We start from the raw sequence: 72,089 nt of genomic DNA, 5'->3' as shown, positions 1-72,089 counted from the left end.
AGTGCCTTATGGTCGCCCAGAGACCATTGCATTACTGTGTAGTGCCTTATGGTCACCCAGCGACCACTGTGATACTGTGTAGTGCCTTATGGTCGCCCAGAGACCATTGTGTTGTAAACCACCTACCCACCAAACCAAGTACTAGCTACGCACAATGTCCAGCCTACTAAGCTTCTACTGCATCATGGCTATTGCTACACTTCCTGCTACCAGCAAGCTGGGCAGCTACACAGAGACCCCACTACACTCACATGCACCTCTATTACATATATCACCAGATATTATGACTAACACGTATGCATATACTGACTCCAAACACCAAGCTCTGCCAGAACCTCTAGCTTACACTTCCAAGCCTAGCTCCACCCGCGATAGAAATAGCAAACTACGCGCTAGACTTAACAAACTCCATGATACACCCAGACGACTCCTCCTTCTTACAAATTCTGATATGAAACACCAAATTGGCAATACAGGCTACGCCTCCAACCGCACCCGAGCTTCAACGCTCACCCAAATACCTGTGCCCAAGACTAAATCCAGTGCTAAAAACACTCCTAATCCTACACTTACCAAAGAGGAAACTAAGGACCATTCCTATAAAGGAGCACTTCTCAATGCCAGGTCACTAGTTGCACATGCCCTTGAGATAGCTGATCTAATCACTGAGAATAACCTGGACTTCATTGCTATAACTGAAACCTGGCTACACCAGGCAGCAGGCCCATCACTTATGTTAGCCATACCTGACGGCTACACTATATGCAGACAAGACCGAGAGGGCACCCGCGGAGGCGGAATTGCCATTATCTCTAAATCAAGCCTCTCACTAAGACTAGCCCCTGCACTAACGCTACAATCCTGTGAAGCCCTCACTGCTAAACTCCTTATAAATAATAATCAATCCCTAACTATTCACCTAATCTATAGACCTCCAGGCCCGCTTGGGACCTTCGAAGAGGATCTACACAAGTTACTAACCCTCAATGCTAAAACCACCTCTCAATTGCTGGTATTAGGGGATTTTAACTTAGGATTTAACGACAAAACAGATGTGCATGCCGCGACCATCGCCCAAGCTATTAATTCCCTAGGCTTCTCCCAAAAAGTCAACAACCCTACCCATACGAAAGGTAGAATATTAGACTGGATCGCTGACTCTAACTGTACTACAGTCATCTCCTCTATCTCGGCTTTATCATGGTCTGACCACTCATTAGTGTCCTTTGACCTCCTAACCTCCCAACCATCCGCTACAGTCGTCCCCATGGCACCTTCATGCCCCACAAGAAACAAAAAGATTATGACAATAGATAATGTCATACCTGCTATTCTTCCAACCTTAAACGCCTTGCCTGACAATCTAGACCCCGGCACTTTAGTTCACGAGTATAACAAAATTATGACTGATACCTTGGACAAAATTGCCCCACTTAAAATGCGCACAAGTAAACCCAAAGCCCATCTAAATAAATGGTTCACGCCCGAACTCAAGGCCTTACGCCTCACCAAGAGAAAATATGAATCCAACTGGAAAATATGTGCAACTGCTGAGAACAAGGCTAACCTAATATCTATCTCCCGTCAATACAAAAACGCAGTCTGTCTGGCTAAGAAAAACTCATACAACGATCGTATCGCCAATTCTAAATCAAGCATGAAGGAACTCTTCTCCATCCTAAAGGAACTTGAGTCACCTATTGCCATACCAGACACTTGCACTAAAGATCAGACCTGGTGTTCTGACATCCAATATGCTCTATCTAATAAAATCACTACCCTCCAAAACAAAATTCAACTGAAAAAAGACTCGCTTAAACTCCCTACACTGTCACCACCTAAGGCGATCCACATGCCTCAACATACCAAATTTTCCTTCACCAAAACTTCCACACTTGAGATTGAAAAAATTATCCTCACCCTCAAACCATCCAACTGCAAAGGTGACATCTGCCCAGCACAGCTAATAAAAGACGCTGCCAGAGACCTATCACCATTTATCTCCAAACTGGTCAATGCATCCTTCTCTACAGGCATCATCCCAGCTAATCTAAAACAATCCTGGGTGCTCCCGCTGCTTAAAAAGCAAACTCTAGATCCTCTTATCCCCACCAATTACCGCCCAATCACTACAGTTCCGTTTCTGCTAAAGATCCTGGACAAAGTGGCCTATATACAGATTCAAAACTACCTTGAACTGCACAAACTACTAGGAACTAGACAATCTGGCTTCCGCCCACTACACGGAACGGAAACAGCCCTGATTGACTTAAAGGCCCAAATAGACGAACTGAGAGATCAGGGCAAGACAGCCCTCCTCCTCCTACTAGATCTCTCAGCTGCGTTTGATCTTGTGGACCACAAAGTCCTCTGCAAACACCTGGACGTTGCCGCTCACTTCTCCACCCAAGCCATCAGTTGGATAGAATCCTTTCTAAGTGAGAGAACTATGAGAGTCTTTTCCCCTTCGGCAGCAGCTGACCCTATACCTATTACTTGTGGAGTCCCTCAGGGATCCTGCGTCTCTCCGACCCTCTACAATATATTCACCAAACCTCTGTTCGACGATCTGGACAATCTCGGTATCACCTACACTAACTATGCAGATGATACACAGATTCTCTTCCCACTTTCTGGGGATCACAGCAGGGATGGGGAGTTGGTGAATAGAGTGTATCTCATCATTCAGGCATGGATGGCCACTCACGGTCTTTGCCTGAATGATGATAAGACAGAGTTGATCATTCTGGGCACACAAGCTAATATTAACAAATTGGGCCCGGATTACTCAGCCTTCAGCATAGACGGAAATGCCATTAAAGTCTCGAGGGAAGTAAAAACACTTGGTTTCTATCTCGACTCTACCCTGTCCTTCACTAAACAGGTAAACTCCCTAGCCTCCACTACTGCCTACACTTGTAAATTGATCAGAGCAGGCAAGCCCTTCCTGTCCAATACCAGCTGCCTAATCCTGGCTAGAGCCTTAATTCTTTCCCGACTAGACTACTGTAATGCCCTATACAGTAGCGCCAATAAAGCCACTACCCTAAGACTTCAAATTCTACAAAATAATGCTCTCAGAGCTGCATTAGGAATAAAAAAGAGGGAGCATATCTCCTCGACTAGGCGGCAACATAAATGGCTCTCTACGGAGAATAAAATCCAGCTAAAAATGATCTCATTAACCCATAAGGCCTTAAATAATGCAGCTCCCAGCTACTTAATGGACAAAATAAAAAGAAAAACTTCTAATAGACCCATGAGAATCGCCAATTCCAATTGTTTGGCAGTACCTAGATTCAGACTCGCCAAAATTGGTGGCGCCTGCTTCCCTGTGAAAGCTGCTAACCTGTGGAACGCCCTGCCACCTAACCTAAGAGCTGACCAACCCTTCCCCCATTTCAGAAGGAACCTTATCAAACACATTATCGCCAACAACGACTTAACACCCGAACACTCACAAGTGTAGTCCGACCCAATGCACCCTGACGTGACATCAACCTTTATGCTTATTACCGCAAATCCTGTATGTTGCTAACTGTACATTCATGTAAATACGGCAAATCTTTATCTGTACATTCTTGTAATTTGTGCAATATGGTGTAATATTGTAAATTCATTTATATAACATTGTAACATTGTAAGCTTCGCATATACTTGTTGCTGCGCCCGGTAACCTAAGGGTCTGGTGCGCAATATAAATAAATAAACAAACAAACAAACAAACAAACAAACAACAGCATGAAGCCTGGTGTGACACTGTCGAAAGGTTGGAATCAGGTACTTGTGTTATATGGTGCATAGATCGCTAGCCACTATTATTGTGAAATGATGTATGCTCTACAGGAGTACAAGGAGGAGTAGTGGCAAAACTGCCTACTTAGCTTCCACGCTTCTGCAAACAAACAGTGAGCACAATCATACAGGGAAAACAGGCACAGCAAAGAGTTATGCCTTCTTTGTCATTTTGTAACATGTGCCAGGGGAAGGCTATACTGTTTATTATTATTATTATTATGTTATTTATTGCGAGTGGACCTAGCTTCGAGAAACAACAGAGTGCTTTACAGAGGTATACAACATTACCGATGCATAACAGAGCACTTTTCAGAGTTAACAGAACAGATATAAAGCGTGGGGTGGGCTACAGAGGGGCACAGAGGAGGGGTACAGCTGTACTGGGTGGCAGGGAGCAGATGGGTGGGTGGCATCTACCGAGTCAGGTGGTGCGAGGGGCGATGTGATGCCCTAGGGGTGTGAATTTAAGACAGTAGCAGCCCAAACACCAACAGTACAACAGTTAAAGAAAATTAATTTCCAATGAAGGTTCTATGAAAGAACATACGTTAATTAGCCAAATCAATTATACAACTAACTATTAAAAACACTATCAAAAACCCATCCCTATGAAAGAAGACAGAAGATGCAGAACATACATAAGCACTTTGAATACTTTGTCAGGGAGGAAACAGGCAATACAGGCAACAATGGAATTCAAAAGGATATGTCTTGATGCAAAAAAGTGCAAATTGAATGTCACCACAACACAATGGATATGCTGGACCACTGATTGTGAATCTGCATCCTGCAGAAATCTGTCATTACATTTTTGAATATAATTCCAGCTACCCATGACAATATCTAGTTATTACATGTGTCTCACTACCGCTGGTCCACTGCGAGGGCATAACGCTCCTTGTAAATGGGTCTTTAAGGGGTAGAGGTGGTGCAGATGTTGGCCAGATCATGTTTCTTATGGAAGCATGGGTATTATTCTGGTGTCCCTCAATGGTGGGCGCAGGATCTTGGAATTATCTTGGAATTGCAATTCCACAGACGTAGTCAGACTGGCAATTGCTGAAGAGGTCAGTTTATTCTCAGGGGATATAATGAAGTACTAAAATGGTTGGATTTAGGAGATTTGTAACACCTACTGCCTTGATTTGAAGAATGCACAGGACGTACCTAATCACGTGTCTCAGAAAGGACCCTCCTAAGGGAGTATAATTTTACCAATCAATAAAACCATCTAGGACCAAGGCCTAACCTTCCTTATCTAGTGATAAGCTTTACTGCTGAGCATTACTGCAGGAGAGATGCATGTCTCCTAGACTTCCCATGCTGACCACCAGAAGTGTTGGCTACATGCACAACGATAAACGTTGCCCAAATGGAACGTGTGCAGGTGAGAACTCCTCGATAAGATATTGCCATTGTAAATAGATCTGATCTCACCATAACACACTTCCAAAAGGGACAATGAGCTTTGTGGGAATCTAATGGTCTTTTTTTCTTAATAAAATGGCTGACATCAGATCTGGTGCCTCATCCACAGACTATGTCATCTTTTCTTCAGACCAATTCAGGCTTGTCACTATACTTTCTAAAATCACTTGAGTTGTTGCACAGGGAACTGCCCTATTGCAGAACTGTTTTGACCTCTGTATGGTGCTACTTGCCAGCCTACTGGACGGAAACAGCATTAGCTACCTATAACAACCATAGCCACCGAAGTGGATTAGGGGCTTTGGAAATATCGTATGTTCTGGTTCTTTATGCATTTGTTTTCTTTTATGGCTGGCAGTAAAAACCTTGTTCAGAGCATTCCTGCTTACCCCCTAGCCCCCAGTTACCAGAGGGGTAACAGGTGTGGTATAGATGGCGAGGGCTACAAGGGTTCATGAGGGAACATGGTAAAAGAAAAAAATCAACAGTAATGCCAAGGCTGGTGTGCCTAATGCCAGCTTTAAAAAGAATGATAATAGCATATTGTTGTACCATCAACCAGTGTGCTGCCACAAAACATGTTCTGCCCTAGATGCAAAAAAAAATCTCTGTTTTAGACTGAAATCTTAATTATGGGCAATGTTCCCAAATTCCAGGAACACTAGGTCCAAAAACCATGATGGCTTCTAAAGTATGCAACTAAGACATGTTTTTCACAGCAATCTCTTCTTCGTACCCAAAAGACATGCTTTTACCACATTCCTTTATCTGCGTCTGCAGAAATTAGTCTTCACCTTTCTGAATACCTCACACAAAATATAATGGGTCCTTGAAGTGGTTACCTTTCAGTCATGACAACTAAGACCTCCAAAAAAGACCCTTAATAAAGAGTCTGGAGGTAAGCTTCTAGGCTTGCATTCAGTCTTAATCAAGCATGCTGGCTCAGGAAATCATTCATTGCTTCTTGAGGCCCTTGCAGAAGCCCTGCTCAGGGCTACATTGTAAATGATCTCTAGCATCAACCAACCCTCCTCACTTCCTACGCATTTAGCTATAAAAGACCTGGTGGCAGTCTCTTGAAGCAGAATGATATTCCCTTTGGAATTGTCTCCCTCTTCACCTAAGACATGAGGTAAGTTCCCAAAGGATCTGGGAATGATCAAAGAAACACCTCTTCTGCACCTACATTCAGCGAGGAGGGGTAGCTGTGTACGCTGATTTGCGATTTCCTTCTTCTCAGGCACCTAAGACCAGGTATCATCAGCTGTCATGAAAGAACATTTAACTGTGGCAGGATGTACATGCAATGAAACGTGGGAAAAAAGATGTCCTCTGCAATCAAGCCCTAAAGAATTTGAAGTCCTTTGCATCTTCATAAAAAGTAGGTCTGCTCAAAGAATGTATCAAGCTACGCATGGTATTCCATGAACAATTTACAGAAAAGTCAACCATCGCTGATAGCCGGCTACCCAATTTCCTATCGTATTAAAGGTGCTATGAAGTATCGGGAATACCACCTGGGGTGCCTTATATAAGGATATTTCTTTATAAAAAAAAGATTCCACTTGCATTCAATTGTCTCCTATGCCCAGTGGCAAACTGTACATACTTGCCTATTAGAACCATGGCAGATTGAGAATGCACCCCTGCATCTCCTCGCCATTCTGCTATCCATCGTTGGGCCTCTCACTTTTGTTAATTTAGAAAGTGAAACGAGGATAGTAGAAGGTGAGATGGGCTGCAGTGGGGTCAAAATGTTTGACCAATGCAATAATAGCATGGGTAGGGGACTGCAACATCTGTCTCTCCAAATGTTTTAAACGATAACTCCCATGATCCAAAACCATTGACAATGTTGGCTAGAGATTAAGGTAATTGTAGTCCAAAATATCTGGAGAGTCGAAGGCTGCAGACCCCTGCAGTCTAGGGAGAGATGGACGGGTCTGACCCTATCTTGCCCTCAGGATACCTGTCTCTTGTTATGCTTCCAGTCTGCAAAGTTGTGATTCTGCTACAGGCTGGTCTCAAACTAACAAGTGTTGTGGATGTTCTTAAATAGTACAAGGCCAGACCCTCAGGACCATACAACCCTTCTCTGTTTATCCCTATACATATATATATATATTTTAATTTTGTTTCTGGTTTGATAATAAACCTTAGACAAATAGCATGATACAACAAAAGACAAATACATAACCAATTATTAGCCAGTTACAGACTTATAACAAACATTAAACACAATGCTAAATTCTATATTAAAAATCCACCAATTCTTGGATGCAATGTAAAAGTGGCAAACACAAAGAATTTTGTTTTCCTGCTAAGATCTGTCCCTTGAACAGCCTTTGATCAAATACCCTCCATTCTGTCAAAAAAGGAAGGACATATTTACATATAATTTGCAAAGTTTGAGGGCAGCTTAGCAGAAGGTGTTCTAGGGTTTCCACAACACTCTTATCCTCCCAGAATCTCAACACCACTCCTGGCCCCTTCTATCTCACGAGTGGGGAGAAGATTCTACCTTAACATCAGGAGTTTTGTTACCCACTCTGTTGAGGGGAACCGCTGTATATACAGTTCCGGATTAGAGAGTGGATTTGTGCTAATCAGGGCATTTTGAAATAGAGTGTTTTTTCTACACTCCCGATGGTACAGAACCAGTCTATCTCTTCAACAGCTCATTTTAATTTTACTGCTTCCCAATCTAATAGCTCCAAAGATATATCTAGTCCTACCAGTAAGGACTGTATTTATGTTATCCAACTCAAGAAATATGGCGAGGAGATCTTCTCCATCAGAAAGAAGAGCTTAGAGAAGAGGGCATTCTCCTGGGGAAGCCTAATCTTTTTGAGGAAAGACAACGACTTCCATTTCACACAAGCCTTCACAGACAAGAACCCCAGCTCATGCCGGATCACTGATATACGGACACAAAAAGGCAGGCTTAAAACTGTACGCCAAATGAGGCCTTCCAGAAGGTCCCAGTCAGGGTCTCATGCATAGTCATAGATGTAAATATCATATAGAAGGGCAGGGAACACCTTGGCTTTGTAGTAAGTAATAGGTGGAAGATGGGAAAACTTCCCCATCTTATTAATAAGATGTTTCAACTGTGCAGCAAAAATTACTGATTTATTCTTCAAGTCATCACTATGAACATTCTAGATTGACTACTTAATTTCGACATACCCGTCTACCCTCTCAAGAAGATCTTCTTTGTCTTACTCCCACAGACAAGAACCTTTATTTTCTGTGTGTTGATGTCTAACTCTTAGGGATCCATAAAGAGAACTAACTCATTCAAAGCGCACAGCAGACTGATCTGGGTGTGGTCGAGAACCGCCCAATCGTCCGCATATAGTACGTAATGGAACGTCTGAGAACCGACATTAGGAGGAAATACAGAAGCCCTTGCCAACCAGGTCCCCAAATCAGAGAGGTAAATATGAAATAGTGCTTGGGCCTGGACACAACAATATCTCAAACTACGATAGTGGACACAGGCTATGCGAGCTGTGAGGGCTTTGCAACCCTAATTAGATGCTCTACATCTCCTTTATCAATATCCACAATCCAGTCCTCAGAACCCACTTTCTAGCACCGAATATAGAACACCCACATGCTTTTTACACACCTCCTCTCCAATGGGATTCACCTGCACAGACTCTTGGCACCCACGATCATCATTAAAAATCCTCCATAGAACCCTGGTGTCCTTCTACCTGAGAATTTGTGAAGCTCTCTCCCCCCTCTAACTGAAACATTTGCACTTTTTGACGTTTTGTCCAGTTCCCGAAGGACTGTTTAAGTTTTTTTAACCATAACACATTAATCTCCGCTTTTAATATTTGTTCTGAATTTGTGCAGATTCCTTCTGAACTCTCTCTTCTTAGATTGGATAGCAAGCCTTCCCTGTAAAAACATTACTGCCTCCTTCATAAACTGAGCAAAATAGGGGATTGAGAAATACTCTAGCCGCCTAGTATGAGTAAAGGAGTTGATTCTATCTTTCATAGCAATGTTAAACTTAGAAATGGTCCCTTGGAACCAAAACACGTGGTTGCCCGCATTGTTGACGAGTATGTTATTTGCAGAGGAGCACTCCTATGGTATCACCTGCAAACAGAGGGAGGAGCCTACCAAATAGTGACCACTGTATTCAGTCTTATATATATGAAAATATAAGCAGATGTTTAACAAAGCTTGTGTGGTAAATATATAATCCAAAGTAGAAGCAAGGGGTTTGCCCTCAGCGTACACAGCGTTCAGACAGTGCAGGTCCCAATCACTAACCAATTGAGAACAAATTGCTGTATCACATCTCCTGGCCCTTGACCATGACCTCTCTCACTGGCAATGATTTCTTCATCACCACCACAGTGACAGTTTAGAACACCAAGAAGAAGAACATTATCTTCTCTCCCCACAATCAACCAATCTTCCAGGAGCTCCTTGGCACAGGCAACAGAATCTTTACCAGATGTTTAGAGATGGTTCCAATAAAGGTTGATCAATAGCACATCCTCGATCCCACCCATTTCTCCTAATTCGAAGTAGATGGAACAGCTAGTATGCCAGGATAGGCTGAGTGGATGCTAGAACCCGTCCATCCGATACCACTCTTAATGGTGGTTAATAAACCCCCAGAGGTCTCCCCACCAGATCCTAAAGTTGTGCCTGTAACTATATCTCATAACCATCAAGAACATGTGTATCTACAAGCCAAACTTCCTGCAGGTTAATAATCTGGAATTGTTTTAATAAAGACACATTACCTCGTAGCTTCAAGAGGTGTGTATAGCCCCTAGTATGCCACAATGCACTTTTAACCAGAGATCGTGACCACATCTTTGTTTTGCCATTGGCTAGGCAACCCACCAACCAGTTACGTTCCTTTACATCAGAGCTCACACCAGCACTTTCTTTCTAAATCACAATGGTCCTAGTTTGCATGTGGCCAGAGAAAGTCTCCCTTCCAAAAAATCTATCTCTCTGCCCCATCAAAGCATTCTTACTCGGACGGGGTGACCATTTAAAGAGGTTTAGCCTATGATTACCAGACTCTCTGCTTCACTTAACAGTAACTCATAAATGTTCTAAGATTTAATATGCAACAAAAAAACAACAATATCCATTGTCTCCGAATGAGGAAAGTCAATCAAATCAATGTCTTTTGAATAAACATTCCTTAAAGCTGCCACATAGGCAAACAAATCAGGAACATTCTCTCTGTTCAAAACTACAAGTTCATTTGATGTCAAAATATGTTCAAGCACCAAAATGTCGAACACACCCTCTTGAGTGAGAGGTAGTATGTCACTAATGGACCTTGCGATGCCAGAGTTGACATTGGCACCCAAGAAGCCAAGAGGGTTCACCAGCATTGTTGACATACTGAATACTCTCCAGCAAGAGAAGCGAGGCATCAAGAGGATCATCAGGGACATCGGCACATATACTCTGGTTAACACTTTCCTCATCAATAAGATATGGGTCCGTCCCTCCAACAACCTGCTCCCACCATAAGGGATTACTTAAAAACAGTATTATCAAACCTTGTCTAGATTTCTTTGCAGAATCACATGTTCCTAACACCACTGACTTCTTTGAAGATGTAACAGGGACCTCTGGCATCGAGCAGGGAGCATTACCGGAAACATCCTCCCGGCCACACAGCACTTGCACCTTAATACTTCCAAGAAATGTGCTGGATCTACAATTTTTTTTCACAGGAGAATCTTTCTGTTTTTTGTAAGCCTCTCTAGCTCTAACTGATCCTCCCAGGCACTGGGAGAGAGTTCTCCAGCCTCAGTCAGCATCAACACCAGCTCATCTAGCTGGACCAGACTGCTGATCCTCAGTAACTTCCTCCACCCTCAACATCGATAAGGATAACGGCCCAATGACTCGAGCCCCACAGGTCTATGGCACCACTCCTCTCAGAGAATCTCTCTCACAATGTTCAACAGTCATGACTGAAGTAGATTCACCAGTGCTCAGAAATGGAGTTTCGGCCACTTTGACCATGGTGGAATGGGGTGCACCTGCAAGCCTCCCAGGGTTTAAGCAAACATCCTGGGCCAGGTCACCCACATCCACACAAAGCCTACAGCCCTTTCCATAGGCTGCTATAAATCCCTCTATAAAACACATTTTAGCACTGAGTTATTTCATGGCAGTTTGCACTTCTTGAACCTAGTTGAAATTGTCATATCCTCTATCCAAAAGGTTTAAAATGAGAGTCTGAGATGGAAGTGCAAGCACCTTTTCCACAGGGAGATCATGGTTGAAATGAAACGACCAATTGTCAACCGGAGAACACCCCCCTGAATGGACAACCGGATCATTACCCATTAAAGAAGGACAAGAAGACACAACACTTTAAGGCACATGCAGGCTCCCATCCTGATCACATACAGAGTTACTCCTTCCAAATATGACAGGCAAAGACTCCATAGAGTGGGCAAGAGAAACCCTAAGGAGAATAAGTTCCTCTCTCCCATCAAACACAGGTGTAATAGACGGTCTCAGATCAAGGGTAAACTGACCCTTTCAGCAAGTTCATGAGAAACCAGAGTCACCAAGATTGAAGTGTCCAAGATAAGATTATCATTCGGATATGATTCTAATTCTTCTGAGTTAATATGCTCCAAAGAACCCTGGCCCTGGATGTCTCTCTTCTGCCCATGCATACAGGCCCCTCTGTAAGTTGGACATCCTGCAGATTACAATGAGGCGCTGATAGGTTTTCTTGGGTTGATTTCTGCCAACTCAAGCCCAAGACCACCCCGAGAGGTGCACTAGAGCTGCTGAAGAACTTTCATCAGGCTAGGGTACTGAGAAGTCCACAAATGCTCTGGGTCCTCCCTCCGGTGATATTGCTTTACTTCTAAGCACATACATCACTGGAAAAAGTAAATGGTCTTACCAGGCTCAATGTCTCACAGCAGAATTGACAGGAACTGCAGAAACTGCACTTTAGCACTTTGTGCACTTTGCACTTGCCAATGCAGTAATAGATATTTCCTCTTGCTGCTAATGAAAGGCCATGGCAGTGATGCAAATTAAAAGGACTGTCAGTAGTCCCACACACGATAGTCACAGCACTAAATAGCACTGTTTATCCACCACTCACAAGTAATCAAAATAAAGGGCTGGCAACAATCCAAGGGAGCTAGAGCCAAGAACACACGTGTCCGCCACCGACAGTCTCCTGAAGAAACCGTACTAGTGTGCCTTGTGCGCCACTGATGTTGAAATCCCTATATACACAAAAAAAGAGCATGGTCAAACAGGCTGCTATGTATATAGACTTGCAGGCGAACAAAAGAATGATCAAAAAGGAGGTTGAAAATAAGCAGAAAGAAGGCATCACCAGTAGTAACAGCAGTGAGAACTGCCTAAAAGGGTCAGCCCAGGTCTATAATACCAGCAGATTAAAGCCTCTGTCTAATTGCGCAGTGACATTCACAGCAGAGGTAGGGACACTGAGCAAGCAACCCGAACAAAGCACCAACAACCAGCGAATAACACACAAAAACTTTTTTGTACGCACAAATATTATCTCTGTGGGAAACATAAAGGCATACGTGAGAGCAGACTTAGCGGGAATCCACCAAGAAACACACGTGCCACCCTCCACCCAACCAGGCATCCTAGTGAGAAACACAGTGCAAGGAATTAACTCTGAGTATATGATAACAGCAAAATTGACAATGCTCACCAAGTCCAATAACAAATGTGCCACATATTCCTCCTTTTAGCCTAATGAGAGGGACAAGGAGCGCTCTACTGTGACTAGTAGCTACAACTCCAAGTCCAGGACCCCTGTTCATATAACCATATTATCTGTGGATCCAAAGCTTATTTCAGAAGGGGCACAATTGTTATCTAAACCACGCGTGAGTGCTGGCCCTATTCCATGCAATTGTCCCACTGCGACATATTAACAGTTGTGATATCAGGATCGTGGACATGTGTGAAACAGCATCATAGCTCACTTCTCTTGTTCATTTCCACTCAGAAGATATCTACATTTTAGAACAAGAAGTGCTATATGAGAAGGGGTATGAATGCTCTGTTACGGAACTAACTAATTTTTGTGTTGGCAAATATTAGGACATTGTGATATTTCCCGATAAAGCTCGGAAGCTCCACAGAAGGGAGGAAAATAAGATGAGCAGACGTTACCTCGCCTCTGCAGCTGGACCAAATGACCAATATGTTCTCTGAACACACGGTCAGGGGCCCTTGAGTGAAAAATCTCACTGGAAATGGCTGGAGCACCTGGTGGAGACGAAGGGGGGCATTGTGTCCCTAACCATGGCACCAACATTGGCATTCTTGAGTCTGAGCTGGAATACTAGGGACCATGCTCATCTGTTTTTACAAGATGGCCTATTCGAACATATTATAGGCCTAAGTCTCATCATGCTGCAGGAGACCTGGCTGACTGTTCCGTTAGTGGTGGACGGTTGGAACTTTATAACACAGGAGGCAAAAAGGGCACCTGAGGCTGCCCAAAGGGGGTCCTCGCCTTAGGGGTAAAGAATACCACAGAGCTGGTCAAGGTCAGCTCCTCTGCACCAAATATCCTGATGGGAAAATTGACTGTCCATACCTCACACTCTGAGGACTGTCCACATGAAGTACTTCTTATGGTGATTTACGTTCAACCAGATGTGAGAAGTGTTATTGCAACACTTAAAGAACTGGAGGAGATTTTGGGCAACTTGTCGTTTAAGAGCGCAATCATCCTGTGTGGGGACTTTAATGCCACAATACTGCTATATGATTTTTTTCCAGAGGGAGAACTCCCGGATATTGACATGATGGCTACTAATGACCATAAACGGAGAACGCACCAGTGGGGGCAAAGATGGACATGCCTATTATTCATGTATGTCTTCAATATAATCAACGGTGGACGCCCTTCAGGCTCCCCACCCAACTTTACTCGGGTGGGGCATGGAGGGAGTAGCATTTTGCACTATATGGTTGTCGCCAACTCTCCCACCTTGGTGATGGACATGTGCGTGTATACATTTACGGAAAGTGATCATTGTCCAATAGTGATACAACTGGACCTACTGGCAAGGGGGCATCCATCGAAACTCACAAGCAATCTAAGCATTAATAGGGGATGAAATCACATCTCATGGAATGACTGTAATCTGAATGCGGCCACTCTAATTGCCTGAAAGGTTTTAGGTACCTATGCCTGTGTGGAGGGGGATGCCATGTTGGGGATACAACATTTCGAGAATGCAATGACCCTCATGCAAGGATGCTCCCTCCCCAACACAAATCCAGTGGGGAGGGTGAGTTATGCCCACGGAAACAACAAACACCGCCCATAATACAGAGACATTTGGGATAGAAAGAGGGGGCTGAGAGGGGAACTGCGGGCCATAGCCAAACTAGAAGTCTCTGCAAATGCACACAACAAAGGAGTAAGGGCTGCTAAACTAAAGAACCGCAAATGGTTGAAGAAACACAAGTAGATGAAGCAATGTCTCCAATGGCGTAAACAAGTGTTAGCCTCGATTTCAAATGACACCAAACACTTCTGGAGGATTGTAAATGGCAAGGAACATCAGCCAGGAACCTTGAATGGAGTCTCAGAGCAGGACTGGGTTAAGCACATCAGCAGGTTCTTGACAGACCATGGAAGCTGTCGGGCACCTGAGGCACACTGGACATACGTCTTGGGACTGAAGGACATTCTGGGATCATGGGAGCAAGCAAAACCTCTAGTGCTCCTGGACCCAATGGAACATGCAGTTCGCTACTGAAAGCGGACCATGAGCTCTGGGCACAATCCCTACATCAGCCCTTTAAGTGAATCGAGTCATTACAGTTGATCCAAAAGTCCTGGTGCGACAGCATAATTGTGCCAATCCTAAAAAAGGGCAGGCAAGATAATCCAAACCACTATTGCCTGCTTGCTATAATGTACACGCCTGCAAAAAATGTTAACCGGGTTCTACTGAAAGAATTTGAGGATTGGGCAAATAGATTTGACATAATTCCATTCAATCAAACCGGCTTTCTGAAAAACGCAAACACCAGCATCAATACTTTAGCCCTCACCACCATAATCCATCAAGCGAGAATCAGGAAGCTCCCGTTATATGGGGCTTTCGTTGATTTTAGTGCTGCGTTCGACATGGTGGATCGCAGCAGGCTGTGGCAAAAATGTATAAAAAGCAACATCCCTCAGTGCTTACTCAGAATGATCATGCTACTATATTCTCAGACCAGAGTAAAGATTAGACTGGAACAGCAGGGAGGATCTTCGGCCTGCATAGTAATGAACACGGGCCTCAAACAAGTTTGCACGATGACGCCCAATCTATTTAATCTTTACCTGGCTGATCTGGGCGAGACTCTGGGAACCCCGACCAAAATACACACCAAATTAGGAGCGGTCCGAGTACAATGGCTGGGATACACAGACGATATTGTAATACTAGATCTAACTCCGGGTGGTCTGCAATCTACATTGTCAAAACTAAAGTTGTATGCTACAGAAAACTCCCTGGTAATAAGCATCTCGAATCCAAATATAATGATATGCAATACAGGGACGGATAGAAGAAACATCCAAACCTGGGAAATTGATGGAAAAAAGATGGAGGTGGTATCTTCCTACAAATACCTGGCCATGCATGTGAACTCCAGACTGAACAGCACCATAGATTTTGGACAACTCAGTATGAGAGCCAATATGACCTTGGGAGGCGTTTGCACCTTTGCAAGGAGAGGTGGATGTTTCTCGACAGGACTAATGATGCAGCTTTACCAGACCATAGTAATAACTATGCTACTTTACAGAGTGGAGGTCTGGTCACTATCCAGCTTAGACGAGATAGCTAGACTGAATACATGCCTGCTAAGAAGACTACTGTGCTTTCCCCAACATACGTCGATCAAGATTATCATATTGGAATACATGGTTACGCCGATTCAAAGCAGAACCAAACTGAGATGCCTGACGACACTGTAGAAACTGTCTAACACGCCGGTGAATACTCTTCTGAGGCAGATACGTGAGGCTTATAGTGCTCGAACCTCCATGATGGCGAATAGCACGCTGGGGAAACTATACACCATGGATTAGGAAAATCTGCTTGAGAAACCGTTCCCCACATATAAGAAAACCATGAAAGACATCTTGCCTGCCCACGACCACGATCAAGCAGTGGTTAATCTCAGCACACAAAATTCTGCCTCAGAATTTGTCGCCCACATACTGACTAAGCAGGGAATATCTACATACATCCAACAATTTCTGGGCAACTACCTAGTATGGGATTAGCTAAGAATATAATTTAACATGGTAAAAACCATAGAGGTGCTTGGTATCGGACGCTGGTACACAGCAGGGAATGTCGACTATTCAGGGAAGGGGACTAAGAAACTCTGAGACATTTGCTGTGTGCATGTAAATCCCAGGATAAACTAAGGGCTGTTGCGATCTGATCAGCGAGAATAAGGGGAATCTCATCGGAGAATTTCTTGGGCGTGAATTTATGACCGGTAATAATCATGCCTGCATTATTTATTTCACCATGTTCTGGATAGAAATAGTGGACATTCTTAACATTTTATCATAAAGGACTCGACTCAAGTGAATCATGACCCACCTCGTCAAGGAGTCTCTCCTCCTCAACACCTAGGCCATTACGTTGCCCCTTGCACCCTCCTGTCTTGCTAGATGGTGCCCACCCCTCTCCTACACGCAACCCTGTACAGCTGTACCTCTCCTCTGTCCCCCTCTGTATCCTACCCCCCGCTGTCTAACTGTTCTGTTGTTAGCACTGTAAAGTGCTCCATTATGTATCTTTTTTGGTGTATACCTCTGTAAAGCACTCAGTTGCTTCTCGAAGTTAGATCCACATTCAATAAATACAATAATAATAATAATAATAATAATAATAATAATAATAATAATAATAATAATAAGTGCATTTTTGTATGATGGGATCAGATCCCATTTCCATTTCTTCTTGTATGCTTTGTGGATATTGCCTAACATGAGCTATTTTTGAAGTTACAGAGATACTGGACATTCCAGGGCACTTATTAGCCAGAGAAACCATGCAGTAGGGTGTTCCCACATTTAAATGAGGGCGTGTCTTCCATCCATCTCTACTATAAACCCACTTTCTCTGAAATCCCCCCATTTACTTCACCTAAAAAACGTCTCCTTCACTTACCTCTTCTACATTCATTTCATCAGACATTTACTTCTTTCTGCATTTACCTCTTCTTGCTTTGACTTCGTCTGTAGCTCCACACTGTCAAGGTGGAAATGGATAGGTCAAAAAGGTTGGGACCAAGGAGAAGGTTGGGGTAAGACGATAATGTGAATGTTAGAAGAAGTGAAAGACAGAAGAAACAAAGATATGCATCCGTTTTTTATCCTCACCCCCACCACTCTAGCCATGCCCAACCTCACCCCGACCTTCCATCTGGGCTGGTGCAACGCTATTCACTGGCATGGTCTGGTGACAGTCTACGACAGGGCGGTAGGAAGAAAATGCAGATGGAACCGAGAGGAAGTGGCCATCATTATTGTTGAGTGGAGCAAGAGTCTAAGTCTAATATGCTGTGGTACAGACCTGAGCATACCGAAAGTACAGAATCAAGGCAGACAGGCAGAGCCAGTGATATGATATGATATGATATGATATGATATAGCATTTATAACGTGCCTATACACAAGTGTTTCAAGGCGCGACGAGGCAAGGGAGGGGGACAAAGGGAAAACAGAAACAACGATCCTACTAGGCCAGGTATCGTTCAGATTGCGCAAGTGCATGGGGAGGGAGAAAGGGAAAGTGCGAGGGGAAGGGATGGGGGTGCAGTACATGGGATAGTAGAATACAATAAGATAAATAAAAACGGCCACTGGTGGCAAGTGCAAGGTAAGTGCAGTCATACGTGCCGGTAGGTGGACTGTAATGATAGTCAGTGGATGACAGATAGGACTGGCAAAAGAAAGCGCCTATCGTTCTGCACAGCAGATTGGCGCTGCATTCCATCCCTGCCACACTTCTGCAGATCCGGATTGCACGACCTTGCCTAATCAGAGAAGCTTGTAAGGGAATATGGACATGTGTGCACACTGTAAGGAGACATCTCAGGTGCAGGATTTGCATCACCCACTCCCTGCACCATGTGGTCAGGACAGAACGCTTTTACCAACAATGGATTGCAGATACATTCCATTAGTGTTCCCAACATAATTCCTAAGGGTTGGGATGAGAACACTAAGCCTTTAGGGTTTCTAGCACACCAACTGTGAAAGACAGCCGCATTCCTGACTGATGCAAAGGATTGGTGAGGAATCTATGGCCCTCATTACAATTTAGGCAGTAATTCGGCAATACATTTTCCAGAAACAAATTACTGTCACTGCCACTTGTTCAGGCAGAATTTTCACCTGATTACAAGTGGTCGTGGCGGTGTAATTCCCCATTTATTTGTCTTCCATTAGACCCAATGGGGCTTTTTTGAAGAATTAGTGGTAATTCCGCCAATAGAGACGATTTTTCATCATTGAGTGGAAAGATTCGCCTCAAGGGTTTGATGGAGGAAAATCCTCCACTCAAAACCCAACCTCATAATTTGGCGTTGTGGTAAAATTGCTGTTAACTCAGTTACTGTTAATTTTACCACTTACTGCCCAACTCGTAATGAGGCCCATGTGTGAAAGACTGCTGCTGCAGGCATTGCCACAGCACGGTGTTGTGTCATTTTCTCTTTATGATCAAAGCCTGCTGCCTAGAAAGCTGGCATAGGTGTGAAAGGGCTGGGCATACAAACCAGCAATACTATTGCAGACCTCTGTACAGAATAAATAATTTAAGATCACTCTAGGAAGGGCTTTCCGTCTCATCAAAAAACTAAAACTACTGTCGACAGGAGCAACTCTTCGCCTGTTGGTAGTGTACAAAACACATACATGTATGAATTACTAACACTAGAAAAATACAGTAGGCCTCATTATGACTCAGGCGGTAGCCGGGCTGGTAAAAACAGCATGGCTGCCGCCAGAGTCATTTTTGTTTTTTGGCGCCTGGCAATGGGGGCTTACCGGGGCATTACAGCCCTGGCGGTCCCGGTAATTACCCATTGCCGGGCGCTGGAAATAATGACTCCCCATTCCCATTCGAGTCCCATTGGACTCAATGGGAATGGGGAGGATGGTAGCACCGGCACCTTTCATGAATGGTGCCCGTGCTACCATTAAGGTCTGCGAGCAGTGTCCGTTCCGCCTGCCAGGTCAGACCTAGCGGGCTGAATGGCACCCAAGTAACCCGCTCGCAGAACTCGGAATATGCCGGTCCGGTATGACATACGCACACACATTTGCTAATATAGCTAATATAGCTGCATTTAAGGGTCTAGTTTAAAATATGTGATTTCATATGGTAGCATTTACACTAAGTTACACTTGTTTTCTTTTTAACAGAACATAGATAAAACATTCATCGTTGGGTGGCATCTGCCCACATTATGCCTGTTTTACAGAGAATTTATCTTCCCACTCGGCTCTTGTAGATGTGAAAGGCATGTGAACTGGGGGAACAATTCTTGACATAAGCTTTGGCATCTCATTATCATCCCTGCCAACAACTAGAAAATGAAGCTTAAAAGCTTTCCGCTGCTGACTCTTGGATAAACTGTTCCATTCCCTGCTGGGAAGAGATTTCTTAAACGGAAACTATATTGCTTTTCGTAGTTGGGTGGCGGCTTGCAAAATCCAGGTGGAACGAAATCTCGGACACACAGTTTGTCATCAGGAAAACATTAATTTGGTAGTGTTTTCTGCCTTCCACAAAGGAGGCTCCTGACAAGAAACACAATGCCAGCTCAGAGGATTGGGTAACACCAACTCATTCAGAAGAAGGTCAATTACGTCATGCGGCCGTAAGGCCATGAAAGAACATCCTAACACATACAACAAGAATACTAAACAATTATTAATCACATAACATCTTTCCATATAGTGATAGAACAACTACCGCCCGTACCCCGCCCAGCTCTCCAATAGTCAACGAATGTCCAATCAGGCAGATATCACGGTTAGTTTCTCTTCCAGTCACCCAGGGGTCCCCGATCCCATGTCTGTCTGGAACTACCCCAGGTCCTATTTCCCAACAGCACTCCATTGTGCACCACTTACAGGATTCAGGGGCCAGGTTGCAGGGATATGATAATTAGTATACTGGGTATTGGCACACATTTCAATCATACTATTAGAACGTATGCTACATCTCGTGTTGATGCCCAGAATGCCCTTTGCCACTCTCTGATCCTTGAATTCTATATGTAGGACGTCATAAGCACTTTCCCCCTGGTAGTGCAGTCTGGTGCAGGTCACAATGTATTCTCCAATTACTGATAAGCAATCACATATGGTACAACACCAGTGTGTGCATTTGTTTATGAGAGCATCCCTGGTTTCCAGCTGTTTTGGGGTTAATGCAGGTACCTTGTGCAAAAGTGCTGTATCCCCAATATATCAACCCTTTGCCTTGTTGTTTATCATACTTTGACCAGACCATGGTCTGCATGCCCTAGAAATGTCACGCTGTGAGGCATAAGTATCTGCTGCATAGCCAATCCTACCAGCTGGCTTCTGTGCTATGACAATTATGCTGGGCACTCGGTCTAGGCATCTGATTTTATGCTGATCAAGCAAATTCACTGCATGATTCCTTTCTCTTGGAGTAAGATCATAAGAGCCAGAATGAATTGCGTAATGAGGTACCTTATCTGCGTAGTCATTGCTCTCTCCGCTTACAGAAATTAACCCTGCCCCTTGCTTACTTTTGTACAGAGGGAGCGTGATTTCCATGGACCATCTCCTCAGGTGAAGTTAGAATCCCCAGAGAATCCATCAGTCTAGTAAGTGATCCCCCGCGGACTACACCCTGCGGAGGAGGACCGGAATATTTGAACTTTAAGGGGCGTGGCCACGAGTACAGTTTCCCAGAGGCCCTGAACTGCTGGCTAGAGCTTCTCTAGCGGGACACCCAACACCCAGAAATGAATGATTCTCAAATCCTTTTTTGGCTCAGATTGCATCTTATCACTCCCGCTAAATAAATTGGAGTGGCATACATGCAAAGAGGACCTCAATTTGCACATCATTTAAATGCCCTTTGCACCAATACTTTGCACATTCGCATAAATAATCGGGAATGTTTCTGTGATTCCAATACACATTCCAAATTCAAAGATGGGATTGCCATTGCATGAGCAGAAAAGAAAAACATTTTCCTTACGCCTGTTCGGGAACAGGCCTTAAGGGGATGTGCAATGTGTTGGGGATTGCCTGCCATGGACATCCGGCAGGCAACCCAGGTGCTATTCACTCAAACACACAACAGGCCCAGTGCCTATGGGGGTTGGGGCCCGCCCTGGATATCCGGCAGGCCCCCTGGTGCTATGGGGCATCAGCACCATCTGGGTGGGGGCACAGCCTGCCAAGCCCCTGACCATGCGGATCTCTGCCACCTACCTGGCACGAGGGTCCCACGCCATCAGGGCCTGCAGGCCTGTGCCTCCACGTGTAGGCCTGCAGCCTGCATGGTAAGGAGACACGGACTGAGGAGTTCCTCTTCTGGAGTCTGCAGCCGTTCTGTTTCACGTGCCTGCAGGGGCTCCTTTTATTAGCTTGGGCCATGACACAGTCATAGCCCATCTTAAAGGGGCAATACAAATGGGAGGGACACGTCCCATTAAAGGGGGGCAATACACATGGGAGGGTCACACCTAACACTATGCACCAGAGGGCTAATTCCTGATTCTGTCATGTATTTTTAAAGTCTAAAACAGATTGAACCACTGCTGTCACCCTTGTATTTTCATCCCCAAACATAGATAAAATGCTTTGTTCTCAGTGACAGGCTCTGAAAGGGCTTGTGACCAAGAACAAAGCATTTCTAGAAATCAACGAAACAACAGTGTGAAAGGCGCTACCAGTTCTCCCGTGGGGTGCTGGTTGCTAGTCAAACATTAGTTAGTGTTCGGAGTGTGTTTTAGACACTAGTGGATATAAGGGGACCACTGCATAATGTGTGCTGCGGTACAGACCACACTAAAATACGCACATCACCCATGAGAATGAGGCAGAGTGCGCATTTCTAAAACTGCGGCATATATATACAAATTAAAAAAAACATTCTTCTGCAAACTTTTTATTTGCTGGCATTTTTGTGAATCTTGCCCACAGAGTGAAAAATCAAGTATTGGAGACCATGGGCCTCATTACACGGATGGCGGAGAACCATGGCGCTATTAGCGCCATGGTTCATGCCGGTAAAATACCGGCACCGCCTTGGCGGAAAGGGGAATTACCGCCCCATTCCAAGGTTGGCGGGGCGGTAATTCCCCATGCACCATTGGCCCTTCCCCATTCCCATTTTTGCCCCATATGGCTCAATGGGAATGGGGAAGGCGCTAATTACGGTACCGCAAATTGCGGTACCGTAATTAGCTCCCTGGGTCCATTTGCGGGTTGGGTTTTAACGCCTGCAAAAAGCAGGCGTTAAATCCCCCAACCCGCAAAGGGACCTCGTAGTAAGGCGGTAAGGATTTACCGGTACCGGTATTTTACCGGTACCGGTAAATCCTTACCGCCATCCGTGTAATGAGGCCCCATGTCATGTCACAGCACTTGGACAGTCATGGCATTTCCTTTTGCAAGTCCAACTTGTCCAACTGAAGGTTACCAAGACTGAAACTCCCAGAACATTACTATTTGTTAGGTGAAAGCCCTGGAAACAGGTGCCGCAGTGACAAATCTGATAACCCTTCAGAGGAAAAAATAAAAACAAAAGAAAGACCGCAAACCACCATGGGGGCTCGCATTTGCTGTGGTAAGCGAACAGCATCTGCCTTGCAGTTTACACATCCCTGGTTGCAGTTTATTAGCGTTGGCTTTCAAAGGCATGGCACACATCTCGCTAGCAGTCAACATGCGCGTCCAGAAATAATAAGCAAACCCTAATCCCTCACGAATCCCCGCCAGTTGTGAAATTAAAGGCGTCGCAACACGTTGTTGATCAATACGCATTATACGTATAATCCCTGCTGTAAACATATTCGGGAACGAGATTCCGCTGATGAGAGACATCTGAGCTCTAATCCCTTTCATGTCGTCCTCCTTTCGTGCTGTAGACTGAGGAGGTGGCAGAGGGGGTGTGTGCAGCGGCAGCGTGAGCACGTCATTCACTCTCCTCTGATGTCTCCTGCTCCCGAGAAAGTCGCATCTGCTCCTTCAAAACATGTCCCTCCTGATGAGCGGATTTGGAAGTTAATCAGATGCTGGCGGAGTCGCTCGCCGAGATCAAAACGAGCTCCGGCTCCGCTCCCCTGTTTCTGTTCCGACCAGGAGACTTGGCGCTCTGTGTCCTACTGTTGATCACCGCTACATTAGCCCTGGGGCTGCCTGGTGACTCTGTGTTCTGATCATTTGCAAAGAAAGATCTGAAGTGATGAGCAACGTGCCATACTCAGGTAGATATGGAAGGACAACAGCGTCAAACTTAATGTAGCCATCAGCTCATATGGCCAGAGACCACCATGCAACAAAGGGGCTAAAGTAGAGATGTAGAAATGTGGGTTGATGAATTCCTAACATATTGATGCAATTCGACATCTTTAGCCCAATTCGAACCTTTCACTCCCTTCTCTTTGCTTCAATGTGCAGTTCCAGTTGGCTGGCACAAAATTCAGAAAGAGCAAGATGATGGCGACCATAGTTTACTTTGTGTCCCCACTAAGTAGTGAAGAGGGGGTTTATTCAGTGGGGCCTCTAGAAATAATTACTAGGGGCACAAATGGTACTGGGTGCGAGGGGTAAGACATAATGGCGGTGAACATAGCAAACTGATGTAAGTAAACACATAATTATTCAAGTTGCTTTCATTCATAAAAAGGTGACATTATGTAAATTCAAGATAAGAAAAGTTAAGATAAGAAAAGGTTTGCATCAAGTTGACGTAGACTCTGAATAGGTAATTTATGTTCAACTGTTTCAAAAAATGCCCACAAAGAACAGCAACTGGGATTTGGTCATATACTTGTTCTATTTCTCTATCAACACATTTTATAATTATTTATTGTTCTAGCTTTAAATCAATTAACTAAAACGTGTATACCTGAATATGTGAACTGTCTGCAACCAACAACCTTCCACTTTCTCTAACTGAGCATCTACGGATGTTTTGACTACAACTCCCACCAGCCAAAGTCAGCATAGTTAGTGGTCAGTGATCATGGGAGTTGTAGTTCAAACAATCTGAAGAGCCATAGAACTACCATCAAGGTCCGATCCACTGAACATTGAATTGCACCTCAGACAAACGTGCATATTTCAAGGCCAACTTGACAGGACAAGGTTCTTCCTTAAAATGTCCACTCATTGCTCTAAACTGATAATCTATATCAATGTTCATCTAACCCTTCTCCATCATTTCAAGTTTAACTATAATAATAGTTGTTTTGCAACCTTTCAAACGTGATAAGTGCGTACTTAAAGTTTAACCCCACCAGTACCGTATTTGTTCTGCTGGGCCACCCCTCCAAGCAGGAACCTACTTAAAGGTGGCTGGACGAAAAGAGATTCGATGGGTCCATCCCTCACCTCATGCACTCAGAAAAATACCTAGGCTACACTTTGGATTGCAATCTATCCTTCCAACAACACACTGTTAGAAGGGCTAACGCGTCATGGTATGAGATTCCCACTGCATGTCTTCCAAATGGTGGTGCAGATGCAAGTGATCTTGCATATAATGCATATCATCAGGGTTATTGCCCTTCTCCCAGGGCTGCCGGTAGCACACATTGCCCACCTCAGAGCGGCCTAGCACTTGGTAGTTCGGCTTATCACTTGCTCTAGGAAAGTTGATCATATCAGAACATTAACAATATCAGAAACTGTCTTGCTGTCATTGAAGACTGGGCTGATGCTAACATACTAAAAATCAACCCTTGCAAAACAGACATTTTACTTGCCATCTCCGGTTCATTGCCTGGCACCCTTCCTTTTGGCCAGAGAACATTGGTCAATGTCCAGAACCTAAGCAACAGGTTAAAAATGTAAGCATATTTATTGATAAGGAGCTGACCCTTAATAAATGTTTGGGATCTGTCACTAAATCATGCTTCTTACTTACTAGGAAGATCAAACACATGTTTTGCCTATATCGCCTTCTCTCACCAGGTTATGGCGATGAATACATTAATCTCCTCAAGGCTGGTTTTTAACAGTAGCATCTACCTGGGCCATCAAGATACCTCTCTGAACAGACTCCAGAACATCCAAAACATAGCAGCCGTATCTTGGATGAAGTCCAAACCATCAGACCACATTGCACCTGCCTTGCAAGCACTACATTGGCTCCCAATAAAAAAAAAAAACAACAGAGTGATAATTAAGAGCTTGTGCCTTGTTTTTAAAAGCTTCAACTCTTCATTAGACAATTAAAATTAGCCAAGGAGATTGAGCCTTCGCGATACAAGCTGCTGAATTCTGGGACATTTATCTCTTTGGGAACAGACTAATCATCTTTCATTTAGAAAGTAGCTGAAAACATTCTTATTCATCCATTCCTGATATGTAATGTAGATCTAACTTATGTGTCACGGTTTATAACATGGCACACTCCAGCCAGGGATTCCATCCCCGACAATGAATGTGGCGCACAATAAAATGCATTTTAACTTCAATATACTACAGATTCTTTTTTAGTAGGCCTCCAACCCGCCTCACACCAAACCTTCACCAAACACCCCGTGTCACAATGAACTAGGAACCAGGCCAGCGTGTACCAATAAAATATTTATTAATTTATTATTTGTTATGTTATGTCAAAGGTACTTATATAGTGCACCGTCACCAACGGAATTGGTCCCTGGGCACTCTGGTGAATCTGTAAACAGGAAGGAGGGCGGGTAGGGTTAGTCGGGTGGAGGGGAGTAGGAGAGTGGGAGAGGTGGTGTGCTGTTGGCGGCTTCAGCTCGGTATACACCGAGTGCTGGGCTTTGGTGCAAGTATCGGATCAGATGAGACATTTTGTGCTGTAAATGCTATTTATGTGTTGTTGATGCAGTGTGGTAAAGTGCGTGCGGATTGCTGGGAGAGAAATGCTTGTGTGAGTTTTATGAGGGTTAACTATGCAGAGATTTGAAGGTTGGGTTAGTGCAGTCTGTATCCTTTTTCTGATACTTCTGGTTCCGTTTCAGCTGTATCCCTTTGGGTGGGGTTTTTGCTGATTCCTTATAGGCTGTCTCGCTGTGGTGTGTGATGGTGTGGCGTGTTAGGGAGAATTCTCAGTTATTGCTAATTTCCCTTACCTAGTGAGTCCCTCAGCAGCTTTACTGGATTTATGGGGTTTATTTTTTTCCACCTGGTAAGAGTGTGAACCTTTTTCCCACTCTTACATATGTTTTGCCATGTGTATTTCTATTTTTTGTGTGATCTTGGGCTCTGGAGCCACACCACTCAATTTCTTGTGTGTGTTACACTGCACCTTCAGTGCAGTAACACAGGGTTGTCTCTAAGACTTCCCACTGACTCCATTTTTCTGGGGATGACTACTGTCCCCCAGAAACAGGTAAAGTTACCATTTACTTTATGTAGTCATTTAACCTACAGACCGAGTACACCCCATTTTACATGGAGTATTAGAAAGGGTTAACTTTGATCCATTTTTGTCTGTACCTCCTGGAGCCTTGTTTCGCTCCCTTAACACTAAGACTTGGCTGGTGGCAGTGGTATCTACCCTAACTTTTCTACTGCGATTATACTATATAAACGCAGTACTGTTTTAGGCTATTATATTAGCCTCGAACATAAACCCCCTTGACCAAATACTTTTTCTTTTGGCTCCGGTCAGGTTTAATCACCATTTCTTATTGTTAATATCCTTCTTGTGTTTTACTTTGCATGGCAAACCAGGTTTGCCTTCTTTGTTCGCCGACTTTGGCAGGCTTCTACGAAGAAGCCCTCCTTTGGCGTCTGGGTGTCTAGGTGGGCTGAATGTGAGGGAGGGGTTTAGTAACCCCTTGCACATGGTCTCCTTGGAGACCCAAGTTGCACTTTGTGTCCATTGGCTGAGGTGGTTGTCCGGGCTGACCACTCCCCTGCTGTGTGATTGACAGCCATGCAGTGTGAATTCGGGATTTTCGCATAAAAGCAGGACTCTTGGGCTTGAAGTCAGAGTCGCCACTGGAACTACAAGAACCGTAGAGAAGCAGAGAAGAAGACGACTGCTGCAACTCCCGACTCCCGGTGAAGCCCTGCTGCAGTCCTGAGCTATCTACCCTTCAACGACAGAGAAGATCCAGTCCGGAGTCTTCTTCCCTTGAGCCTGTTGGGATCAACCAGCTCACCTTCTACAGCCAGAGAATCCTCTTCTGCGTCAAAATCGCTGCACAAATCTGTAGTAGTCCAGATAGCCATCAGAAGAGCCCTCTCCTGTTTTAAAGGAGCGCCCCTTTTTTTCACTGTTGCTTTGCTGCTGCTGGCCTCATCCCTGGGTAGTGCAGACCGCTCCAGATGTCCTCCTTCTTGTCCCCACGACTGAAGCTCCAGGAACCGTGAGTCTGCAGGAACTACCAGGAACAATTGCCGTAGCACCAGCTTTTCTTCATTTGAATAAGGTACTGTGTCCATTTGGTCGTTCTCTCCGTCCGACCTTGAGGAATCGGGGTGAAACTTTTCCGTGCTAAAGGCTTGTCCTTTCTTCCTTCCCTCTTATAACTTTTGCCTCCCTTTGACAATATCCAAGTACTCCTGGCAACGTTAATCTCGAACTGTTCTGATTGTGTGATCCGCGACAACAGAGCCCTGGTCCATTTGACACTGGTGCAGGCCTATTGACTTTATCTGTCTCTTAGAATACGTCCTGTGATTCATGTGCCTTGACAAAAGTATTGCCTATGATTTTTATCCTCTTTACCTTGGTTTTTATTCAATGTGCTACGTGTGTTTGACTACAGTTACAATTCTCCCCACGGGTACGCTTTTCTTTCGTAAGACTGAACTGTCATTACTGTCAAAAAAGTGAGCTCTTCTTAACCCCCGGTAACGTCTTTTGTTTCACAACACCGGCCTGTCAAATCCTAATGTACTTACCCTGAATTGACCTGAACCAAACAAATTGGTTGTGTGTAATATATTTTAGAGTGTGGTTTTGTTTAATAGACGTGAAGTGTTTTGTTAACAAAATAAATGTACTTATATTTTTTAACCAGAAACCTTGAGTCAGTGTTTGAGTCACAGTAATTGTAGTCCTTTGTGTAATTCCTATTACTGCTCATTTGCTCTTGAGATATGTCTGGCTGCTCCGCTACTGCTACCACTATAATTGTGATGTACAGGCTTGTATCAAAGGTGAAATTGTGCTGCAACTTGTAGACTTAATTGTCTGTAGTGTTCCCTAAGTGTACTGCAGAGGATTCTGCCTAACATTGGTGTACAGTGGTGGGATTTTTAAGTATAGAGATTACACTTAGAGTGCTGCTATTACCTTGGGTCAACTAACCCAAACACCACAGAATTCTATTAACTGAAACATCATGTCAAATATGGAAAACTACAGTGAGGAGAGCCTCTTAAACTACACTGCTGAGGTATTGAGAACCATGTGTAGAGAGCAGAGCCTCTCTGGTAAAGGAAAAACATCTGAATTGGTTGCTAAATTATTGGGAAAACAAAGTCTGAAGAGTGGGTCAGAAGGACCTACCCCTCCAGCAAATGTGGATAATGACGTTTCTGATTATGGGATTGTTGGATTAGATGAAGTAGAGGAGTCTTTGTTAGGAGGGCCTAAAACTCCCCTCCCTGCTCAGAAACCACTACCTCTGTCCACAGGGACCCGATCAGGTCCTACACTCACTCCTGAATGTATTGCACTTGAGAAAATGAGACTTGAGTTAGAATTGAAACATATTGATGCACAGACTGCCATGAAACATCAAGAATTAAGGATCAGAGAAATGGAGAGGCTCACGCTTTAGAGATGAAGAAATTGTCTGTAGAAAATGCTTCTCTCCCAGGATCTTCTAGGTCTTTCAGTCCTAAGAGACCCTGTATACCAAAGGAAATGTTTGGCATGTATGAGACTACACTTGATGTTGGATTGGTTAGCAATGTTTGAATACAATCATGGCATTCAGGGTATCTCAGGGAATCAGTTGATTCCTTGGCTTATCTCTAGCCCCCCCCCCCCGGTTGCAAGTGATGCTCTCATGGAATTGGGGGAGGTGGATAAACAGAATTATGAGTGTGTAAAGCTAGCTTTGATAGCTAGATTTGGGAATACCCCTTCCCAGTTCCTTAAGAGGTTTAGGACCCTCAAAAAGCATGATGGTACCCCTTGGCTACATGTGTGTGTGACTGTTTGAAGAACTTAGATGGTTGGGTTAAGGGTTGCAAAGTGAACACTTATGAAGGTTTAAGGAATCTTGTTATGTTGGGGTCAATTTATGATGCCTGCTCTCCTGAGCTTAGACAGAACTTGGCTGATTCAAAGAATATAGATCCTATGAAGTTAGCTATGGCTGCTGACTTGTGGGTTGCCAACAGGGCTACTCACAAGGATTCTGGAGCAACTCAGAAGAAGGATGAGGGAAGGCAGCCAAAGAAAGATAACAAGGAGAATTCCAATAATTCCAATCCAAAAAAGGGCCCCAAACAGAACAAGGGTACGCCACAAGGGAAACTGAATCAGGCTAGTGCACCATCTGGTGCTAAACCAGTTGGAGGTCAGAATAATCCTCCATTCAATAGGACATTTGTTAAATGGTTTGTTTGTGAAGCTACTGACCATGTGAAAGGGGATCCCAGATGTAAGGGTAAACCGTCAGGGGTTTACACTGTCTCCTTAGCCTTCTCCCAGGTGGAAGAAGTACCGATGGCAAGTGGAAACCTTCAATTACCAGCTGATTAACCCATGAGAGTCTCAGCTAGTGTTTCTTTAGTGTCCTTGGGTCTTTGGGAACAACATAATTTAGATGTCTATAACTCAATCCCAGATAATATTAAAGAGTATTATAAAGATAGTGTTCTTGTGAATGGTCAGGAGACCCCTGCCATCAGAGACACGTGATCCAGCATAACTGTGGTTGATGAATGTTTTTTCAAGTTAGATGATGTTGCTAAGGCACCCAAATACCTAACCAAGTTAGCTGGAGGCCCTGTACAAATGTTTCCCCAGTTACCAGCTCTCATCCAGTGCAATGACATGACTGTCGGAATACCTGTTAGTATGCAGAGTGAAGTACCTGGGAGAGTTCTGCTGGGTAATGACCTGAAAACTCTTGGAGTTGTGTCTAGTACCCCTATACCTCCAGTAAGAGGAAGCAGGAGCACATAAGGCCTGCAAGGGAGAGAACCTTGAGAGGCTCTCCTGTGGACTTGATAGAAGAAACTATCACCCCAAGTCCACAGGACTTACCTACTGCTATTGCAAGACAAAAAGAGACAAAGGGGAAACCAAGTCTACCAGCAAGAAAACAGAAAACACCCCTGTGCCCACAAGGACATCACTGAGTCTGTCCAAAGTCACACCTGTGACCCCTCTACCAGACGAGGCTGAGTGTGAGGTCCAACCCTGTGTGGTTCAACCAGAAACTGAGGAATCAGATCTGGAAGAAGATCTTACTCTGGTTGGAGATATTGATCCTGTTGAACATCCTGAGCTGCAGTCTTTACTGGCGGAAGGTGGTCCCAACAGGGCTGACTTCAGCAGAGGACAAAGAGAGTGTCCTACTCTTGAAGGTTTTCACCTACAAACATCTTCTCAGCTCAATGGACAGAGCCTGGGAAGTACAGGTTACACTGGGAAAGAGTGGAGCCAAGAATGTGGCACCCTTGGTAACTCTGCCAGTGGTGTGAGTTCCTTTTGAGAGGGTTGGGATTGACATTGTTGGTCCTCTTGATCCTCCCACATCTTCAGGTAACAGGTTTATCCTGGTGGTAGTAGACCATGCTACTAGATATCCTGAAGCAATACCTATGAGAACTGTTACGGCTCAGGCTGTGGCTAAGGCCCTACTTGGTATTATTACCAGAGTAGGTTTTCCTAAGGAAGTGATATCTGACAGGGGATCCAATTTTATGTCCCACTACATGCAAGCCATGTGGAAAAACTGTGGAGTCCCTTACAAGTTCTCTACTGCCTACCATCCACAAACCAATGAACTGGTAGAGAGGTTTAACAGAACTATGAAGAGCATGATAGGTGCTTTAGAATAACCCCTTATAATAAAGTGGGAAATTCTACTGCCATGCCTTCTCTTAGCATATAGAGAAGTCCCTCAGGAGGGAGTAAGATGCAGTCCCTTTGAACCTCTCTATGACCATCCAGTCAGAGGTCCATTGGTCCTGATTAAGGAGGGGTTGGAGAGTGCTCCTTCCCCCAAGCCAGTCAAAGTGACTGACTATGTAATAGGTCTCCGGAGGAGAATGTCACAGTTGATGGCAGAATCAAGTGATAACTTGAAAGCTGGTCAAGCTCTGGTCAAGCATTGGCATGACCAGAAGGCTAACATGGATGAATTTACTCAAGAACAGCTTGTTCTTGTTATGGTGCCGACTTGGCCGAGGGCCTTACAGGACAAGTGGATAGGACCCTTCAAGGTTGTGGGTAAACCTGGAGAGGTGAACGCTCTGATGGACTTAGGCAATCCTAAGGAGTCTCCCAGAGTCTTTCACACCAACCGTTTAAAGGTTTATGTCTCTAGACCTGAGATAGGAGCTTTGCTTCTAGCTTCAGCTCAGGAGGAGGAGGAGAGTGGACCTCTGCCTGACCTCCTCAGACGCTTACTTTTAGATGAGAAAGTGGAAGGATTTAATCTCTCTTCCAGTCTAACATCTGACCAGCAGGATGAATGCAAATTACTGTTGAATCAGTTTGCCTCCCTGTTCTCACTTTCATCAGGCTTGACACCTTGGAGCCAGCATGATATACTCACTGGTGACTGTTTGCCTGTAAAAGACAGGGGGTACAGAATGTCTGACAATGTCAGAACCCACATAAGGAATGAGGTCAACAAGATGCTTGATCTCGGGGTTATAGAACCCTCTACTAGTCCATGGTCTAGCCCAGTTATGCTTGTACCAAAGACAGTATCCAAGGAGTTGAGATTCTAGGCCTCATTACGAGGATGGAGGTAATGAAAAAAGGAAGGCGGAATGGTAATAGCGACATCGTTAACAGGTCTGGGGCATTCCGACCCGACAACCCGACAACCCGCCAAAACCGGCACCGCCCGTACCGTGACCCCTCATAACGGCATGGGTGCGTACACGCGCCCCTTCGGGGAGTAAATACTGGCATGCCGGTAATAGGAGGACATCACAACCCATGTGGGCATGCAAATACCGGCATCCCAAAGGCAGTAATCAGGGCCTGCACGATGGCGGCCATACAGGCATGGTGGACCACCGTAAACAGCAATCAGCAATCAAGCCAACTGCCACAGGTGCACACAATTACCACAGGTGGACTCAATGGAGTCTGGGCCAGTATAAAAGGAATACACCCACACACCACACCCCTCCCTACACCAAAATGCTGCCACTAGCTGTTGCAATCATGGCGCTGGAGGACATGCCTATACTGCTACAACTCCTGCAACAACAGCAACTACAACAACAACTACAGCAGCAACAACAGGCAGCACAGAGGAGACGCAGGAGGAGAAGGAGGGTGAGACAGGCCTAGCAATTACCACCAGTGCAGCCAGTGGTAACTCGTAGGCAGCCACCACTCCCTTGCATCAGACCCAGCCCATTCAATCTAACCCCTGACCAGATCCACACCCTGTACCGGTTGGACCGGGACACCATCACCACCATAGTGGACATGATAGGCAACGACATTGCCAGCCTCATAGAAATATGCACTGCCATTCCCTCGCTACTAAAGGTGGTGTCTGTGCTCCACTTCCTGGCCACAGGCACCTACAAGCATACAGTGGGCCAGCTGCATGGCATTTCACAACCACTATTTTCACGCATGCTGACCCAAGTGCTGGATGGCCTCCTGAAGCATGCTAGCACCCACATATCCCTACCACGGACTGCCCAGGAGATAGCCGACACCAAAGTGGGCTTCCATGCACTGGAAGTCATGCCCAATTGTGTTGGTACCCTGGACTGCACCTATGTAGAATTGGTAGTCCCCCATGCCGTAGAGGCGGTGTACCGCAATCGCAAGCTATACCACTCCATCAATGTGCAGATGGTATGTGACTCCAGCAAGATCATCAATCATTGCTGCATCCGATTTCCCGGATCAACACATGATGCCATGGTGCTGCGTAACTCCACGCTACCCTGTCACATGGAATGACATGCTGGACCATGTGCCTGGCTGCTTGGTGAGTTGCCTCACTGGCCCATGGCAGTGCATCGGGGTAGTGATGTGTTGGGATGCATACTCCACCTGGGTGGGAATGGGGGGGATGCATTCTCCTCCTGGGTGGGAAGGGGGGAATGCATACTCCACCTGGGTGGGAATAGGGGGGATGCATACTCGAACTGGGTGGGAATGGGCAGTGAGTGGAGAATGCAGCAGAGCTTATGACTCCTGACCTGAACCCCACAACCCCAACATGACACATCATTGGAACACATCTGTCCATTAACGTATATAAATGACCACATGTAAGACGCACAACCTGGCCACCATGTGTATGTCAAGCAATGCATGACTAAACAGGATCGCAACTGTGCCAATGTGGCTAGTGTGACCATGTACAGTGTAGTATACACAGCAAACATGGGAGGTGAAACATTGTCGTACAACCACAGTACATCCGCCTCAGCATGGGACATGTGCAAATATCTGTGCCCATGACTGTGTATCCTGAAGGTGGCAGCTCAGAGTGACTCACATTGGCCTATCTGTATTCTCTTGCAGGTGATGGAGGATATCCCTTGAAGCCGTGGCTACTTTACCGCTGTGCGGGACCCGCCGAACAGCCATGAAGAGGAGTACAATTGGGTACATACGCGTACCCGTGTTGTGATTGAGCAGACATTTGGCCTGTTGAAGGCGCGGTTCTGCTGCCTAAGCAGGTCTGGTGGAGCACTCCTTCATGGCCCTGAGAAGGTGGCAAAGATAACCATTGCCTGTGTCATGCTGCACAAAATGTGCATCCAGAGAAATGTACCACTGCCACCTGACATTGACATGCATGCACCGGGTGAGGATGATGAGGATGAAGATGGAGGAGAAGCAGCACGCCTGCCAGTACGTGATGCACAGGATGGCCGTGCAGTACGCCAATCACTGATTCACGAATACATCTGACACACAGGGACCTTGATAGATATGTGTCAGTGACACATTTACACTCTGTCCATGTGGACATGCACACAGGAAATGTGGGGGGTTGGCCACTGTACACCGTCATACATTAAATTGATACACACGAAAAGATGAATGTCCAGCCATTTAATTTTTTTAACACAACAGGTGTATTTACATCAACTGAAGAAAGTGCAACCCCACCACCCCCAACCCACCAGAGAACCCCCAAAACTCCCCAGTGAACTCCCAAAACCCCCCAGTGAACTCCCAAAACACCCCAGATTACTACCCCTGATACTCCCAATCACCGCCAACACCATTTTACCCACTCCCATAGTTCTCCCACACTATTTGCGGGACTTCTTGCTGTCCGGGGGCGCCATTTCAGTGTGCCTCGCACTCCGCTGTGTTTGACGGACTGGGCTGGAGTGTCCAGAGGAAGTGGGGGCAGAGGAAGCGGGTGTGGTGGATGGGGAGGATGCTGTGCTCATTTGCACGCCTGGTGCAGGTTGTGGCTGCTGCATGTGCAGCAGGATGGATGTGAGGACCTGCGTGATGGCCCCCAGACAGTCTCTCATCAACAAAGCTGCGGTGTTGATGGCGGCTGTGTTGGCAGCTATGGCGGCTGTGTTGGCTGCTATGGCGGCTGTGGTCCCCGCTATGGCCTGGGCTATCCCACGTCTGGTGTCCTCCCCATCCGCAATATATTGTCGGAGCAGGTCCAACATAGACTCCTGTCTGGTCTCCACCCTCGCCAGCCGTGCCTCAAGGCTGATGGTGGGAGCAGCAGTGGTTGAGGGTGCTCTGATGGGGGTTGCAATGGCAGTGCTGTCCTCGTGGATGCTGCTCAGGTCAGAATCATGCAGGCAGGGATCCGCACTGCTGCAGGTGGTTGAGGGCTGAATGAGGGGTGGGGGTGGGCACAGGAATTGGGGAGTGTGGACCTGCCACATGCGTCTGTCCTTCCTGGTTAACATGCTCCTCCACTGCTTCATCGGTGTTGGTGTGTGGTTCTATGGCCTTGCCTTCCACTGGTGTGGGTGTAGGCAGCTCAGTGTCCATGGTGGCAGGCGCACTGGGTGTCGGAGTGGGCTGCGAGGCTGCCCCAGATGTGGTGTTGTCACTGGCCGTTATCATTGGCCGGGATGTGGATGCCCTTGTGGTGGGATCCTGGCTGCCATCTTCTCCATCGGTGCCTGAGGGGTAGAAGAGATGCAGGGCATCATTGATGGTGTTACATGCTAGATGCATTATAGGGTGCTGTGGAGTACTTCATTTATCATTCATTCATATCTTACAGGTGTGTCACACAGGGTAGTATGAAGGTGGTATTTTGGCATTTGCTGTATGGCAGGTGGCATGCCGTTGCATTGGGGTTTGTGTGATGTGTTACATGGGCATGGTCCTTGTGTGTTGGCTGTGTGTTGGTAATGGTATTGGCACTCAGCATGCAATTCAATGTGGCAAGGTTTGGCCCTCCATCTGGACAAGAATATGTTGATGTGTGTTGGGACATGCATTGCCTTGCCTAGACTCTCTTCCACATCACTTGTGCGACGTCATGGTTTCCCCTACAGGGATCTGTAGGGTCACTCACCTCCATCTGTGGATGTTGCCACACCGTCTCCATCTCCCCAAATCCCTCGATGGACTCCATATTGATGAACGTGCTTGCCGTCTCCTCCCAGGTGGTCAGTTTGGCAGGAGAGTGGGGACCCCTGCCTGTAGCCATGGACTCCCTCCTGTTGCTTGAAAGGATATTACGGACCCAGAGGCGGAGGTCATTCCACCTCTTCTTGCAATCCTTCACTGTCCGCGGGGTTGTTCCAACAGCGGAGACCTTGTGGGCTACCTGCTGCCAGATCTCCTTCTTGTGCTGCTGGTTCTGCTCATTTATCACATCAGCATGCGTGGCAGGGTGTCTGCCAGCATGTTCAATTCTGCATCAGAAAAGCGCTTTTTGCGCAGGCGGGGGGTACTTTTCCGGGTTGCCTTCGACATGGTGTATGGCTTGCCACTGGTCTCTCCTGGAAACAACTGTTGGTTTGGGAGGATTGCAATGGATTGTGCTTTTAAATATGGCCATCGGCCCATTTCCCTTTCAGACGCAATGGCGTTACTTCCGGGTCCTGTATTACGAGCCTGGTATTAGCATGTTTTTATTTCCCGGGTCGGTATTAAGGGGTTCCTCCTAGGCAGAGGCGGTATCGGCGGGTCCCGTGATGGCGCTATCGGGGGGTTGGAGGGCCTTTAGCGGCATGCCAGTATAGCCATTACCGGCATGGGGCATCGAGCGTGCTCGCGCACTCGTAATCAACAGCTATTAGCGGCGTCATACGAGCACAGACCCGTTCGTACCGCCATGCCGATAATGACCACGTTTTTACCGCGCTACTCGTAATGAGGCCCTCTGTGTGGACTACAGAGCTCTAAATGCAGTCACAAAGACTGATGCCCATCCTTTACCTAGGACAGATGAGCTGGTGGATAAACTTGGTGCAGCCAAGCACCTCAGCACATTTGACCTAACCTCAGGCTATTGGCAAATAGTTCTGACAGATCATGCCAAGGAGAAAACTGCATTATCCACACTAACAGGCTTCTACCAGTTTAAGGTAATGCCTTTTGGACTAAAGAATGCACCTGCTACATTTCAGAGGATGGTAAATCAAGTTCTGAATGGGATGGATGACTTCTGCATGGCATACTTGGATGACATTGCAGTGTTCAGCCCTACATGGGAAGAACATATTGATCACCTAGGGTATGTTTTGCAGGCTCTTGAAAAGGCCCACCTGAACATAAAGGCAAGTAAATGTCAAATTGGTCAGAGTCAAGTGGTCTACCTTGGACATGAGTTAGGAGGAGGTGAAATAAGGCCATTGCCTAGCAAAGTACAAGCTGTACAAAACTGGGCCACCCCTACTACTCAAACCCAAGTGAGAGCCTTCCTAGGTCTCACTGGGTACTACAGGAACTTCATAGAGAACTATGGATCCATAGCTTCTCCACTGAATGTTATCTCCTCTCCAAGAATTCCTAAAAGGGTCAGATGGAATGAGGAGTGCACTCAAGCCTTTGAAGGCTTGAAGAAAGCCCTTTGTCAAGCTCCAGTTCTAAGAGCTCCTGTCTACCACCAACCCCTTATTGTACAAACGGATGTTTCAAATGCAGGTATAGGTGCAGTCCTTAGTAAACTGCATGGGAAAGGTAGGGAACATCCCATTTGTTTCATCAGCAGGAAGTTAAAGGATCCTGAGACAAGGTGGGCAACAATACAACACAAATGCTTTGCTATTGTGTGGGCACTGAAGAAGTTTTGACCATACTTGTATGGATCTACTTTCATTATTCAGACTGACCACCAACCCTTGAGATGGCTGATGCAAATGAAAGGGGAAAACCCTAAGCTACTAAGATGGTCAATCTGCATGCAAGCGTTTGATTTGACCACTGAGCACAGAGCAGGAAGTCAACACCAAAATGCTGATGTCTCTCTAGGATGTTTATAACCGACTAGAGGTATGAGATCCATCCAGGAGTGGATTAAATCCTCCTGTCCCTTAGTCTGAGGGGGGGAGGGATTCTCATTTTTGGCTAATTTCCCTTACCTAGTGAGTCCCTCAGCAGCTTTGCTGGATTTCTAGGGTTTATTATTTCCACCTGGTAAGAGTGTGAACCTTTTTCCCACTCTTACATGTGTTTTGCCATGTATATTTCTATTTTTTCTGTGATCTTGGGCTCTGGAGCCACACCACTCCTTGAACCCAATTTCTTGTGTGTGTTACACCGCACCTTCAGTGCAGTAACACAGGGTTGTCTCTAAGACTTCCCACTGACTCAATTTTTCTGGGGCTGACTACTGTCCCCCAGAAACAGGTAAAGTTACCATTTACTTTATGTAGTCATTTAATCTACAGACCCAGTACACCCCATCTTACATGGAGTATTGGAAAGGGTTAACCTTGATCCCTTTTTGTCTGTACCTCCTGGAGCCTTGTTTTGCTCCCTTAACACTAAGACTTGGCTGGTGGCAGTGGTATCTACCATAACGTTTCTACCGCAAATATACTATATAAACGTGGTACTGTTTTAGGCTATTATATTAGCCTCAAACATAAACCTGCTTGACCAAATACTTTTTCTTTTGGCTCCAGTTGGGTTTAATCGCCATTTCTTATTGTTAATATCCTTCTTGTGTTTTACTTTGCGTGACAAACCAGGTTTGCCTTCTTTGTTCGCCGACTTTGGCAGGCTTCTAAGAAGAAGCCCTCCTTTGGCGTCTGGGTGACTAGGTGGGCTGAATGTGACGGAGGATTTAGTAACCCCCTGCACAGTGTTTCCTTGGAGACCCAAGTCACACTTTGTGTCCATTGGCTGGGGTGGTTGTCCAGGCTGGACAACCCCCCTGCTGTGTGATTGACAGCCAGGCTGTGTGAATGGGGGATTTTTGCAGAAAAGGCAGGACCCTTGGGCTTGAAGTCAGAGTCGCCACTGGAACTAGAAGAACCGAAGAGAAGCAGAGAAGAAGACGGCTGCTGCAACTCCCGACTCCCGGTGAAGCCCTGCTGCAGTCCTGAGCTATCTACCCTTCAACGACAGAGAAGATCCAGTCCGGAGTCTTCTTCCCTTGAGCCTGTTGGGATCAACCAGCTCACCTTCTACAACCAGAGAATCGTCTTCTGGGTCAAAATCGCTGCACAAATTTGTAGTATTCCTTGATAGCCATCTGAAGAGCCCTCTCCTGTTTTAAAGGAGCTTACCTTTTATTCACCGTTGCTTTGCTGCCGCTGGCCACATCCCTGGGTAGTGTATATCGCTCCAGACATCCTCCTTCTTGTCCCCACGACTGAAACTCCAGGAACCGTGAGTCTGCAGGAACTACCAGGAACAACTGCCTTACCACCAGCTTTTCTTCATTTGAATAAGGTACTGTGTCCATTTGGTCATTTTCTTCATCCGACCTTGAGGAATCAGGGTGAACCCTTTTCCGTGCCGAAGGCTTGTCCTTTCTTCCGTCCCTCTTATAACATTTGCCTCCCTTTGACAAATTTCAAGTACTCCTGGCAATGTTAATCTTGAACTGTTCTGATTGTGTGATCCTCGAGAACAGATGCCTTCTCCATTTGACACTTGCGCAGGCTTATTGACTTTATCTGTCTCTTAGAATACATCCTGTGATTCATGTGCTTTGACAAAAGTATTGCCTATGATTTTATCCCCTTTACCTTGGTTTTTATTCAATGCGCTATGTGTGTTTGACTACGGTTACAATTCTCCCCGTGGGTACGCTTTTCTTTCGTAAGACCGAACTGTCAAATCCTAATGGACTTACCTTGAATTGATCAGAACCAAAGGAATTGGTTATGTGTAGTATATTTTAGAGTGTGATTTTGTTTAATAAACGTGAAGTATTTTGTGAACAGATGGTTTAAAAATAAATGTACTTATATTTTTTAACCAGAAACCTTGAGTCAGTGTTTTTTGAGTCACAGTAATTGTAGTCCTTTGTGTAATTCCTATTACTGCTAATTTTCTCTTGAGATAAGTCTGGCTGCTCTGCTACTGCTACCACTATAACTGTGTAGTACAGGCTTGTACCAAAGGTGAAATTGTACTGCCACGTGTAGACTTAATTGTCTGGAGTGTTCCCTAAGGGTACTGCAGAGGATTCTGCCTAACACAGCGCAGATACAGCTGTTTCCCAGTGAGTATTGTATGGAGTGATAGGTATGTCTGAACCTTTCCTTCGGGTTTGGAACTGAGGTTGGTACAATCTATACTCTTGTTATCCAATGTGACAGTGGTCTTTTGGAGCTTGGAATGGTTCAGTCTTAGTGTGCTGCTGATGAGGCATCCTAGTTCCTCCGTCTTGGTCAGCCTGTGTATTCAGTCGTTAGTTTCCTCCTATCATGACTATCTTTCAGTTAGTTTTTCAGTTTGCCATGGGGTGACTTCCTTAAGAGCTATTGTTTGGTTGTAGTTTGTGTGTGATAGTGCATTGTGCTTCCGCTGTATCTTGATGAGCATTGTGTAATGTGAATGGTTATTTCTGTTTCTCAACCTCTGGTTTGGAGCTAATGGGATGGAGTTCCCTAGTCCCTTGCTATCTGCCGTGACTAGGTCTGTTGGGAATGGCTATGGTTTAGGGCAACAGTGCTATTGATGAGTCATCCTGGTGTTTCTGTCTTCATCTTGCTATGTATTCAGACTTTTGGGTCCTATTACGGCTGTCTCTTGGTTAGTTGTTTGGTACGTTGTGGAATATTATCCTTATGATCTTTTCCCCGTCGATTGCTTGGTGTGGATCAGGGTCTGTCTCTTCGTTCATCAATGTTTTAGTTTTGGGTGTGTCCTTGTGAGCGGTCTTCTAGTTATGACATGAAGAGCCAAGTTTTGAGTAGTTTCCTGAATAGTAGGTGGTTTCTTGTGTCACGTATGTACTTTGGAAGGTCGTTCCAGGTTTTCGGTCCTTGGTGAGAGAAAGAAGATCCTCTGAGTTATATTGTAGGGTTTCATTTCCAGGCAGATGTCATTGCTTGATCTAAGCGTTCTTGTTGGTTGATGTAGACGTAGTTTGTCTCTCAGGAAATCAGCGCCTTGATTGTGTACTGCTCTGTGCGTGATGCACATTGTTTTGAATATTATTCGTTGTTTTATTGGTAGCCAATGTAGTGTTTTTAGCGCTGGTGTGGTGTTTTCTCTTCAGGGTAGTTTCAGAAGCAGTCTGGCTGCCACATTTTGAATGTGTTGTAGTTTTTTTAGAAGTCGTTCAGGCATACCTAAGTTTAGGCTGTTGGCGTAGTCTACTCTAGACATGACGAGAGCGATGATTGTGGTTGTTTTGTTGGCGAATGATAGGAACGGTAGGATTCTCTTTGTCGGTCGCAGGAGAAAGAAGCATTTCTTGAGTAGGGTATTTACCTGTGGCTCTAGGGTGTTAACTTGTGGCTCTAGGGTGAGATTATTGTCCATCAGGACTCCCAGGTTTTTTACAATCGGCCAAGGTGCTGGAGTTGTCCTGATTTCCCTTGGCCAAGGGATGAAGTGGTTTTCTCCTCCATTTTTTGTGACAATCATTATTTCTATTTTGCCTGGGTTGATTTTGAGGCAGTTAGAGTTCATCCAGTTGAATACATCGCAGAGGCAGTTTTCTAGCGTTTAATTTATTTCTAGGTTGTCTTGTATTTTGAAGATCATTTGTGTCATCAGCGAATTTGTAGCAGGTGAGGCCGTGACTTTGATGATTCTGATTAGTAGATATAGGTAGATGTTGAATAATAGCGGGGAGAAGGATGATCCTTGTGGTACTCCACAGGTGGAATCGCTCGGTCTAGATTTGAAGGGTTTCATCCATACGCTTTCCGTTCTGTTTGTTTGGAAGGATTTGATCCATATTACGGAGGTGTCTGTTATTCCAAGTCCTTCTAATCTTTTTATGAGGGCGTTGTAATTAATTGTGTCGAATGCTACGGATAGGTCTAGAAGTATCAAGGCAGTGCTGTTGTCCGAGTCTGCTTTCATTTTTAGGTCGTACCATATTGAGAGGAGAGCTGATTCCATTCCTCTCATTGGTCTGAAGCCAACTTGTGCCTGGTCTAGTAGGCCGTGCTCTTCTATGACTTCTTGCATCATTTTGTATATGTAAGTTTTGAGCAGCTTGTCTCTGTACGGGATGTTGGAGATGGGTCTGTAGTTGGAAAGGTCCTCTACGGTTCCCGCTGTATCTTTGAGTAGTGGCCTGATGTAGGCTGATTTTAAGGTTTGTGGTACTTTCCCAGTTGCGATTGAAAGGTTGAGGATGTTCCTGTGATATTCCAAGGGCTTTCATTGTTTAAGAATCGATTTATATATGTCCGGGGGGCAGGGGTTCTCGGGAGACACAGAGTTATTGCATTGTTTCACCAGTTTGACGAAGGTCTCCGCTGATATTTCTGGAAAGCTTTGTAGTTTGTTCTGGTGTTCCTCCTGAGTGTAGGTGGTGATCGTAGCAAGATCGGGTGGTCTGCTTTATATGGTTTGTTGAATGCTGGTGATTTTGTTTTTGAAGTGGTCTGCAAGGTCATTGCATAGTTTCGTAGACGGAGTTGGTGTGTTGTTGCATCCTGAAGGATTTTTAATTTCATTGATGATTTTGAAGAGTTGTTTTTGGGTGTTTGGTGCTTCAAAGATTTGGTTGTCGTAGTGTTTCCTCTTCGCTTTTTGTATTTCCTTTTTGTATGCGCTGGTGAGTTGTAGGAATTTCAGCTTTTTCGCAGTGTTGTTTTGTTTTCTGAACCATTTTGCCATTACCCTTTTATGAGAAGGAGTGAATGGTTTTACTTTGGTGATGTTGTCTATAGTTGGTATAATCCAGGAGTGCAGAAGGGCTACTTTTTTGTCCAGGTCCCCTTCTTCCATAAATGTTGGGTGTGGTTTGCTGAGCTCCAGGAGTTCAATTAGATTGGAGTTTTTTTTGATGGTTCTCCAGTTTCTTTTCTTGGTGTTCGGTGTTTTGTCTGGTTGCCTGTTTACTGAGTGGTAATTTTGATTACGAAGGGGATGATGAGGCGGTTGCTCCAGAGTATTTGAATTGGGGGTGCCATGGTAAGGAGTTGTTTGTTCACGAAGATTGCGTCAAGTGTATGCACTGCTTAATGAGTTGCTCCTTTGACTAGTTGTAGATTCATTGCTGCTAATTGGATGGATAGAGATTTTTGTGTCGTCGGGGTTTCTTCTTCCAACCAGATGTTGAAATCTCCGAGAACGATCAGATGATTGTGTTGGCTGACAAAGATGGTTATTGCTTCCGTGAAGGCATCTACGAAGGTTGCATCGTAGCTTTGTTGTCTGTATATCAGTATCAATTTCAGGTTTGTTTTGCGGCTTACTGATAGCCGTATGATTAAGGATTTGCATTTATCGATGTTTAGTCGGTCTTCCAGTTTGATATCCAGGTGTTACTTGTGTATGATTGCCAGGCCCTCCCCCCTCTTTTGGTTTTTCTGTCTGCTTTGACGCATTTGAAGTTTTCAGGCAGGCAGTTGTTGAGTTGAGGGTGATCTTGTAGTTGTAGTTGTCGTCTAGCCGTGTTTGTGTTATGAATAGGATGTCAATCCCTCTGTCGCAGAGCAGATCGTATATTTTGGTGGCATGTTTGGACATTGACCTTGCATTGATTAGATTGCAGTGAATCTTTTTGGTGTGGTTTTGCTTGTTAGTAGTTCCTTGTTTTGGTTTGCAGTTGTTTGGTTGTGGTGCATCTTTACTGCCGTTGATTGGAGGAAGATGAGGATCAGTGAAGGCTGCATCTTCATTGAAGCGGTCTGCTAGATTAAAAGCTTGGCTGTACAATAGCGGTGCTTCTCTATTCATGCCGGTTCGATGAACATCAGCGAAGGCTTCTTCATCATTGAATTGGTCAGTTAGGTTGATGTTTGGGTTGTTGGTTATTAGTGCGTTGTTGTTTTGTCTGGGGTGCCGAGGGTGTTGATGGTGTCCTTCTGTTCTTGTGATGTATGTGGTGATGGGGTCGGAGTCTTCCCACACTCTTCTTGGGTGCTCCTGTATTTTTTCTGGTTATCTCAGGCTGTTCTTTGTGTGTCTTGATGTCTATGTGTCATTGGGGTATTCAGGTTCTGGGGTTGTTGGGAGGTATGGTGTGAGATATAAGGATGTTTCCCTTTCGAAGTTCATTCTGGTCATGTTGGTTTTTTGGCTGTGTTTTTCCTACATTTGAGGTTGTTGCTGTAGGGGTAAGTTGCATTTGTGTGTGTATGTCCAATGTGGCCTTATCTTGTGCTCTTTCTCGGTGCCCTTTCCTGGTCTGGGGCATTTTGGTGCTCGGTGTGAAAATGCCTGTTTAGTTGTTGACTGTGGTTTCTCGTGCTACGCAGTACTGGCGTTTCTTCTTGTGTTAGTAAGCGTAGGTGCTTTTTGTGCTGTCTATTCTACAGGTGGGTTGGGTATGTATCCTCAGAGAGCTGTCCGGTAGGGTTAGGGGGTGCTGGGTGTACGGTTGTCAGGAGGTATAGGACTGAGTTCGGTAACTGTCTATGTAGGTCTCTGAGGTATTGGAGGAGGGCTGATACTATACTATCACGGTCTAGTCCCCTCTAGGTGTGTGTCAAGTTGGTCTAGACTGAGTTTGAGTTTGAGACTAAGCACAGCTATGCTCTAGAATCCTGTGTAGTAGGAGGGGGGTTCCACCCCAGACAGTGAAAGATGAGTACAAGACCAAACACAGCTACATTTTAGAGTACTGTATAGTGGGAGAGAGGCCTACACCTAACAATGCAATTTGAGCACCAACCTAGACACTGTTTGGACCTAACAATGCAATTTGAGTATCAAAACAAACACAGCTAGACTTGAGAGTCCTGTATAGTGGGAGAGAGGCCTACACCTAACAATGCAATTTGAGTACCAACCTAGACACATTTAGGGCCTAACAATGCAATTTGAGTATCCACCTAAACACAGCTAGACTTGAGAGTCCTGCACAGTGGAAGAGAGGCCCACGCCTAACAATGCAACTCTAGTATCAGCCTAATCACAGCTAGATTTGAGAGTCCTGCACATTTGGAGAGAGGTCTACACCCAACAATGCAACTTCAATACCAACCTACACACAGTTAGGGCCTAACAATACAATATGAGTGTCAACCTAAACACAGCTAGATTTGAGAGTCCTGTTTAGTGGGAGAGAGGCCCACACTTAACAATGCAATTTGAGTACCAACCTAGACACAGTTAAGGCCTAACAATGCAATTTGAGTATCAACCTAAACACAGCTAGATTTGAGAGTGTTGTATAGTGGGAGAGAGGCCCATGCCCAACAATGCAATTTTAGTATCAGCCTAAACACAGCTAGATCCGAGAGTCCTGCACATTGGGAGAGAGGCTCACACCCAACAATGCAACTTGAGTACCAACCTAGACACAGTTAGGGTCAAACAATGCAATTTTAGTACCAACCTACACACAGTTAGGGCCCAATAATGCAATTTGAGTGTCAACCTAAACACAGCTAGATTTGAGAGTCCTGTATAGTGGGAGAGAGGCCCACGCCAACAATGCAATTTTAGTACAGCCTAAACACAGCTAGATCCGAGAGTCCTGCACAGTGGGAGAGAGCCCCACACCCAACAATGCAACTTGAGTACCAACCTAGACACAGTTAGGGCCCAACAATGCAATTTTAGTATCAACCTAAACACAGCTAGATTTGAGAGTCCTGTATAGTGGGAGAGAGGCTTACACCTAACAATGCAATTTGCATTTTAGTCCACCCTAGACACATTTAGGGCCTAACAATGCAATTTGAGTATCAACATAAACACAGCTCGATTTGAGAGTCCTGCACAGTGGGAGAGAGAGAGGTCTACACCAAACAATGCAACTTGTGTACAAACCTAGACACAGTTAGGGCCTAACAATACAATTTGAGTGTCAACCTAAACACAGCTAGATTTGAGAGTCCTGTATAGTGGGAGAGAGGCCTACACCTAACAATACAATTTGAGTACCTACCTAGACACAGTTAGGGCCTAACAATGCAATTTGAGTATCAACCTAAACACAGCTCGATTTGAGAGTCTTGTATAATGGGAGAGAGGCCCACGCCCAACAGTGCAATTTTAGTATCAGCCTAAACACAGCTAGATCCGAGAGTCCTGCACATTGGGAGAGAGGCCCATGCCCAACAATGCAACTTGAGAACCAACCCAGACACAGTTAAGGCCCAACAATGCAATTTTATTACCAACCTAAACACAGCTAGACTTGAGAGTCCTGCAGAGTTGGAGAGAGGCCCACACCCAGCAATGCAACTTGAGCACCAACTTAGACACATTTAGGGCCTAACAATGCAATTTGAGTATCAACCTTAACACAGCTAGATTTGAGAGTCCTGCACAGTGGGAGAGAGGTCTACACCCAACAATGCAACGTGTGTACCAACCTAGACACAGTTAGGGCCTAACAATGCAATTTGAGTGTCAACCCCAACACAGCTAGATTTGAGAGTCCTGTACAGTGGGAGAGAGGCCTGCACCTAACAATGCAATTTGAGTACCAACCTAGACACAGTTAGGGCCTACCAATGAGATTTGAGTGTCAACCTAGACACAGCCAGAACCGAGAGTCCCGTATAGTGAGAAAGAGGTCCACACCTAACAATGCAATTTGAGTACCAACGTAGACACAGTTAGGGCCCAACAATGCAATTTGAGTATCAACCTAAACACAACTAGGTTTGAGAATCCTGCAAAAGTGGGAGAGAGGCCCACACCTAACAATGCAATTTGAGTACAAACCTAGACATTGTTAGGGCCCAACAATGCAATTTGAGCATCAACCTAAACACAACTAGGTTTGGGAGTCCTGTATAGTGGGAGAGAGGCCTGCACCTAATAATGCAATTTGAGTATCAACTTAAACACAGTTAGAGTCTAAGAATGCAGTTTCGATATAGGTCTAGGCACTTGCTGTGGTGTAGCGTATTATAATATGTACAGTACTAACTTGGAGGTGCAGTCTGATAATCACATTGCTGTTCCAAAGTATATAGAATTGTTGTGTAGCAGGGCTTCTGGAGTAGAGTGATTGCTCTACTCCCCACCCTGGCCTCTCCTACCTTGTTTGTTGCTGCTGGTTGACGGCTGGCTACTGGCTTGCCCTGCTGACACCTGCAGACACGATCTGGAGCCGCCTCAGTCAGAGCCGTCCTTTGCCTCATGTCCTTGGCCGCAAGGGCTGCACGGGCAGAGGGCTACCCTGGAGTGGTCAGTGATGACCTTGGCAGAGAACCAATCAGGGGTAGAGGGCGGGAATCAGGAAGGGAATACAACGGGGTGAAGCAGGGTCATGGGGGCTCAAAAACTTTTCTTCTTTGAACAAAATGCAGGCAAAATGGACTCACAAACGCACGCAGCACTCACCAAAATTTGTTTATTAAATAACGAAAAATGCAACACACTGCTGCTTTAGTGCAGCTCACCTCGGATTCAGTGGGGAACGAGATGTCAGGGCCTCGGATGCAGCAAGTGGTGGGGACGCTGCTTCCTGTGTTCGTGGGTTAGTAGGCCCAGATCCAATCAGCGGGTCAAGGGTAGGAAGGAGGCGGAAGGAAACACGAGAAGTGAGACTGGCGGTGGGCGCACATAGCCTGGAGCAAACCTAGTTAGGTAATTTAAAGAAGGATGAAGGCAAACAAAATTAACGAAAAAGGCAGCACACTGCTGATTTAGTGCTGCTCATCTTGGATTCAGTGGGGAACAAGATGCCAGGGCCTCGGGTGCAGCAGAAAAAATGTTAAAAAGCAAAATGGAAAATATTCAAACTACAGCAGCCACCAATATGTGGCTACACAAATGCAATGATTCCTACACAACAATTGATTTCAGATATCCTATCACAGTTTCCACAGATCTTTAAAGGCAAAAACAGGGAAAAAAAACTGTTTTTAATAAAGTGATCGCATCAAGGTTTAGCGATCTCCCCTGAAACACTCCCACCGACACATCAGCTAACTTAATTCCTTTGAATGAAAGGCAGTGTCAAGGAGGGAGGATAGAGAGAGAAACATCAGATTTGGAATAGATCCCACCACTCCAAAATGGGAAGCCAGAAAAGAAAGCGAAAACCCATTTTTGGAGCAAAATGGCAGAATCAGACTTGGATTATTTATCACACCGTTACTAACAACTGCGGTGGGACAGAATGAAAGAAAATTTGTGTTGCTATACCCGAGGAGATAGAGAAGTTTCAGCACTCAGAACAATGTGGAAATGAGGTAGGAAAATCAATTTTGTGGAGAAAGCAAATGTAAATGGAAAAAATACAAACGGCAAATGGAAATTCGATTTACACAGGATTGACAATGACAATGACAGACAGCTAGGGAAGGGGCTTAGCTTTCAAAATCGGAAATTGGTGTTCAAGGACAAGGACAGAGGCACATTGCAGGTAGAATTCTAGACAAATGGGGTTGCTCGCAATGGGACTGCGATTTGGGGTTTTAATAGGACAGATGCATGTTAGGAGTTCCTGGGGTAATGCACACAATACAAGGTTAAATTCAGTTTTCTGTTACACAGAAACTAATTCTTTTACAGAAATACTTTCATGACTATAATCATTAAAAACACTCTACAAGATTGTTGATTCTGAATGGCAACAATTTTGAACGTGAATTTCGATAGGGAATTAATTGATTTTACTTCAAAATAATGCTAAGTATTTATACATGCAACTGAGATATTTATCAAAAGAACACACTTACGTGCACAGGCTAATACAGATTCTTCTATAGAAGGTGAATGACTTACACTGGAAATTTGGGACTTTCAATGGGATCTCAATGGGGTTTGTGTTACAAAAGGGGAAAGCGTTGCACAATTTAGGGCGGGTGGTTTGCTATTTGCAAAGTAAGCCGTGGTTTGGGATTCTGGAAAGCCAGCTGGTTCTCAGGACACTCTGGACAGCTGGGACAAGAGATCTAGTCACTGCACTCTCCTGGATGGGATTCTGGGCACCCAGCTGGATCTCAGGACACTCTGACCGGAGAGGACAAGGGATCTGGTCACAACACTCTTCTGGATAGGATTCTGGACTGTCAGCTGGATCTTCAGGGCACAGCTAGGCAAGGTGTATGGTCATTGTACTCTGAACGATGGTATGGTTCAGCTGCCTCCTCTTGGTCCTCCTTCTCCTGTCTCCCTGGATTTTTGTGTGTTTGTCTGTCCTCAACCTAGTACAGTCCCCCTTATATAGCCCAAATGACATCATTCACTTAACAATCTACTGGAAGTATTCTATCATTACCCCTACCCCCGGATAGGACAGTTTCCCATTCCTCTCTCCGCCCTCTGGCATTATTGGTTATGGGGAGAGAGCACCATCTGTCTGTTTGGCATTCATGGCAGTACTTTGTTCTCAGGTCCACTTTTTAGCAAAACTGAGTTATGTTTCATAACTTTATAATCATACTAGTCACCACCATAAGAAATAAATATGAAGTTTCAGTTAGTCATAGGGAAGTAGGTAAGCCGATCGCCAAGTCTGTGTGAGGTAGCATGGCACTTTGGCACATTTATTTCATTTTCATAAAATATATAACAGTTATAACTCTGCAAATGATTAAGCATGTTCATAATCTCATTTTCCATCTTTCCATCAAATCTCATTCTTGCCATATTTTTAAATCAGCCAGCAACTGTTCTTTACTGGCCATTTCAGTCCACAAAGTCCTAGGAACATGCACTTTGTCTCTAACCACCGCTTGGAAATCGCATGGAAAAATAGAACATGAAATTACTTCTTATTCTGAGTGCTGTGAAACAGGCCTAAAATGAATCAATCATTTAATGTCAATGTGGAGGATCTGTCACATATGGGAGGGCGGTGCTTCATCCCCCACATCCAACTGTCTTTCCCTGGCTCTGCCGGTGACCAGAGATTTTTATTACACCTTTTGAGGTTTTGTCAGTTTGCCCTTGATAGTGGGTGCAGGAGGAGCTCACACATGGGGCCATGCTCCATCCACACTTCACTTTCTTTGTCTTGCCTGAGCCCCCTTCCCTAAAGTATGGAAGAGCAGGGAATTATGACACCCATAGTCACATCACTTGTCATTTAGGAATAGTTCACGTATAGGTGTGACGTACAGTGGGAGGCAAGGCTTTCAATTGAGAAGTTTCTTGCCTGAGCAGAAACTGTTTTTTCCAGTATTCTGAGCCTCTTCCAAGGTAATTGAAATTTTGTGGTGGAAAACATAATGTACATGGCTTTAGTCAACACACCACCCACAACGTATTTCACTGACATTTCTGTGCGAGCAAAGCTATCCTGTCACTGTGGCTTTTAAAAGTCATTTTTCTCTATTTCACCATTTTTCATCCTAACTTTTCAAATGCAGTTCTGTAGGTCATGGGGTTCTTTAATTTGTCCTTTTTGAGTGAGTTTGCATTTGCTGTTGGTCCATTGCCATGAAGGGGTAGGTCCCTTGCACAGAGTTCTTTGATTTGACTCTAAATAAAAGAAAAAGCCAAGCCATTTTTTGTTCTTCATTTGCAGTTTTTTAGAGTGCTGCTGTTCACATGAAAGGGAAAACCAAAGCGGTGTCGGGTTGCAATGTTGAAATCCTTGCCCCTCATGTGAATTAATAGTAAGACAAGGCCATTTTTGGATTGAGTGCATAACTTTTTGGTCATTCAGATGACAGAAATAAACACAGTGCCGTTCTTGGTGCAATATTTTAAATGCTTGCCACACATGTGCCAGGGAAAGCAAAGCACAGCTGTTTTTGGTGGCAATATTTAATGCAGCTTTTCAGGTGACAGAGATTTCTGTTTAGGGCCTGTAAATGCACTCCACAGATCCCCCCTGCTCCTCCATGACTTTTGTTGGGGAAGAGTAGGACAGAGTGGGGTTTCCATTGACATAATTTTCCTTTGTCACAGAGTGGCACTCAAGGATCCCCTTTTGTCTTTGGGTTGGAGAGTATGGGATGGCACCCCTTTTTCTTCCTTCCCTTCCAGATCCCCGGGGCATTCCGCTCCAGGCTGGAATTTAAGAATGTTAATTCTCTAATAGAAGATAGGAAAAAAAAACAGGTTTTAGTACTTTTTATAGACATTTTTCCCAGAAGATTTACAAGGAACTTACAACGACAATAACTTGCAATTTTTATCTGGCATTTATTCTTTATTCTCCATACACTTTACTTTTCTTTTTTCTCATTTCTTCTTTTTTTTTTCATTCTTCAGATGTTCCACTGTTCAACTTTCATCTGGCTCATCAATCATTCGTAAAGCATGTCTGGGATGACAGCTTTTCAACTGATTGATGTGGACCCATTTTTCTTCTGCCTGTTCTCCTTTGGGGATGCAGATCTTATAGGCGACTGGTGACATTTTGTCTACAATTTCAAAGGGGCCACGCCGGGAGGGGAGGAATTTCCGCTCCTTGGTCTGTTTCCTCTCAAAGTTGTACAAGTAGACCCTGTTTCCTACTTGATATTCTTTTTTAGTAGTCTTTAAATCGTAGTGGGTTTTCATACAATTTCTCCAGATTCCGCTGAGCATACAGAAAAGCATGCTGAAGCTGTTTTGTCAGATTCTCAATATATTAATGTGTTGTGGACGCGATAATCAGTGTCTGCTCTTGTGTTCTGTAGAGCAGGTGCAGGGATAGCACCATTTTTCGTCCAGTCATTAGCTCAAATGGAGACATTTTGGTCACAGAAGATGGTGCAGCCCTGATGGCCAACAAGACAAGCGGTAGTCGGATGTCCCAACTAGGCCCATAGTCTGCCACAAACCTTTTAAGAATGCTCACAATGGTTTTATTGTATCTCTCACCTCCCCCACTAGAGGCAGGGTGGTAGGCAATATCGAGCTTTTCTTCACCCCAAGTATCTCCCACATCTTTATCATCACCTCGCTGGGGAAGTGACTTCCTCAGTCTGACTCAATCCTTTGGGGAAGGCCGAAACTCAAGAAGATGTGGTTGATCATCAGGGCAGCTGCTGTTTCTGCCTTGCAATTTGGGGCCGGGAGACATTCCACCCATTTGGTAAACAAGCATGTTACTGTTAACATGTACTTGTTTCCACTAGAGGAACGAATCACGGGTCCTCTGAAATCTGCTTGTAAATCTGACCAAGGCAGTGTCATCCCCCTTTTCTGGAGGGGAGCTCGGTGCATGAGTGAACTTGCCTGAAATTGTGCACACACAAGACACCACTTCAAATATTGGTTGATGTCCTGCCCCATGTGCGGCCAGTATGTGACCTGTCGCAAGATTTCCAAAGTAGTATGAAACCACTGATGACCGGCTGTGGCCACATCATGGGCATGACTTAGCATCATGCTTTGGAATGAGGTAGGTACCACCCACTGGTCACATTCAGAGATGGATCTCCTTCCCAACAAATAATCTTGGATTTGGAACATTTTGGGAAACTTCATTAACACCCAGAGATCCTCTTCCCCGATGTAATCAGTTTCGGTCAGAGGAAAATTCATGGGGTCTTCAATGTGTTGATAACATTTCCCAACAATGGGATCCCCATTTTGTGCAGTGATCAAATCAGCATCTGGGGTCTCCTTACTCCAGTGGGCAGTTGAGAGTTCCTTTTGGGAAAGCGTTTGGGACCTGGTGATGGCAGCGACCTGGATTTCCCCCAACAGGGACTCAATCTCAAGGAGATCCCCCTGGATGGCTCTGGATTCGACAAACTGGTCAGCCATGTAATTTCCGGTTTTGTCAGGTCCCTCTATTCTGGAATGACTCTTGATCTTTTTCCAGTAGATGATCATTCCATTAGAAGTGACCAGATCATCAATGGATTGTATTAATTTGTCAGGCTTGAGTGGTCTATTGTTTGCACTCAGCATGCCTCTGGTTTTCCAATTAATAAGGTGCTCCACGAACCTGTTCCGGACATAATCTGAATCAGTGATTATGACCAGTTCATGGAGTCATTGTTGCATGGCAGTGAGGATGGCCTGGTGAACTGCCATCAACTCTGCCACCTGACTACTCAGGTCCAATCTTTCACCCAGCGAAGGGCTCCAGGGCATCATTCACCCAGACATTCCCAACACCGGCCACCAGTTCCTTTTCCCTGCTGTTATCAACATTGTAGGAGCACCCATACACATAAACTGTGGGCATCCCCTGACAAGTGTCTTCTTCATAAACATTGTGCGGGGAATTCAGGTATGCCTCCATGTTGTCTGGTGTTTTGAGTCTTTAGTCCTCGTGAAAGTTTTCACAGGCACAATCATGCAAGTGAGCCAAACCTTGCGTGAGGGGACTATTCTTGTTTTGGCCATATCTGACCTCCACAGGAAAGCCTTGCATGGACAGAATCCAGGAAGTATTTCTGGAATTACTCACAGTCCTTGCCTGAATTCTGTCACTTTGGAGGTATTGCAAAGGCTGGTGAGGAGTCTTTACAATGATGTGCTCCCCCTGGATAAACGGGCGGTAATTTTTCAATGCCGACACCATTGCCAGGTGTACCTTCTCACAATCCTTGAATTTTTCCTCCAGAGAGGATAAAGTCTTACTCGCATAGGAGATGACTTTATTGACCTTGTCATGCTTCTGGTATAATACTGCTTTTAAGCATGTATTCGAGAACCCCATCTTCAAGAAAAAATCCTTGTTTTTGACGCAGTAAGCTAGACAAGGCGCTTGTGAGAGGCTTCTCTTCAGTTGTTTCACTGCCTCTGCTTGTTCTGGACCCCACTACCACTTGACCCCGGCCTTTGATAAATGGACCAGGGGTCCTGTGACCTCGGCCTAATCCTCTATGAACTTTGTACCGTAATAAGTCAGTCCAAGAAGGCTCTTTAGTTCATGCAGAGTGGTGGGGTATTTTAATTTTAAGAAGGCTTCCACATTTTTAGCCTGGGGACAGAGACCCTCATGGGTGATTTCATGACTTAAGAAGTTCACAAGGGTCCTATACCACTCCGCCTTCTGGAAGGACAGTTTAGCTCTGCCTTCCTTCAACTAGGTCAGAACATAATGGATTTCCGCTATGTGTTCCTCAACAGTTGAGCTTTTTGCTAGAACATCATCCACATAGGCCAAGTTATTCCTTTCACCAAGTTGGGCATAGCCTTATGCAGAAAGATGTTAAATTCATTGCCGGAGTTTATATATCTGACAGGAGTTCATGTCCATGTGTACTGCTGCCCACCTGAAGGTGAAGGCCAGCTTGTATTGGTCTTCCATACTTACGGGTACTGTCCAGTATCCATTGGTCAGGTCAATGGCGGTGAACATCTTTATCCCTAGATCTGGGCCAGTCCCTGGTTAATGCAGGGAAGAGGCCATCGGGACATGTGACCAGTTTGTTCAACTCCCTAAGGTCTGCGCATAGTCTCCATTGGCCATTAGGTTTTAGAATCCCCAGTACAGATTATTAAAGGTACTGTGGACTGGACAAATGAACCCACGGGACTCTAGGATCGTTATGATTTCCGTGAGGGACTCCATAGATGTAAGAGGCAACCGATATTGCTTCAGAAATATGGCAGTCATGCCAGGGGCCATGGGCAAGGATCTTTAATGTATCTCAGTGCGACCACAGTTGTCCGAGTCCACAGCAAAGATTTCTTGAAAATCTAAAAACACCTGCTTCAGCTTCTGCTTTTGCTCCTCGGTCTCACAAGCATCAGCGAGGTTGTCCCAAATCCTCAAACATCTGTCTGATTGTCTGAAGCCTGGAACGACCTTGGGTTTTGCAATCTCTGCAGTATCCTCCAGCTGCATGGGGAGATCTCTGGTTAGGGTGTGTACCTGGACAAGAGGTTTCAGGTAGAAGAGGCAGTTACTGTGGACCTGGAATATCACCTCATCCTTCCTGATGTCACAGGTCACCTCTTCCCCCCCCATAAGGGCAGGAAGAGTGCACCAAGAAATTCCCCCCTTGCCGGGTAATGATCTCTTCTGGCGGTATGTCATTGTCATAGTCATAGCAGCCATTGGGGATCAGTCCTATGATTTCATTCCCTAGGTCAACGGAGAAATGTTGGTCATCAACCACCACTCCAATAAAGGTGTCTGCGCCAGAGTGATACGTTTGGTTATGTTATGTTACTTGGCATTTATATAGCGCTTTATATATCATTGGTATGACCTCAAAGCGCTGGTAGGTTGAACGCCCTCAGGAACCGTAGTTCAAGTTAGTAGAGAGAGATAGTGTATGGTGCATGGGTGCACCGGATATGTGTGCAGCTTGTGTAGTTGGTGTAGTTGTTTGATGGTAGCTTCTTTCTAGCGATAGGTGTGGTGCTGAAGATATTATTTGTGGTCAGTTTGGTGGGTGGACAACCAGACTGGGTTCTAGCTGCGTTAGGCCTGAGGAACGCCTATGTGAACAGTTAGCTGGAATGTGCTCAGCTAGCTGCGTTTTATTAGGGTGATGAGGTGGTCGTGGGGTTGTATTTGTATGTGAACAGCTAGGCTGAATTATCAGGGGTATAGGTGTGTTCTAATAGATTGATGGGTGTATAGTAGAGAGTAAGCGTAGTGGTGAGATATAGTGGTTATCAGTAAAAGTGCATTAGACATTAGGCCTTCATCCACTCCATCCGCTTCATCCACTTCATCTGTTTCATCCATTCATGTGTTTCACCCATTCATCTGTTCGATCCACTCCATCCGTTCCATCCACTATATCTGCTTCATCCACCCTATCTCATTCATCTACTGTATCCGTTCCGTCCACTCCTTCCGCTCCATTCACTCCATATACTCCATCCACTTAATCCGTTCCATTCACCCTATCTCTTTCATCAACTCTATCCATTCTGTCCACTCCATCCGCTCCATTCCCTCCAACCGCTCCCTCCACTTAATCTGTTCCATCCACCCTATCTCTTTCATCTACTCTATCCGTTCCATATACGCCATCTGTTCCACCCACTCCATTGCGCCCATCCACTCCATCTATTCCATCCTTTCCATCCACTCCATCCGTTGCATCCGTTCCATCCGTTCCATCCACTCCATTCGTTCCATCCACTCTATCGGTTCCATCCACTTTCATTGGTTCGATCCACTCCATCTATTCGATCCACTTTATCTGTTCCATCCACTCCATCCACTCCATCCACTCTGTCCGTTCCATCCACTCCGTCTGTTCCAGTCCACTCCATCCGTTTCGTCCACTCCATCCGTTCCGTCCACTCGATCCGTTAGGGTCGATGTTATCCACCTGTATTGGAATGGTGTTGTGTTCTAAGTCAACTAATGGTGTTGGGTTGAAACCCAACGCCTGCTGTTAGAGGTGATGATTTAGATGTACATAAGCCTCCGGGTTTTGGAGTTTCTGTCCTCGCATAATTTTTAGGGAGATTGGGATTTGTCGGTCCATCGTGGGATGGTGACCTCCTCTCCCATTTGAATTTCAAATGAATACAGAGGCAATTGAGCTGACAGAAATGCCTTTTCAGGATTGTCAAAGCCCATTGGGTAGTCCCCCAGAGGGGACCAGACTTTATAATTATTGATGTCCAAATTAAATCGATTGACAATGTCACTGCCTAAGTAGAAGGCAGAGGGGACTCAACAATTATGCTCTATGCTGTTATCACCAATGAACATTTTTAGAATACACCTGCTAGGCATGGGATGTTTGGAATTGGTAGTTTCCAGGCCCATTTCCCACTTATTAATGTGTGAATGGTCTGATCTTTTGGGAGTTTCCCGAATAACGCTTAGCTTTTTCCATTATTCAGGCATACTTGTCACAGTGCCTGCCCCCAGACATCAGGAGCAGACCAGGCGGCCCAGAGTACTGGCACCCATGGGGACCTTTAAGGTCCCAAAGGATCACCTGAGGGCTTCCTGGACACCTCCTGGCGCCATTGGCGCCATCCTCATACTGCCTTTTTAGACAAGACAGGTTATCAAGTAACAGAATCATGCACAGCCCAGTCTGAGGTTGGTTGAAGGGACTACTTTACTACTTCTGGGAAGCTATTTAAACCATGCCTGAAGAACAAAACACAATTTGCATTATTCTGCACTCCTGCAGCGTAACGCTTCTGTCTGGCGCTGCCTGCAGCTCCAGTCCTGTCTTCAGCCTCACCCGTCCTGGTCATCGCGATCCGCCCCTGCAAAGGGTGGAGAGATCACAGATTACAACAAGAGCTTTACCTGATACTTCATCACCATCACTCGGGAGTCTCCGCATCTGCAAAAAAAGGAACATCAGTTAACTGCATTATGTAAGAACGAGTTTAAAGACAATTAGCATAGTGCAGCGTGTACTCACCTAAGCGCTGTATGTCCATGCGATCCAACGAGGCATTCTCACGCGATCGCCGTCCGGGTGCAGCCGCATCTGCAGAACAAGGAAAGAACAGAACAGGTGAGCTGCGCTTATCTAAAAGACATTCAATCTCGCGTAGCATAATACTCACCAGAAGCAGTATTCACTTGCGGTCCCGCGAGTCACCATTACACGACCTTCACTCCGGCAGCGCCGCACCTGCAAAATTAAAAGGAGACAGCGGATTAATAGCACGAAAGAACAATATCACTTGTTACACATTTTTGAATCATGCAAGTATTGAAACTTACCCTGGCATTACCTCATCTTATCCGGAGGTGAGACGCCTTTCTTCGGGAGTACCTTAAAAGGGGAATCTGCAAAGAAAGGTACAGGAGTGAACTTTAAGACAACCAGAACTCTAAAGCATTTTTCGCTAAGTAGGATTGGCATAAAGACTTACCTCAGAGTCATTGTTGTCTGGAACCTGCCATAAGGCTACAGGATCAGTGAAGTTAACTGGATCCCTGAATCTCAACGCACCCCTGCACACAGTCGCAGGATGGAGAGCCCATCCTTCATAACATTTAGGTGAGATACAGTGAAGGGACATTGGGAGGTCGCGGAGGTGGAAGTTGGCCCTTCTCCTTATGGCTAGTTAATTTATCACTTTCACCATTTTAGGCAAATCTTCCTTCGTGCCAGACAGACGAAACTATAGGGGCAGGTGCAGTCACTCATCACTTCGCTACGAGTAACACTGGTGGAGACTGCTGCAGTCCAGCTTCGTTCAGCGCCCCTGCGTAAACCAGGTGAGCGTAACAATACTCTGGCGAGAACCGGCTCCCCCCTCATTTACTTAAAAGGGGAGGAACAGCTGTTCACACTTTTTCTGAATATTGGCCAAGCTTTGATCTGGTTTCTCATCACTTTTTATCACAGGATGTGAGTTTTCAAATTGTGGATCAGTACACAATTTCAGGGCTTTTCCTTCCAGTGTGGAATGCCACTTAGAACTGGAAGGAAGGATGACTTTCAGGAATGGAGAAGGGTTCCCATCACCAGTTTGTTGTCCTCCAGCAATTACAGTGATGTCTGGGAATTGATTGTTCCTAAAATGGAACTCAATTTTGTCCGACTGCTGCTCATCCATGTGGCATGTGCCATTGAGGGTTACATAATTGGTGTTCTGTTTTAATTTTATTGGCAGGTTAGTCAGAGTCCAGAGGACCTTGTTCACACAGTGTATTAGTGGAGAAAACCTCTGAAGGAGGTAATTCCCTAAGAGAAAGGGGGGTCCCCTCTGGATTAACAACTATAACTGGGTGTTTCACCTTGTGTCACCCAATTTTGATCTCCATATCCGCAGTCCCCTCGACAGGAATGTCGTTCCTGTTGAAGTTCTGGAGTTGTCCAGGAAGAGGTGTGAGTGGAATTTGGTGACTCTCCCCCTCTTCCTGAATTAAGTTGCCCAAATGACCTTTTGGACAGAAGAGGGGCATGGGATCCGGTTTCCACCAGCACTGAAATTGTACACTGCCCTTGCTCCTGGACGGAGGCATCAAATCTACCTTCTTTCTCCTTTAGGGGGCAAAGGAAATTGGCATTTTGGGTTAGCCGGTCAGTTATTTTCTTTATTTTGGACTCCAACACGGTGGGATCTTGGGCCAGTTTTCGTGTCAGAGTTTGTGAATCTGCAAAGAAAATTTGGCATCCTGAGATTTGTGAGTTTTTGTAATCCCCCTTTTCCCTTGATTCTGTGCTGTCCCCCTTTTCACTGAGACAGTACTTGTACCGGTTTGGGGGGAGGATCCCTCATTCATTTCTGGGCTCTCAGGATGACATTTCTGGGGTTCAGAGAGATTTGGTTCTAGGTCAGTCCCCATACCTACCCAGTCTGAGTCATGGTCCTTTGGGAGGTATCCCCCCATCCTTGAAAGAGAAGACTTTCTTCCCAGAATCCTCCAAGGATTCTTCCCCTTCAAACTGGCGGACACTGACTTCCTCCACAACATGGGTCTTCTTTGTCTATTGGTTTCTCCTACTTACCCTCTGTTTCCTAGGTGGCAGCTTTTCGGGGGTAGGAGATTTGGGTTCAGGTTCATAGGTTTATTGGGGCTTTTCATGGGTGAGGAAAAATGCTTCCCCTAGGGCTTTGCACCCTCCTTCCTCCCGAGCCTCCTCCTCTGGAACCTGCTGATTGTTGGGGTTCAATCCCCGTCATTGTTCTGGGGTGCCAGACCCTGAATACGAGCTGTTCTGAGCATCCATGTCCTTCTGAGCATTCTGCTGAGCCCTCAACACGTGACTCAGGTCTTGGGTCAAGTTCTTGACCTGGCGCTCCAGTTGTGACACCCTCTCGGGCTTATTTGGGGTCTTAGGTCAATTCTTTGCTGCTCTCTGGAAGGGTAATTGTCCCTTCTCCCAGAGTAACCTTGATATGGAAGGTTTCCAGGTAGCCCTCCATTTTGGCCTGCCTGCTCCCTGATTTGGTGGTCTAGACTCCTGAAAGTGGGGAGAAAAAGGAGGGTTGTTCTGAATATTGGGGTTTTGAGGGTACCGGGGGAAGAAACTTAAACTAGAGGGTGGAAGATTACTGCTCTCCTGAGGGAAGTTTGGAGGGAAGTTTCCTGGGGTCGTACTCACCTGATTGAATCCTCCACCTGAGTCGGGAGAGTCCATACATACCCAAAGATGGGTCTGTTCCCCTTGTACCTGGGACTGATATAGGTGGCAGAGTCAGGTGACATATTGGTGGGGTACCCTGCCTGACTAACACCTGTTTGGGACTGGTCAGTGGGTCTTCTCTGCCTCTGGTTTCATTGGTTAGTTGGAGGTGTATTTTTAGGCTTCATCATTTCTAGGTCCAAAATGGGGGTGAACTTCACCTCTGCCACCTTTGCAGCAGCGGGGGTGTTGGTTTGTTAGGGGATTTTTGGGGGAATTCTTATTTTCTACTGATTTTGGACTTCATAGATCTGGGTAGCTTGCTCTATACCCCAGTCTAGGGTCCTTTCTTCGTGGAAGTCCTTACCCAACTGTGTCATAATGTATTTAGGAAGTGCATGGAAATAGGTAGTGATGAACTCCCTACTATTTTGTGCACCCGCCTAGTGGTTTGTGCAAATGCCTGCTTCAATTCCAAATTCTCTCTGACCTGATTCTCTGCGCACTGTAGGTTGTAGGCCAACTTGTGAACCTCCTTGGGGTTTTCGGTGCATGTAGAAGTGCTTCAAGATGACCACCTTGTAGGTAGACCACCTTGAATGGTTCTGATCCTCCAGCCCAGCAAAGACACTGGAGTATTCTGGGGAGAATGTCCATTTGGCAAACTCCAATAAATTTGGGTAATTTTTAATGCCAAATGACGTCATCATCTGGTCATACAGCTCCAGGTGCTCCCAGAATGAGTACTTGCCATTTTTATGGTAAAAGGTCATGACATTTGTAATGGCTATTATCTGTCTAATAGGGTCTTTCACCAGAGTCCTCTTTTGTTTGGATGCCTTTTTTTTCCAATGCACCTGAGTCTATCTGCCCTCAGACTCTGAGCTGCTACTATTTAAGGCCCTATCTCTATCCTATAGGCGCTCACTGATTCTTTCAGCCTGGGAGTCTCTCCCAGAGTGTCAGACCCTAGTCTCTTCACCCCTTTTGTATTGTGGGCTCTCAGGGTCACTTCTCTTGGACTCCCTCTTTTCCACAGGGGATTAGTCATCTGACTCCTCTCTTCTCCCGGGGTTGGTGGAGAACTCCCCCCACCTCCCTGATTGGGTGGAGATTTTAAGAATACTCTTTTGGGGCCTAACCTCAGACTCCTTTTCATCTGCAAAGTGAACCAGGTGGTTCCTTTCTAGCTGATGTTTCTGCAAGTCTAACTCCCTGATTTTCTCTTCATAGGAGTCTTCCTGGTTAGATACATTTGCCACAACATTTTTTAACCTAAACTGGGAAGCACGCCCATCAATCTCTGATGGAGGCTGGACTGTTGGATCAATCATGATTGGCCTGATTGAGTCCAGCTGCCTCATGACTCCCGGTTCTTGTGAACCTATGGACATGAAGTTAGCAGTGCCTTGCACATATAGGGTGGTAACTTGACTAGAGGACCTTGGTACAGAGTGCATCACACTATGATCAGGGGTTGCCCCGCAACTCTCTAACTGCTTGGGGTTCCTCATGTCCTTATTTAACCTAGCACACTTGGTTTCTAACTTTTTGGATTTCTCTTTCCCAGCCCCTGTTTCTTGACAGTATGCAAAGGCCTCAGCCATCAGGGCCTGACTGACTACTATGACCTTGCCTTGTGCTGCTACTCGGCTTTGGAGTCCTCTGTTCTCGTGACAAAGGGCCTCATTTTCTTTCTGTGCTTCAAGTTTTTTCTGGGAAAACTCAGACCATTTTTGTTCCAGGAGATACATCTCCTCACTCTGAGCATTTTTGTCTGTATTGTCTACTCTAGATCATGTTCTAGTTGCCTTATGTGCCCCATTAATTTCTAATTCTCTACTTTTATGTTAGTCAGCTCCTGAAAACATCACTCACTTCTCTCCAGGTCCATTTTTAAGTTGCACACTTCCTGGCACAGGACATCTTTTTCCTGATACAGAGCGCAAAACTGTTCACTAAGGTTATCTCTCTGTTGTTTTATAGTGCCCAAGTTCGGGTGTTCCGGGTCAAAATCTGTCTGGGAATGGATTTCTTTAATGATTAACTTATTATTCTCCCCTTTTAATTGCTTAATCTAATTTTGCAAAGCAATCATATCCTCTAAACAGGTTCTGTTGTATATCACTTTTGGTTCGATTTTAGTTGACACTCTTCCAGATAGTCAACCCTTTAGTGGCACTCCTCTTTTAATGCAGCTAGGTGGGCCTCCCCTTCTGAATTGGTTTGTTGCTGAACTGCCAATTCCTCCTTTATCTGCTTGATGAGGTTTCCTAATTCTAACTCAGAATTTTAGCTCTCTCGCATTTTCTCCTCTACCTGCCCTAACTCAGACTGATTTTGCACAGGGGTTACACTTTCTTAGTACTTTTCTTCCGTGACTATCATGTGGAAGTACATGTATGCAGTGAGCTGGACCATCATAATCTGCTCATCGTTGGTGTTCTGCGTCATGTAGAAGTCAGTCAGGGCTTGATGTCCACTGTCTTTGCACACATCCATGTTTATAGAGGTCACCTGTTGCATCATACATCATAACCAGGCCTCCTGCCCCTGCTCTGCCCATTCCTCTTTAATGAACAATGTGGAGAGAAGGTACTGCCTAGCCATGTTAATTTCCACAGTGCTCATTATGAAGAGTGTTCTCCTTTTGGTTATCTATGCAAAGCCAAAATCTCTACCCTGCTCTTGCCTAGTTTATGGTTACAATATTCTATTTTGATACACAGCCCTGACACCTAGGGTACACATTTTTGGATGGTGCGTTTACAGTGTAACACAGCTCTCTAACCATCAAAAGTAACACTACCTTCAATGGGTTAGTCTGTTGTGTTGGACTGTCACGGGCGAAAATTATAACCTCAATCATGTCACAAGTCCCCACTTTGTCACGGTTTATAACATGGCACACTCCAGCCACGGACTCCTTACCCGACAATGAATGTGGTGCACAATAAAATGTGTTTTATCTTTCATATACTACAGATTCTTTCTGAGTAGGCCTCCAACCCGTCTCGCACCTAACCTTCACAAAACACCCTGTGTCACAATGGACTAGGAACCTGGCCAGTGTGTACCAATAAGATATGTATTAATTTATTATTTAATGAAAAAGGAAAAATATTTAAACTACAGCAGCCACCAATATGTGGCAACACAAATGCATTGATTCCTACACAACAATTGGTTTCAGATATCCTATCACAGTTTACACAGATCTTTAATGGCAAACATGAAAAATAACAGTTTTTAATCAAGTGATAGCATCAAGGTTTAGCGATCCCCCCTGCAACACTCACCCCCACACATCAGCTAACTTAATTCCTTTGAATGGAAGGTAGTGGAAAGGAGTGAGGATAGAGGGAGAAAAATACGCTTATAGAATACTAATCAACACATAGAACAACATGGAAATTAGCAAATGCAAAATGAAAAAAATACAAATGGCAAATGGAAATTTGTTTTACACAGGATTGACAATGACAAGCAGCTAGGGAAGAGGTTTAGCTTTCAAAATCGGAAATCGGTTTTCATGGATAAGAACAGAGGCACATAACAGGTAGGATTCTAGACAAAAGTGATTGCTCTCAATGGGACTACGATTTGGGGTGTTAATAGGACAGATGCAAGTTAGGAGTTCCTTAGATAATGCACGCAATACACGGGTAAATTTGGTTTTCCGTTACACAGAGACAAATTCTTTTACCACAATACTTTAATGACTATAATTATTAAAAACACTCAACGAGATTGTTGATTTCAAATGGCAACAATTTTGAACATGAATTTCAATGGAGAATTAATTGATTTTGCTTCAAAATAATGTTAAGGATTTATACAGGCAACTGAGAAATTTATCAAAAGAATGTGCTAACATTCACAGGCTAATACAGATTCATCTATGGAAGGTGAATTTCTTATACTGACAATGTGGGACTTTCAATGGAATCCTAATGGGGTTTCAATGGGGCTTTCAATGGGGGTTGTGTTACAACAAGGGAAAGGTTTATGCAATTTAGGGCAGGGTGATTTGCTACTTACAAAGTAAGCCTTGGTTTGGGATTCTCAAAAGCCAGCTGGATTTCAGGACACTCTGGAGAGCTGGACAAGATATTTGGTCACTGCACTCTTCTGGATGGGAATCTGGACAGCCAGCTGGATCTCAGGACACTCTGGACTGCGAGTACAAGAGATTTGACCACTGCACTCTCATCGATGGGATTCTGGACTGCCAGCTGGATCTCAGAGCACTCTGGACAGCTAGGCAAGGGGTCAGGTCTCTGCACTCTGAAAGGTGGTATGGTTCAGCTGCCCATCTCCGTCCTCCGTCTACTGTCTCCCTGGATTTTTTGTGTGCTTGTTTGCCCTCAACCTAGTACACTCCCCCCTTACATAGCCCAAATGACATCATTCACTTTATAATCTAGGGGGAGTATTCTATAACTATCCCTACCCCGGATAGGACATTTTCCTATTCCTCTCTACACCCCCTGGCATTATTGGTTCAGGGGTGGGCACTATCTGTCTGTTTGGCATTTATGACAGTTCTTTGTTCTCAGGTCCACCTTTTAGCAAAACTGAATTATGTTTCATAACTTCATATTTATACTTGCCACCACCATAAGAAATAGATATGCGGTTTCAGTAAGTTATAGGGAATTAGGTAAGCTGATCACCAACTCTGTGCAATGTAGCATGGCCTATTGGAGCATTTGTGTCCTTTCCATAAAATATATAACAGTTAATACTCTGTAAATGATTAAGCATGTTCATAATCTCATTTTCCAACTTTCCATCAAATCTCATGCTTTTCACATTTTTAAGTCAGCCAGAAATTAGTCTTTACTGGCTATTTCAATCCACAAAGTCCTAGGAACATGCAGTTAGTCTCTAAACAACTGCCTTGAAATCACATGGAAAAATAGCAGAAAACAAAATTACTTCTTATTCTGAGTGCTGCAAAAAATGCCTAAAATGAATCAATCCTTCAATGTCAATTTGGAGGATCTGTCACATATGGGAGGGTGGTGCTTCATCCCCCACATCCAACTGTCTTGTGACCAGAGATTTTTATTACACCCTTTCAAGTTTGTCAGTTTGTCCTTGGTAGTGGGTGCAGGAGGAACTCACACATGGGTTCATGCTCAATCCACACTTCACTTTCTTTGTCCTCCCTGAGCACCTTGCCTTAAAGTCTGGCAGAGCAGGGAATGATGATGCCCTTAGTCACATCACATGTCATTTTGGTATAGTTCACTTATAGGTGCGACTTCCAGTGGGAGGCAAGGCTTTCAATTGGGAAGTTTCCTGCCTGAGCTCAAACTGTTTTTTCCAGTATTCTGAGCCTCTTGCAAGGTTATTGAAGTCTTGTGGGGGAAAACATAATGTACATGGCTTTAGTCAACACCCTCTCCACAACATGTTTCCCTGACATTTCTTGCAAGCAATGCTATCCTTTCACAGTGGATTTATTTTTCTTTTATTCCACACGTGTGCAAACCGTTTTTCATCTAACGTTTGCAATGCATTTCTGTAGGTCATGGGATTCTTCAATTTGTCCTTTTTGAGTGAATTTGCATTTGCTGTTGGTCCATTGACACATAGGGGTAATTCCCCTGCACAAGGTTCTTTGATTTGACTCTAAATAAAAGAAAAAGCCAAGCCTTTTTATTTTATTTTGCAGTGTTTTATAGCGCTGCTGTTCACATGAAGGGGAAAACCAAAGCGGTGTCAGGTTGCAATGTTGAAATCCTTGTCCCTCATGTGAATTAAAAGTAAGACACGGTCGTTTTTGGATGGAGTGCATAACTTCTTGGTCATTCAGATGAAACACAAGTAATGCAGGGCTGTTTTTGAATGCAGTGCATAACTTCTTGTTATTCAGATGAAAGAAGTAAACGCACAGTCGTTCTTGGTTCAATGTTTTAAATGCTTGCCACACATGTGCAAAGTGTGAAAGTTTCTGCTTTACAAAACCATAATAACATACCTTAACATGAATTTGCCCCCAACATTTCACAAAATACACTGGCTCAGCATCTCATGTAGGATCAGTTTCTAAACCATATGTCTCACCTACAAGGCAACCACCACTGGGACACCAGCCTTCTTGACATCCAAAGTATAAACATTGGGCACCAGAAGGTCATCTCGAAGTAAGACCATCATCGGACTGTAAACTAGGCTGGCTCGCATTAAGAAATAAAGGAAACCGTCTTTCTTATCCTGTGCTCCGATGCTCTGTATATCCATTTCCATGGCAATCTAGACTGATCCAGGGCTCATTACATTTAGGAAAGAACTGAAGATCTGGCTCTACCAACAATTGCTTGGTGTAACCTAGATTCTGATGATTTTTGCCCACTGCCATCTGTTTATTGTACCCAAGAGGCTATGCCTTGGCCAAAACCACCACAACACAATGCAACCATGCATGGGAACATGTGGCCACTTACCACAACCCACAAACGTAACACAGGCACCAGCACCCCTATCCAACCCAGCAACATAATACAACTGTGCAGGCAAACATGTAGCCACTTACCAGAACCCACAAACATAGCACAACATCTGTCACCCCTACCCACTTACAATCACATACTATTACTTCACTTCCTACCAAACCACAACATCTTGGGAACATTGCCCCTGCTTCCCCAACTGTACTAAGTACTGATAACCAGTACATCATAATACAGTAAAGTACTCAGTCATCTGGCCAATGGGCACAACCCAAACACATAATCCATCCACTGGAACAATATCCATGTGTTAACAGACAGTATTGCAAAACTACAGGACTAGTGACTCCTTCACCTCCAGGACTGGAGCAAAAACTGTAGGACATGCTATCAATCAACACAGGCATGCAACCAACAATGTTTATACTGCTCACAAATGACACATAGAATGCAACAGTGTGAAACGTGCTTACAACCAGTGGGCATACTGTTCGGTGCAAAGGCTCCGCTCATGCACTGAAGCCACTAGGTGCTTAGCACAGTCAACACAGCACACTACAGCCATTGGAAATATCCTGATATCTTCAGCAATGCATTCCCCATCCCCAATTCAGCCTCCCTGCAGTCACCACGAAAGCTGGTCGCCTGACAAGCTATCCGGGAAATGCTGCAGAACTCACGGGCACCGCTCCCACACCAATCTTCTTCCACCAAAATAGATGTATCATATGAACCACTTTTCACTCCCCCACCCTTTTCATCCCCTCTTCCCACACCAGATGCTGCAAACCATGTTTCCCAGCCCCTTTAGGCACTGCAGTATCCTCTGATACAACATGGCAACGTTTCCCAAAATTGTGATACACATCACGCTTCCCTCCAGCCAACTACCGGCCCAGTCCAATGTTCGCCGACAGCACGCCGCACTCCAGGCCAATGAGACTGTTGACCGCGGAGTGAGCAGGGAAATGGGACTGCGGAGCAGAGCCAGATATCACTATTTTTTTAGATGGACATTTCAACTGTTTGTAAAGCAAGTACTCGACGGATTTTCACAAAGTTTACAAAAGCACACTTTCTAAACCAATCTGCCACTCTTGGTCCAAATTCTGTGAAAATCCATCCAACGGTTTTGCCTGTAGGTGTGCGCAAAGTTTTTGTCCATTCAGTCTATGGAAATTAAAGAAATTGGGAACCCCCTATGACTGTGCGTCCCCTCCACGAAACCTCACCCAACTTCCCAAAACGATTCAGGACAGCACGAATAGTTTTTCTGCAAAGTTTGGTGAGGATTTGTCCACGGGGAAGTTATAAGCCACCCAAAAAGTGCTCTTACTATGAGTTGAGCAATTTACCCATAACTACACGGCCACTACAGTGGGCTCTGTAATATGTATCTATATATATTCACTGCAAAAACGTTAAAGGGATGTTGTGGTTAAGTTGCACTAAAACAAATCTATGAAATTCACTGAAAAGACATTGTTAAAGGGACACTATGGTTGAGTTGCACAAATAAAAACCTATGAAATTCAATGAAGAAACTTTGTTAAAGGGATGCTATGGTTACAAGTAAAACGGAAAGTAAAACGGAAAAACCTCAGAAATTAATCAGTTATGGTAAGCTAAGCAACCATAACTTCCGCAACCACCGTGGACTGCTTACACTAATAACATCAAGGACATACAAGATGACATCACAAATGCCATTGATGATGTCACTGATGACATCACATATGAAATACATAGAGGCTGTGTTTATAATGTTGGTAAGAAGATGTCAGGTGTGATCGGGAGACCTATTATGAACTACTGCAACTTAACCATAACTTAACCATAACATCCCTTTCACAAAGTTTTTCAGTGAATTTCCTAGGTTTTTATTAGTGCAACTTAACCATAAAGTCCATTTAACAAAGTTTCTTCATTGAATTTCATTGGCTTTTACCAGTGCATGGTAATTTCCTACAACTTACTAATATCATACTTACCACAATATAGCACCATTTGTGTCCAATTAACAAAGTTTCATCTTAAAGCCGTGCCTTTTCCCACTTTCTACCATAATTTTTAATACTTCTATAACATTTTTGCAACGTTTTCCACAGTTTTGGTGTCTGTCGATGTTGCTGATTTTCTGGACTTTCCGGACAGTGTCACGTAACCATACGCTTACACGCGGAATAATGATGTGTTTGTGAATGCGTCCGCATTTCACGATCGGGTCTGTGCTTCGCTGACAGTGGTTAACTGCATTTTGTACTGATCTAGGAACTTTCAAGCTCAAAATATCCCCCTTGCACAGCTCCTACACCTATTCTTACTCATTATCCATTTACAATATAGTACAGAGCACATACTTGGAAGAATATTAGCAAAACTGCTATTTATCTTAAAAATGGCATCAGCTATTGCCATCCTTTCTCCCCTAGAGCCATGACCACCACCACCAGCTGGAGGACCTACACAAAAAAAAGAGCAGTACTTCCAAAGACAATGAAGAGGACCAAGAAGATGAGCTAAAGGAAGTGCCCACATCTAGCACCACGAGAGAATCATGGGTGTGAAGGTTCTTTATCACTATTGGGAATGTACCAAAGGCTAAAGCTACCAAAGTGAAATGCTGTACTCAATCGCCGGCTACCTGGACAGTACTCCTACGGGACCACCTCCATGAACTGCCACACCTAATCCAATCACTGCAAGGCTGTTCCTTTCTTAGCAACTAGTAGGCGGTCTTCCTCCAACTCATCTTCCTCAACCAATACTGTAACCACACAGCCTACTTCCCGGGCTGTCACAAGATGTAGTGAGGCCCAGGGCAAAACATTTGGTGAGGCACTCACTATCTACTTTCAAAACAGTCATCCACCCACTGCCTTGTGGCCAATGCTGGATTTGATTTTTATGGACTTCTTTGAGTCACGGTGTGTCACCCTTTCTCAACTCTCATGCTGGACTTCCTTTGCATCTTGTACTCATGTACTCATGGTGTTCCTGACTCATGCTGTTCTCATTATCATCCTGTATCCTGGTTTGCAACATTATGTGTTACTACTGACTTCTGCAATTGCATTCACGCTCCCCTCTTGCTTCTCCACTCTTTTTGAATGCTTACTCTCTGTTCTCTCCTCCTCTCCCTTTTCCTATCTCCTACCCTTCTCCCCTTACGTTCTTCAATGCACTTACCCTATCAGAATTGTCCATGGACCTAGTATGATAGAAACCTCGCCTGTCTCCTCTCCCTCCCCTTACTTGTTTTTTCTCCCACCCTCTCCTCCAGTGCTATCTGAAATATCATCAGGCCTAGTATGATAGTCACTTGTTTTGTTACTCTCCTCCCTTTCTGCACCCCTCTCCTTCACCTTTTGTTTCTCTACGCTCTCAGAAATGTCAGCAGGCCTAGTACAGTAGTCACCTGTCTGTTTCCATTTCCTTCCCACTGCCCCGTCCTTCCTTATCTATGTCCTTATCTATGTCTTAGCGCTTTCTCTATCTGAAATGTTGTCAGGCCGAGTACGATAGTTCATTTCACATCCTTACTGTTCATGGCCTGTAAGAATGTCATTGTATTTTCCCTTGTTCCCTCCCTTGCCTTGAAGCGCTTTGATACACATTGTGTATAGGCGCTATATAAATAAACCATCATATGAGAAATCTCATTCTCACAGCAGTCCTTAAGTGTGACATTTCAGAAATGAAGGAGAGAGTTAGTTGCTTCTAACAGTGAAACTTCATCAGAATAGTCTCATTCGAATGTGGAAAGATGTTAGATGTCCCCACACAAGTAAGTTTGCCCCTCCCTTGCAGCCCCTGAAGTTAGCGCCTCTCCCAACATTTGAAATGTTAGTCCCACCCCCCGCCCCTTTTGGCCCCCCAACATTTTAGCCCATGTGCACCTCTGATGCCACGACCCCACCCCTTAATTAAGTGGCCTACATTATGGTTGGGCTCGCACACACATTCACATTCAACACTTTCACCAATGCATGCATCCACCAGTCAGACAACTTACATGCACGTATACATAAAACCCAAAACAGCATTGACTCAAACATAAACATCAACATGCATGCATGCATTCATACACATATACATACTCATTTAATTTAAATACACATATATGCACATTCAATTTAAAATAAAAACACCTTACCTCCATGCACCTTTCAAAGGCACCTGGGCAGCCACGGCACTCCGACACATAGACATGCTGCCTGACAGGAGAGAACTCATCTCTTATCAGTCAGTGTGTTCACGCTGAGCAACGTGAACACACTGGCTGACAGGAGAGGAGTACTCTCTTGTCATTCAGTATGTCTACGTTGTCAGCTGAATAACGGGAGGCAGCAGAGTTCACTTCTGAGCCCTGCTGTCTCCCATTATTTTGCTGCTTGTTGTGGAGCCAAACAGCATAGCAACAAACAGCAAAGTCATTGCAGGGACAGAGAGCAGACAGCACAGTCCTGTGTGAATAATGGACATGGATGGACTGTGATGCTTTCTACTAGGTGCAGATGCAGTTTGCCCCTCCTGCCGCCCTTGTGACGGCCCTGCCTACTTCTGTCGGATAAAAAGTGCCACAAGCTATCTTGCAAGCAAAAAAAGAGGCTGTTGATCCATCTCCTTCAAAGACAACAGTCTTCTGTATATAATGCAACAGACCACTCTGCAGGGGGAGCAATTTCGAAGTGCCCACTGCCCCCTAGTTTAGATGTAACACACGTGCAACATCTTCCCCTGTCCACCGCCCCTCCATATTAGTGCTTTGTGCCAATTCCCTCACTTCCCTCCCCACCTTATTTCTACCCTCTCCTGCAAAAATAAAACATTCTACCCGCTCCTGCAAAAAGAAAAAGAAATAGAAAAGGTCTCTTTAGGAACCGCCTTTCACAGTTAAAAAACAGAACTAAAAGTAATAATCCTATAGACTCCATCTCCAAGGTGTAACGCCACTGAATAACTACTGGAGGAGAGGAGTCCCGAGGGCGGGATGCATCTGAACCGTAACATCCCTTTAACAAAGTTATTTCTGTCAATTTAATAGGTTTTTATAAGTGAAAATGTTTCCTGGTGTAACATCCCAGTATATAAGTTATGAATAATTTCTCTTTTCATATATATGAAAGAACTAAAACCCTCCTTTAAGAAACATATTATTTGCAACACGTACTTATGTCTATCGTTATCAGCAGCGCATGCTGGGGATGGAAATCATTATTCACTTGCCTATGGCATAAGGCTCCACCATGACCCCAGCCAAAGCAAACCACCCCTATTATTTACTGCACCTACCCTGCATCCTAGCTCAGTTTCCACTATACCCTAATAATTTAACCAAAGGGCAGTACTCATGGCTTGCAGTCATGGCCAGACTCCAAATCCATGGGGCATAGGCTTTGGCCATGCCGCATTCCCCAATAAGCAAATCAGATTACACATTTGCGTTTACAGAGGGCCCGGTCCACTACCCAGACACCAAATGTATATCACTCACTTTTCTACTTACCTTCTTACACTTTCAAAAAATTAAAAAAAAGATATATTTCTAAAAACATGCTTTCAGGTCCTTGCTAATGCTCATTGCACAAGTTTGTTGTAATTTA

Source organism: Ambystoma mexicanum, chromosome 2p (genome assembly GCF_040938575.1).
Source record: "Ambystoma mexicanum isolate Mex_15411 chromosome 2p, UKY_AmexF1_1, whole genome shotgun sequence".
NCBI classification, from domain to species: Eukaryota; Metazoa; Chordata; class Amphibia; order Caudata; family Ambystomatidae; genus Ambystoma; species Ambystoma mexicanum.
The sequence above is the reverse complement of the archived record's forward strand: the minus strand, read 5'-3'. Positions refer to the sequence as shown.